The sequence below is a fragment of the Agelaius phoeniceus genome, chromosome 12, assembly GCF_051311805.1.
Source record: "Agelaius phoeniceus isolate bAgePho1 chromosome 12, bAgePho1.hap1, whole genome shotgun sequence".
NCBI classification, from domain to species: domain Eukaryota; kingdom Metazoa; phylum Chordata; class Aves; order Passeriformes; family Icteridae; genus Agelaius; species Agelaius phoeniceus.
The window spans coordinates 15,670,273-15,723,041 of NC_135276.1; the positions used below are offsets into that span (position 1 = coordinate 15,670,273).

Here is a 52,769-nt window from a genome sequence, read left to right on the forward strand (position 1 = left end):
CACCTGCCCTTGGTGGACACATCTTGAGGTGTCCAGGATATCTATAGAGATGTTTTTGATGTGGAGATATGGTACTAAGGCTGAAAGCCTCTCTCTGAGGTTGCTGATTAAATAAACCATCTGTATTTGATCAGAGCTCTTTGCTGTGGGCCCTGCTCAAGCTTTGGAAGATCAGAGGCAAATAAGCAAGTCCCAAATTCCCCTGGCCAGCTGGAATACTTGCTTCTCCCTCAGTTTGAGCTGTGGAAGGCAGAGGAGTTTTAAGGCACCGAGTTTTCAGCCTGCACAAGGTGCTCCCTCTGCCAGCCCCAGGAGTGGAGCAGTGGACACAGGACAGGCCCAGGGGGCACCAGGGCTCCTCTCAGCACAGGCAACACCCAGCTAAGAGCTGAGGAACAACCCTGCTCTTTCTGTGTGGCCAGAAACCATCACAGAAAGGGACGAGGCTGTGCCTGAAAGAGGAATTCAGTGGGAGAAGTGGGGTCTGTGCCAGCCCTGCCCTCCTACCTCCTTGCCTGAGGCTTAAAATGTCACTTTGAGGGGAAAAGGGAGAGGCAGGCTGTATTTCACAAATGCCAATATGCCTGTTTTCTCCCAGATCAGATTTTCCTGTGTTTTCTCTCACGATGCCTCCAAGTCACAGCAGGTTCAGGGCTACCTGGAACTGGATTCAGCAGAGAGGAAACAGAGGCTGCATTTGCAGCTCTTTGGAGCTGCCTCCATCGTGTGCAGGATCCTGGCCCAGCCTGGCTCCAGCTGCTCCCCAGCACCAAATCCAGGCTCCCTCCCGCCCTCCAGCAGCCTGTTTATTTACAGCACAGTGCTTCTTTCTAAAGATCCGGTCTCAGGGGGCAAAATGCCTTCTGTGTATGAAACCAGTACTGACTAGCTCAGACATTGTCTTCCAGAGACTGCAGGCAGCCTGAAACAATAGGGGAGTGCAGAGAGTCCTGATGCATTTCCATTTTTGGACCATGATAAATCCAAAACCTAATAGTAACAGCTCTAAAAATGGCCTGCAGTAATTAGGTGGTTGGGAATTGGTTTGTTTTTTGGCCATCACACACAATCCCTCATGGCCTCACGTCTCCCTGCATTCCAGAAGATGCATTTAACCCCTCAAAATTGGACAAAGCCCCCGAGTTCCCCTCAGAAACTTTCAGAAACGAGCACCAGCTGGAGCAGGGACATGGCAAGCACAATGGAAATGGGAAGCACGCCCCAGAAGTCCTTGGCATCACATGGAAGAATTGAACCACAGGCCCAGCATGTTCTTGTGTTCCATGTACAACCTGGTCCAAACCTCTGGTTTTTAAAAAATGCAACCCATGCACATAAAATAGAGCACAGAGCCCGTTTTTGTCCCGAACTGCTGGATGACAGACAACCTCTTCCCGTTTTTGGGGTTTTGCTGACACCTGGTGTTCTGGAAAAGATGCTGTGTGTTCCTGCAATTCCCCTCCCTGGCTCCCGTTGGGATGTTCACTCTCCAGGTGAGACTGGAGCCCTGAATTTGGGGCAGACCCTGAGAAGTGCAGGTGTGCAGTTCGGTTTGAGTCCCTCTTTTCACACCTCGAGACAAGAGCAGTGCTGTGAGAACATTCTCGTGGTGTTACAGCACTGCAAACCTCACGGTGCAGACGGACACCTCTGACTCCAGCGACCAGGGGACTGCAGGGGGGAACCTCAGACCCATTTACCTTAGAACAGTTTGGGTGGGAGGAGAGCTTAAAAATCATCTTGTTCCAACCCCCCTGCCATGGGTGGAGACACCTTTCACTGGACCAGGCTGCTCCAAGCTCTGCCCAACCTTAACACTTCCAGGGATGGGGCAGCCACAGCTTCTCTGGGCAACCTCACAGGGAAGAATTTCTTCCTCATATCAGTTCACCACATCTGGTGAAGCTTTTTCTAAGTGGCAGTGCTTAAATCCGAGGTACTTGCTTACTCCATTGAATTATATAACCTGATGAGGAATTTCACTGCCTCTTTTTTTCCTTTGTTTTTGTTTTTAAAAACCCTTTTCAGAGTAGCCCTGCAAAATGTGTCCCACTTTTACACCACCACGTCATTATGTCACAAAGGATGATGCTGATCTTTAAATAGGGACAGTGGCTCCCCCAGGAATAACCAGCACCACCTGCTCACAACCAGTTGCCCAAAGATTTGCTGGACCAGCATTTCTGTCTCATTCCAGATGCCTGCCCTGCCCAAATCAGATCACTTACATCTCCCCAGGCAAACGCTGCTGCAAACAAAATTCCATAAATAAATCCAACACAATAATTAAATATTTATTTTTACATTCTCTCCTAAAGGACGTGTATTCTTTTAGAACACCTGCAGGCTGGTGTAGTAATTTTGATTAAGGATAATGAAATACTCTGCTGCCTTTCTGAATGCCTGAGGAAATGCATTTCATCCTAGAATAATGCAATCATAGAAGGGTTAGGATCCCTGAGTCAAACCCTTAAACCAGCATCAACATGTTCATCTCTAAACCATGTCTTCAAGTGCCACATCCACACGTTTTCTGAACACTTCCAGGGATGATGACTCCAAAATCTCACAGCTCTGAGAAAACCTTATATCTTACTTTTTTCTGACAGTGTGTGAGAACTTAATTATGGTGTTTATTCTTTCTGTCACTCACTGCCCCTCCCTCAAAATAAAGACAAACTATTGAACTTCTAATTTGAAGTTGAAGCTTGGATGGAGGTGATGGTGAACCTTTCATTGTAGGGCAATACATAAATAAATAATGTCTAGTACATAAGCATTCTTATCACAGTTTGCTAATTATTTTCTGGAAAGTTATTCTCTTGAAGAGAGTTTCAGTGCTTTTCTACCAAGAATGCCATCCTGCCTGCTCAGCAGAAGTTATTTACAGTCGTTTTCTCTTCTGTACAATAAAAAAAAACAAACACAAGAAACAAAACAAACAAACAAACCAACAGAAACAAACAAAACAAAACCCCAAACCAAAACAAAATAAAAAACCCCAGTGTCCACACTTGGTTCAGTGCAGCAAAGAAAAATCCAATATTTACAGCTTTCAGTTGTAGGAACTTTGAGCTCCGGGTTCTTCAGTGCAGTTTTGAGAGCAGCAGCAGCAGAGAACTCCTAGCTAGGGCAAGGCTCCTCTTCTCTAGTTGAAGGAGAAGCACAGTCTTGGGTCTTGGCTTGTCAAAGTCTCAGGAAGGCCCTTGGGCACTGGATTGCCCCACAGCCTGCAAGGACAGCAAAATGTTACTGCAGGACCAGGTGTGGGGCCCGAACATCTGGAGATGTGGATCCCAGGGCAGAGTGGGACAGGGCAGGAATGCTCATCAGAAGAGAAACCAGAAGGAATGAGAGAAAGAAAACTTTAAAGAACAAATGCAACAACTTCCTGATGGGGATATTACACAACTGGGTCTTCATTTTGTGCCTCATTTAAAGCCAGCAAGCTTTCCAGTTCCTTTTTCCCCTGGACTTTGTGAGGAGGTGAAGCTGTCCTAGAAAACCCTCACTTGCCTCGTGTCTGCATTCCCTGCAATGCCCTATGCCCTGCCAGCTAACCCAGGGCAGCAGGGGCATGGGACACATCTGTCCCCACCCTGACCTCTCCTTGCTGAGCCAAGAGCCAGCCACAGAGCTCTGGAACACCTGCTCACCTGATGGACTCAATTTCTGGGCACGCCGCAAGTTCCTCTGCGAGCTTTGTGGCCCCACAGGCTCCAATGTGGTTCTTCTCCAGGCTGTTTTAAAAACCAAAAGAGAATTTTGAAATCCAAAACAAATCCAGAGTGGAAAACAGCTGAATTGTCCCAAGTTGTAACCACTTTAAGTAAAATAAGTGTTAATTCAATCAGCCAGGCAAGGCTGGCCCTTGGTGCATGGAGCTTAAACTGCAGGAGCCTGCCTGTTGTTCCTAAAGTGCATCCCCTTTTTGGAAGCCCAGTGATTGAAGGCTCAAGGACAGAAAAATGAGCCTTCCCAGGGTTTTTCTCAGGGCTGTACTCACTCCAACACCTTCAGCTTTTCCATCTTTGGGAGAGCAATGGCCAACTCTTGGGCTCCTCCATCTCCAAGGGCATTCCAAGACAGTCTAAGGAGACAAGAAATCCCAGCTGTGAGTCTGGATGAACACTGGTGACATTATCCCTCATGGATTAGCCTTTTTGCAAGAGCTAATCACCCTCTTATCATGACAGGTAAACATTCCCCTGGTGCAGTGTTTGTGAGGTTCCCAGGATGAGGTGAGAGATGAGAATTTGACTCCATGTTCTCAGAAGGCTGATTTATTATTTTATGATCTTATATTATATTAAAAATGCAATACTAAAACTATACTAAGGAAAAAGAAAGGATACATCAGAAGGCTAGAAAATAATGAATAATAAAAACCTGTGACTAACTCCTCAGAGTCCAACACAGCTGATGGTGATTGGTCATTAATTAAACAATTTACATGTTTGGATAAACACTCTCCAGACCACACTCCAGAGCAGTAAAATATGGAGAAGCTGAGGCTTCTCATCTTCCCAAGAGAAGAAATCCTGGCGAAGGGATTTTTCAGAAAATATCATGGTGACCTTGGATTGCAAGCTTAATTCTGAGGATTTTCCTCCATTTCACCACATATTTCATGCATGATAAGACACCAAGGAGTGTCTGTGCACTGTGGTTACCTCAGAGTTCTGCAGGCCCAGGGAATGAGATGTGAAAAATGGAAATGGCTGCAGAGCACAAAGCTTTACCCCACTAAATTTTTTAGCAGTGTATTTCATCAATTAGTAAATTACTGATACATTTACCACCAAAATGTACTTGGTGGAAAGTATTATAAAATACTTTAACAAGCATCCAGCAGGGTGAGAAGTGCCCTGCATCTCCAAAGAGGAGCAGACACCAAAATGAGAGTGACCTGTGCATGCTGCAGCGCCTCCCCACACTCACATTATCTCCTCCATGGACGGGCACCGCTGGAAGCCCAGAGACAGGGACTTTGAAGCACCATCAGTGACTCCACAGAATTTCAAGCTGAAGCAGCAGGGAGAGAGCAAACAGAGAGCATGGAGTGCTGGTGTCAGAGCTGAGGGGAGCACAGCACCACGTCCCCTGAGGCCCTGGCACTCACTCGATCTTCCGGAGGCGTCTGAAGCTCGGCAGCCCCTTGGACAGGGCACGGATGCTCTGCTCCCCAAGGTCGTTTTCTGATAAACTGAAAGAGGCATGGAAAAGCTTTGAGTGGTGAGAAAAAGCAGGTACAGTCATCAGAGAAAAGCCACCATGAAAGCAATCATGTGAACTAGCAAGTTAGTAACTGCTACCCAGACTGAGTGAGGACTCTGCAGACAGCAGGGATGGGCCAGATTGGTAAACAGCAACTTTAATTCAATTCACTGTTTTGCACAATGGGAGTGACTCTGTAGACAGCAGGGATGAACCAGATTGGTGAACAGCAACTTTAATTCAATTCACTGCTTGGCACAATGGGAGTGACAGCCCTGCTGTACCTCCCAACCTCAGTCCTTGCCTGCAGACAGAAATATGGGGTTATACCTGTGCCAAAGAAGGGCAGGTCTGCAGCACATCATGTGTTGTATGTGAAACTGGAAATATAAAATCCTCAAAAACTGGAGTTAATGACTGGTGTGACTTGAGAGGAAATGGCAGTGAGGGAGAATGGGAAGACCTTCCAATACCTAAAGGGACTACAAGGGAGCTGGAGAGAGCCTTTGGACAAGGGCGTGGAGAGATGGGACAAGGGGGGTGAACTTCAAGCTGAGGGAATTGGATATTAGGAAGCAGAAATTCTTCCCTGTGAGGGTGGTGAGGCCCTGGCACAGGTTTCCCTGAGAAGCTTTAGATATCCCATCCCTGGAATTGACCAAGGCCAGGCTGGACAGGGCTTGGAGAAACCTGGTCCAGTAGAAAATGTCCCTGCCCATGGCAGGGGGATTGGAGCCAGGAGATCATCAAGGGTCCCTTCCAACCAAAACCAGCCTGTGATATCTTTGGCACCATCCTGGGTGCACCAGCCATGACCTACCTTATCTCTTCCAGCAGCTCACACACCACCAGGGCTCTGGCCAGCTCCAGCCCTCCTGCCTGCCCAATGTTATTGTTCTGGAAGCTAAACAAGGAAACATAAGCATTGGAGGATTATTTTGGAATGAAGCTGTAACAGAAGCTCATATTTAAACTGCCAAGAACCCAACCAGAGCTGGTGTCCCACCACTGGGATTCCTTTTCTAAGTTAACTTTTGATGACATCTTAGACACAGGCTGGAAGAGATGCCTCTAGGCTAATTGAGCCCAGGGAGCACTTCTAGCTCATCAATTTCTTGTTTTGTTACTATAAAACAGTAAAAGAAAGTCCTACATGTTAGAATCCTGGAAAGACTCCCAAAAAAGTTTTAAAAATACAGTAACACAAGTTCAGGGAAAAGAAATGACTCAGAGGTGCCTGCACAAAAGGGTGAGGGTCCATAAAAGATGTGCATCCTTATGCTTACATTCCACCAGAGGCATCAGAAACCAACATACTCCAATTTTAAGGTTTATTTTACTGTATACTCTCTTCCTGGTTTGTCTCTATAGCTAATGCTGCAAGAGATGAAGCAAGAAGAGTTTCTGTGACTCTTACAACAGAGTAACTGTGGAGGGTTCCTCAACCCTGGGACACTGAAGTTACTCTCTAAGCAACCAGTGCCCATGCCTTTTCCCATTCCTTCTCTCAACAATCCCCATTCTCCCCAGGGTCCCCAGCCTTCCTGGGGCAGAGGCTGACACTTACTGCAGGACCTTCAGGGTGGCCATGTGGGGCAGACAGAGGGCAAGTGTCACTGCTGTCCTGTCTCCAAAACCATTCCTTGATAGCCTGGGAGAAGCAGAAGTGAAATATTGCTGGCAGTGAAGTCCAGAGCCTCATTCCTCACCTGTGTGTCACCCCCACACTGATGTGTGACCCCCATTCCTCACCCACGTGTGCCTGGGACTCTGCTGAGAGGACCCAAAGTGCCCGACTCAAAGGACTCTGAGGGTGGGGGGAAGAAACAATGAGGTTTTGAAATCCTGCAGCAGAAGTTAAACAGGAAAGTAAAACTGAGCTGCACTTCCCAGAAGCAGACTTATCTCCCTCCATGACTGAGTTACCTGAGCTGGAATTGAGCTGAAATTGAACTTTTTCATATGTGCCCTCAGTACACACACCCTAATCTGAAGGTTACAAGGACAGTTCCAGTAGTTTAACTGTAACTTTTCCTTATTTGTTATTTTTTAATTTCATTTCTTTAATATGGCAGGGCACGTAGGTTCTTTAAACTGGTCTGGAATAGAACACCAATAGATCTGACTGTAAAGCCTTTATCTGTCCACTTCCCTCCATTTTTGCAGCCACACAGATTAATGGTGGTATCCTGGCCAACACAAGCACTGAGCAGCTCCTGACACTGCCTATGAACCTGCAGATTCAGCTCTTGAATCCATTAATCCACTAATGCAGAGTGCACACTTCTTGGAAATCTTCAAGACAATTCAGCAACCAATGCCCAAACCTTCCACATCCAGCACCACACATTGCTGTGGTGGCAGCAGAGTTTTTACTCTGCTCTCACAAGAATCACGGGGTAAAACTGATCTTGGCTTTATCAGAGTCATATCTGATTTCTATGCCTTGACTTTTGCCCAGCTTCCCAAAAGGATATTTGAAATCACACACTTACAGCAACTCCTTGATGTGCTTGCAATGGGCAAGAGCTTCCATCAGCTTTTCCCCTCCAGCAGGACTGGGACAGTTCCCTGAAAGGCTGAAATAAACATGAGACTCTCAGTGACTAAATGAGAACCAGAATGTACCAGGTTAAGATATTTCACTGTTTGCCTGCTGTGATGGGAGACCCAGACTCCTGGGAAATGGTCTAGGGATTTTTAGGTTCTTTCATCAAGTGCTGAGTAACTCCTGGCCCTGCAGGGAATGTGGGGAAGGAGCAGTTTCCCCTCTCAGACAGAACTGGGAAATTCCTTTTCTTGCTCCAAGTCACTTCCAGGTTTTTCATTTCAAAAAGCTACCAGGCTTTCCCCAAGAGCTGAGCCTAACAAAGAGCCTGGATGCTCTAATTTCTGTTCCCTGGGAGAAGGAACAGTTTGAGTCCATGTCTCAGCCTTGCACAGGGATTCCCACACAGGCTTCCCCACCAACCATGGCCATGACCAAAACAGCTGAACCAGAACAAAGGGACTCACTCGATTTTCTTCAGGTTTTGCATTTCCAGCAGGACAGCAGCAAGATTTATCAGGCCTGGATCTCCAATCTCGTTGTGGCTTAAACTTTAAAGAAGAGATGGAAGTCTGTGTTGTAAAGGAAGATGGCAGGCAAAGTGCAAGATCTTATTTAATGTGCCCCATTTGCTGGATGACACCTCAGGCCTTGCCAGCAGAATCAAAGAGCTGTTTATCTCAACTATCTCACAGAAAATTAATAGGTGTTAATGAGGAATTTTAAAAAATTGCAAAGAACAATTAAAATCACTGGATCCTGTTGACAGGTGGGAAATTACTTCAGCCAGAATACCAAGACAGGATGAAGATAGGTGGTTATTATTTTACAAATTGCTACAGCAGAGAATGGACAGCATCTGGCAAGAGAGAGAGGGAGAAAGCAGAGCCTGGGGTTGGCTCCAGGACAGATCTTTTCAGACAAATGCTGGGCCTGAGGCTCTCCAAGGACAGAAGAGGGTCTCTAGTCCTATTCTGGCTCCCAGGGAAGATTTATATTCTGTTTAATCCATTTTCTACATTACTGACTGGGGTAAGACCAAAGTTTCCTCTTCTGAACATCAAGTTCTGATTTCCTCTAGTCCAAGGTACCTCATACATGAGCATTTGCAACCTCCCTCCTTTTGTGACAATACTGTGTACAAGCACATCTGGTTCTCTCCAAGTGCTGGCACTGGTGGTCACCTCTCTGCAAGAAAGGAGAAACTCACTTGATTTCCTCCAGGCTGTGCATTTTCCTCAAGGCTTCTGCAAGTCTGGAGCAGCCTTCGTCACCAATGCTGTTGTGGTTCAAGCTGGAAACAACATCCCCAGGAAAATGGAGGTTTAGCTGCTACTCAGCATGCCAAGCCAGGCCAGAGGTGAGCTGCATCAACCATACTTACATAAACCTTCTCAGGGATGGCATCTCACAAAGCCCCAGCACAAGCCCAGGGATGGCAGCGCTGCTGAGTTTCATGTAGCCCAGGCTGGAGGGTGAAATAACAATTAACTCTCCAGGGACAGTGGTGTGAGCACTCAGCACAGAGGGGAGCAGAACAAGGTGGGAGAGATGGGGGAGTGTGTTCTAATCCCTGGGAATAATTTCAGTTTTGCTCTTTAATGCAATTCTAGTGGACCTGTCTGGATTTGGATAAAACACCAACAGAATAGCAAACCTCTGGAGCAAGAGCCCAGCCCCTCCTGGAGCAAAGTGCCTGTGTGACCCCAGGACAACAAGATCCATGCAAAAATAACTGCCAAAACATTTGATTCTCCACTGGAGTTCCCTGCCACAGATTACTGATCTGTGTCTCTCTCACTCACTGCTCATTGCAAATATAAAATAATTGCTGCTTCTTCCCTATCAGAAGCCATCAGAAAAAGCACATCTGTCCACAGTACATGCAGAAGGGAGGCTGCAGATTAACTGAAGCTTCTAGAAAGTCCTGGCAGCCTCTGGTCAGCCTGGTAACAACACGCTCACTCACTTGAGTTCTTCAATGGCCTGGCAATTCTGCAAGCCTGAGATCAAATAATCAATTCCAGCTGGTGTAACACTGCTGGAGGTCAGCCTGCAAAACAGCAAGGATCAGATAAGGAGATCAGGTCTCAGCACACCGAGGCAGAGTTTACTCCACTGACAGGCAAACTGCCCCATGCCAAACCCCAGACAGCACAGACATCAGGGAGCAGCAAGTTTGGAGAGATTTCCACACCCCTGGTGTGCAGGGCTAAGAGGACTGGCCTGAGGCGGAGGATTGAACAAATAATAAATGTGTGCAAAAGGTCCCAGCTGGACACACACAAACCCGAGGTCACACATACCCAAACATCTTCAGCTCTGGAAGGGGCAGCAAAATCCTGACCAGCATTTCTGCTTCACCCTCCTGGAGTTCCATGTGGGACCATCTGCAAGGAGGGAACAACAGGTCTGGGCTTTGTCCAGGGGTGGCTCAAGGTCTGTGCTGGGACCTCGAAGGAGGGACACAACACTGGCACTGGCAAGGTCCCACAGGAGCTCCCAGCCATGCTAGGGCAGTGCAGCTTCTCTGGGCACTGGGACACTGAGGGGGTTTCCAAGGATACCCCTGCAAGCCACCAGGTCTATGGGTCTTTGCTATTTTCCATTCAAGCACTCCAAGGAGGGGACCCAAAGGCAGGGACTGGGACCTTGCCCTGGCCTCTCTCGTGCCCTGCTGAGTGTTCAGAGCACTGGATCACCAGGACAAGCTGCTCCCCTCCCTAAAAACCCTTCACCACACCTGGTAACCCACCTCAGCTGCTGAAGCTGAGCACATTTCTCACAAAGCCTTTGGCAGAGGGAGTGCTTCATTTCTGGCTTGTACAGACTCAGTCTGCAGGACACAAACACAGAACACAACTCAGTGAGGAGCAGCAGAGCCCAGTGCAGCATCTGGTGCCCCCCTGGGACACGATTAGGGACAGATCAGGGCTTCCAAGAGCCCACCTGGGGCTTCCCTGCCATGCCCCATTTATGTCACAGTCCAAGTAGAGAAGCACAGCCCATCCCCACTGCCCAGGACAAGAGCTGCCTCTTCCTTCAGCTGCTCAAAAGGAAAAGGACACTGATGCTGCTCTCTCTGTGCTCTCATGCAGAAGCCAGCATGTCTTCAGAGTCCTCAAAGTGCTCCTGATGGCTCCCAGGAAGGCAGATGGATTTTTTAGCCTTGTTTAGGTCCAGCATGGGTGAAGGAGAGCAGCCCAAAGGACCATGCACATGCATAAGGTTCCTTCCACATGTGTGGCTCTCTGAGACTGAGCCCAGGGAGCCTTAGACACTCTGAAGGTATTTTTCATTCCACAGTGAAATTAAAAGCAAGCAGAAAGTAATGATAAATAGTTGCCTTCTCACCTGCTGATGACTGATTCTGTCTTCTCCAGGCAGTGTGGGAATCTTATGACTAATTGGAAGAGGGTTTTATCCTTACATATCCTGAAAAGTTAGAGATTAGAGAACAGCACAAATGTGTGAACTCCTGAGGGAAGAAAATGCTATTTTCCATAGGAAAACTCAGGAGGACTGAATGGGACAGGGTGATGCTGGCACATGACAGCTAATCACCCATCTCTGAAGAGGTTTGTAATGTTTAAACCAGCTCCAAAACCAGCCTAAACTGGGCACCCTCTCTCCCAAGAGCAACCAGGAACATGATCTCCTTCCCATTAAACCTTCTGAGCTGTGAGACCACAAACCTTCTGAGCACTTCTACCCACCAGCCATTGGGTTAAAATGGGTTCAAGTGGGCAAATAGATCACAAATGCACTGGAGACAGTGAATGAACAACAGGAGAACCAGTGCTGGCTTCAATCTCATTTCCTTAAGAGTATCAGGCTAAAAGAAAATATCTGGGAGACACCTGAGGTGCCACTCACGTGATCTCAGTGATGCTTCCAGAGGCCTGGAGAGCCAGCTCCAGCAGGTTCACAACTCTCTCTCTGCACACCCATGGCTCTTCTATGCTGCAAAGCAGAGCACAGGCAGCTCTGCTTTAGTCACACACTTGGATCCATCCCTGCCTCTCCAGCTGAGAGTTCCACACTCCAAACCCATGGAAAGGCAGCTTGGCTTAGCAGAGGAATGTCTGCATGGGACAGGGGCAGCCTGGGAACAGGCAGAACAGCCCAGATTCCCTGCAGAGGAGGGGAGAATTTGCCAGCCAGGATGCTCTGGCAGCAGGAATGTGTCCCCAGGATGATCACCCTTCTCTGTGAGGCTGGCAGGGCTCTGCAGAGCCAGCACAGGTTATGGCCAGAGCTCTACACGAGACTCAGTGGGGGATGAAGCTTTATCTCCTTTGGCTCAAGGAGATAAAGCCAAACACCAATATCAGAGTCAGCCATGGGAGTTTCTCAGGCCAATGCTCCCTGCCTTTGGAAGAAGCACAGCTCACTTTATTTTTTTTTTAATGAAAGGAGAGCTCAGAAGATCACACCAGTATCCACAAAAGCACAGTGACACAGTACCTGATTTTCAGCAGCCCCAGATCCTTCCTCAGGGAATGCAGAAGTCTTTCTGCAGCTTGGAGTGTCATGTTGTTATTTGAGGACCTAGAACCAAAGCTCAGTGTGATGAGCAGCTCACAGATGAACCCCCCCAATGGGTCCAAGAGCCATTAACTCACGTGTACTCTGTCAGACCAGTGCACCTTTCCAGGAGCAAGAACAACTTTTCCAAGTGCTCTGGCTGAAAGTTGCACTCTGCCAGTCTGAAAGGAAGAGAAAGAGAACAGCCCTAATTCATCACAAACAGTTCAGGCTTCCTGAGCTGGGAACATCAGGCAGCACAACCTAACAGAGGAAGAGGGATGGCACAAAAACCTTAAACACCTTTAAGGATTTCAAAAAAGACTGTGGCAACACTTCAAAAGCATCTGTGGAGATATCCTGATATATACCTGTGTGCTATAATGGCACTGCTCTTTGTAGGACCCTGTCCTGTGACTGTAGGAACACCTACAGGGGCCCAGGTGAGGAACAGACAGTGGGGAAGCACAGAGAGAAAGGGAGGTGGGATTATCTGTGATGTGACAAAGCTCTGCTCACAAGGTGAGTCCAAGGAAATGTATCAGCTGTTAGTGCAAAACATCACTATGCCAGGAGCAAAAAGATGCTGCTGTTTTGTCTGTCTTGTCCCTCAAAAAAGGACCCCACCTTTACCAAAGAAATCACCCTAAAAAGTCTGTAACATTACCTCAAAATCTTTCTTGGGTCATCTCCACTTGTCAGCTTGATGATTAAAGTTGCTTTGGAGCACAAACTGCACAGAGAAGACACGAGTGTAAGATTTAGATGGAGAATTACTACTTTTCCCAGTGTTCAGAATTTAATGGTCCCAAACTCCAGAAAATAATCCAGCACAGCAGTGACAGGTACCTGGCCCAGCTCAGCCCTCCCTAAAATAAACCAGCCCAGGGAAATGCTTCAGTGAGGTCTCACTCATGCTAAATTGGCCTAGAGGCAGAACTGGTTTATGGATAAGCAATCCTGACCTGTCCTGCTTTTATTTGCCTGCTCTGCACTCTCTGTTGAGCTCTGGGGAGAGGCACAACAGGAGACTTTAGAGTAGCCCAGAGATTCAGCAGCCACATCTGCAGGAAGGAATGGAAGTGGCCCTGGTTAAAAGTGGTTCAGGACACAGCAGCTGGTCCCATGAACACAAACACTGATAAAGCCCCACAGATGAGCAGCACAGCCCAGTCTCTCCCTGCAATCTGTGAGAAAAGCACTTTGTGCCAGGGCACAGGCCCAGAGCCCATGGGATATTTTTGCCTGAGAGGAAAGGAGATAAAATGCAAATCCAAGTGAAAGAACATGGGAAATTGCTTTCTATTGCCTCTGAAATCTCAAAATACTGAAGAGAGCCTTAGAGAGCAATGCTAGCTCCTGCCCTGAAGAGGTTCATTAACAAATAAATACATGACAATAATTGTTGGTACAGCTGAATATCTGTGCCTATACACAAAAATATCCTGGCCCTGTGGAATGGTAGTTCTGCTTGGCAGTTATGTTTGGCCATTTAAAGTGGACATAAACCAAAGGTTTAGGTAGTTGAAAACATGGTCCTCATCATTCTTACCTGAAGATCACAACATTTCATTAATTAAGAGGAAAACAAGCAGGGAAAGCTCAGAAATTAATGAAGAAAAACAGTCACCTGACTTGAACTTCAGTGGTGTTTCCAGATGTGACAAAGGCATCTATGAGATGCAGGACTCCATCCTGAGAAATCCCATTATGGCTGAGACTGCACAGAAGGGAAGGAAGGAATTTCACGTGTCAGGAGTCAGGGCTGTCCCAGGCTCCTCAGGCACAGAAACAAAACTCAAGCTGGCACCAAAGACAGAGCAGTTTGTGGGGTGCTGGGCCCCTTCAGCTTTGCTCAGCCACTGAACTCCCCCAAGACAGCACCGATGATTTGGGGGACAGAAAATGCTTTTTCCCCCTGGCACTACAGAGGCAGCAGCAGCTGGAACATTTACTGCCCCAGCAGAAAGGGAAGGGGAGAGGCTGGGTAGGGCACAGCTCAGCTCACAGCACCCTGGGAATTGAGTTACTCAGAGAGGACACCACACCCAGAAGAGTGATGAGCTGAAAGCTCTGGGTCAGCTTCTGTCACACCACCCTGTGGGCATTCACATTCTCTGAAAAATCCCTTTGCCCAGGATTTTTCTGCTGGGAAGCTGAGAAGCCTCAGAGGAAAAGGAAAACAATAATTATGTCATTTGCTTCTCCTCTGTTGTGCTCATGTGGAACGTGGTTGGAGATTGTTTACCACAGGTGATTGTTTCATTGCATTCTGCTGTGAGTTGTTTTGGCTCAATGGAAAATTGGGGCCAAGCTGTGTCAGGACTCTGGAAAGAGTCACAAGTTTTCATTATTATCTTTTTAGCCTTCTGTAAGTATCCTTCCTGTATTCTTTAATATAGTTTAGTATTGTTTAATATAATATAGTATCATAAAATAATAATTTATTAACTTTCTGAGCACATGGAGTCAGATCCATCATTCCTCCCTGCCACGGGGGTCCCTACAAACACAATCCCACCCCACTCTGGGCATTGCTATTTCCTGCTGACACTGATAAAAAGACTTTCACTTATTTTCAGCAGGTTTTGGATCAGACCCTGAGTCGCCACAGCCTGGTGGCCTTGAGCTGTGCTCACAGTTCAGTCAGAGCTTTGCTCCCAAGGCAGGAGAGGGCAAGAAGCACAAGCAGCAGCTTCCTGGAGGATCACACCAACACCCTCCTTGGATTCACTGTGTGCTCTCTTACTTGAGGGAACAGGTACCAGGCACTCGATGCAAGTGGTCCAAGAGGCACCTCAGGCCTGCATCCCCCAGCTGATTCCTGGAGAGACTGAAAGGCAGAAGAACATGTGGCCAGCCAAAACCCAGCCTTTGAAACAGGTTGCCCAAGAGGTGGGGGTTTCCCCATGCCTGGATATTCTCAGGTTCTGAGAGACCTGATCTAGCTGAAGATGTCCGGGCTCATGACAGGGAGTTAGACTAGATGGCCTTTAAAGAGCATTTCCAAAAAATAAAAAGGTATTCTATAATTCTATATTTATTTTAAACAGCAATGGTCCTCTGAGAAGCTTTGGAGAAAAAACTCCAATTTCCTGCACTTAAATCCTAGCTTAGCCAAAAAAAGGTCTGTTTAAAACAAATCACTACCTTATGAAATTACCTCATGCATAAGCTCCAGAGCAAGCTCAGATGAAGAGCTCAGGTGAAGCAACAAATACCTCCAAAGAGTAAAGGAGTGAAATCCCAAAGCAGCTGTCCCATCAGCTCAAAAGGACCTGTATAATTGCTAATTGATTGTGTTCCTCAGCAGCCTGAATGAGCACACATACCCCTGCAGACAGGCTGGGAAACTCGAGGCAATGCTGAACCCCACAAACACAGCTCTCCCCCTGTGACTCTGCTCAAGATCATGGCAACACCCCCAGCCCCACTTACTCTACTTCTGCCAGCCAGCCGTGCTGCTCCAGGATGCTGCAGAGCTCCTCCACCTGCCCTTCCCCAATGGCACAGCCTGTCAGCCTGTGGGAGGCAGCAGGAGAGTTAAAGCATGGCCAGCAGCCAGCTCAGCCTGAGCACTGCCCACCTGCACCTTCACACCAGGCTCTGTGCAGAATTCACACTTTTTGCCGTCCCTTGGTGCTGGGACAGAGACATTTACAGGCTCCTGTGCAGGGGCACTCCAGGGCCATCACTCCCAGAGGGCTGCAGACACATCTCTCATCACACAGATGGTCATGTGTGGAGGTTATCCTCCAGAATTTGAGGCACACATTTGGAGAGTGCACTGATGAGGGCTCAATTCAGGTGCTCATGCAGCAGAATTTGGTGCAACTCAAGATGATCATAAAGAAAAAAGGAGAAAAAGAAAATCACTGGCCTCTGCCATCCCAGTGCATCCAAATGGTTCTGACCTGCACTTGAGCAGATTAATTGAGCCCTAAAGCTTCGGGGCCTGAGCTCCTTGGCCACCAGCCCATGAATTCTCAATACAAGAGGCAATCTGGCTCCCTGCACTGGTGCTTCAAACCCACCCACAGAGGATTCCAGCCAGTGCTCGGTGCCAGTACCTGCACGATGTCCTTTGGCTCTGTGTGCTTGCTCCTAAATGCAGGAAGGCATTTTCCCTGGACCTGGAGCAGACACAAAGGACAGTCCTTCAGCACTGATCTCCAAGGATGACAGGCTTTGTAGGCCCTGCAGGGCTGAGCTGCTGGGCTCCAGAGTCTGAGTGCCTCACCGGACTTCCACCGCTCTGATCCGCTCACAGAGGTTGATGGAGTTGAGCAGTAGAACAGCACAGCGTGGGGACAAGGAGTTTTTCCTAATACTGTAAGAGAAGGGAAAGAAGAAACACTGAAATCAGCTCCTAAGAAGAGAGGCTGCCATACACACAGCCCAATTTTCCCATTGTTCATTTTGAGACACAGAAGATTGGATACATCCCATTTAACTCAGGATGAGGGAGCAAGGACCTAAAGTTTGGAGCATTGGCACTCAGTGCTCCTCTACCTAAAGGAGAGGCTCCTTTAGTCCCCTTTGACTAAAAAGGGAGTACAGACCAAGGGCTTACACTGGGCTACTCCTCCTTGGGGGCTGCTGGACTAGAGACAGCCCAAACTGGAAGCAACCTCCTGACTGGGCAAACTCAGTCTCACGAGACCCTGCTGCTCCTCCATGCTACAACACCTTGTGAAACATGGCCAAGCTCCTCCTGGGCTCTTTGTCCACACACTGGAGTGCCCTATCCCCTGACAGGGCTTCCCTGGCCTGGATTCCAGCCTGAAACAAAAGTTTAAAAAAAGACTGGGCATGGCACTTGGTGCTATAGTCTAGTTGAGGTGTTAGGGCATGGGTTGGACTCGATGATCTTAGAGGTCTCTTCCAACCTCATTATTCTGTGATTCTGAATTGCCCTCTGCTAAATATCATTAAAGTGCTGCTTTATTTCTAGAAACAAGAAAGGAATGGGTGTGAAAGCATTTCTGCATTTCCTTTGCCTTGCTTGTTAGTTTACAATTACTGATTAATGCTCCAAAGATCTACTGTGCTATTAACACTTTCCAAAACAATGTTTGAAAGCAGGGACCCCAAGCATTACCTCAGTAGTGTCAGATGACAGAGGGATGGCAGAAAGCTCAGTAATCTCTCAATGCTCTGGTCACTCAATGAATTTCCAGACAGACTGCAAAACATGGAAGGAAACAAAACCCAGGAGAAACTGTTTAAATCCCTAATTATTTCTGTAACATTTACATGGACATGCACACACAAATGGGTAAATTCTGTGAAAGGGCGTGTTGAGAAATGCCATGAGAATTGGGCAAGATTTAGTCCTTACAGCCTGATCTCTGTGTTTCTTTACATCCTACAGCCAATCAACATTCCAGTTTCAGGAGTCTCACTTTTCCATTACTGTACATTTACAAAATGATGCCACTGATGTCTTTCATGCAGGCAATAGGGGAATTAGGTTATTTTTATTTGCTATTACTCAGTTTTTGTTCTGACCAGCATTCTAGTTTTCTCAGAGCCAAGCTCCTGCCTGGAGCCCTTGAGGAGCAGAGCTCATGGCTTGGTGGGCCAGGAGCTCTTGCTGGCCTTGCTACAAGCTGAGGTCTCAAGGAATAGATGACAACAATTGTTTCTAGACAGGATTGAGGAAGATCATGAGAACACACACGTGTTTCTGGGGCCTTTACACACTGATGTGGTAGCCTTAGGAGGGGCCAAGCTCTCTTTGAAGCAGGACAGTAGAAAGTCTGGGATCAGCCAGGTATCTGGGTGAGGATGATAGAGAGGAGAGCTGGGGTACACCAGCTGCCACCCTGAGCATCAAATCTGGGGTTTGAACATCAAATCTGTGTCTGGGGCTGGGGAGACAGACAGACAGACAGACTTACTGGATTTCTGTCAGCTGGGGACATTGAGCCAGTATCTGGCACAGCCTGGTCACATCCTCCAGACCCACTCTGCAGTCCCTGAGACTGAAGCAAACAAAGCACTCAGGAGCTGGACATGCTCACAGGATGCCACCAGAGCCTCACAGCCCAGGACAAGGCCCATGGGGACCCCCTCACTTCCACTACACAGATTTTGCTACCCTTGGTCTGGGACTACGAAATCACAACCTGGGACAAGCAGATGACTTCACCACCCCTGAGCTGATTGGAGAGAGCCAGTCCACCAAAATACCAAAACTTTGGGTGTTCCCTCCCTAGAACCACATCATTGGTGACTCAGTTGTCTCAGGAGAATGGAGAGCATCTTTCCCTCCTCAGCACTGTCTGGGCTCTCCCAGAGGAAGGCTGGAATTGGTGCCTCCTCTGTCCTTTTCCTCCAGGAAAGAAATCCTAGAAGCCTTTTTGGGTGACAAACTGGCAGGTCTGCATGGGATGAATGTCACACTCACACAGATCTGTCTCTCCTTATTTATGGGTAGGAGCTTCCTCTGCTGGAAAGCAAGACAATCCCTTCAAACCAAGCAAAAGATGCACTATTTAATTTCCTCTCTGAGGAGACACAGCTGGAGGGATGGGTCAGTCCCACACACCACACTGCCTTAAAGACCCCCACAGACCCCCACAATCACCTCTCCCCCCAGTCCTGGTGGGAAGGGAAGCCAGGCTGCCATACCTAAAGCTTTGTCCTTTTGCTTCCTGCTTGGGGCGTGCCAGGGAGCCACTTCTCCATCTGCTGGTGCTGCTGGGGAAGGAAGAGTTTAGCCCATGAGCTGTGCTGCTGTTCTCCCCCCTGTAGCCAGCTCCCCATGAAGGGGCTGAGGTGGTGGCAGTGGCCTCCTGTTCCAATCTGCCTCCCCTCACCACCTGCCAGAATGAGGTTCAGCCCATCCCCAGAAGAAAAAGAGCTTTATTTGCCCTTTTCCAGCCTCCAGAGAGTTGTGCAGCCCCTCAGCACCTGGGCATGTGCTGTGTCCTGGGCAGCAGGGAGGTGACTGCAGCCTGTCTCAGCAGCTGGGTGCTGCTGGCTGCTCCATTGTTGCAGACATCCTTCATGAAAAATCCTTTCCTTAGGATTTTTCCTCCTGAGAAGCTGAGAGGCCTCAGGAACAAAATGTAAACAATGGTTATCTGCTGCTGTGGAATGCAACAGGTGCATCTGGGATTGGCCCATCTTAGATGTTTGTAATTAATGGCCAATCACAGCCCAGCTGGCTCAGACAGAGAGCCGAGCCACAAACCTTTGTTATCATTCCTTTCTATTCTATTCTTAGCTGGCCTTCTGATGAAACCTTTTCTCCTATTCTTTTAGTATGGTTTTAATGTAATATACATCATAAAATAATAAATCAAGCCTTCTGAAACATGGAGTCAGATCCTCATCTCTTCCCCAATCCAAAAACCCCTGTGAACACGGGCACACTCCATGCCCTCCATCAGCCATGAAACATCCCTGGGCTCCCCCAGCCTGGCTGGAGTTTGGCTCTTCATTGACACACCTCAGGGACCCACGTGTCACCTTCACAAGGAGTTTTAAAGACTTATGTGAGTGGGTATGGTTTTACCTGACTCTTTCCCAAAAGGTCAGATGAACCACCTGGGGGTGTCCTAAGCTGTAACCAGAAAAGAACATCATCAGCATGGAGTTTGACAACACAAGCTCCTGTATCATCCCTAAAAAACCCCACAGCTTGAGGTTTTAAATAGCAAAAGAATATAAGAAAGTACTCCTGGCCATACCTGAGGCTCATTGTTTTAATGTGTTCCTGTGTAGTTAATGATTGAGCTAAGAAAAACACAGAGCTAAGGGAGATCCGGTTGTTGTCAAACCTGCAGGAAGAAAAGATAAAACCAGCTGCTGCAAGCAAAACTGATAAAAATAAACCCCACACCACATCTGCTGCACAGATCCTTGTGCAGCACTCCCAGGCTGCTGCTGTCCCACCCTCTGCCTGTGTTTCCTGCTACAGTTCTGCAGACACAACTCACTCCCATATATTTTAAATTCATCTCTCACTTTTAGTGTTCAGAGAACCACAGAATAGCCAAGGCTGGAATGGGTCTCTAGAGCTGATCTGGTGAAACTCCTGCTCAGGAGGGTCAGCATGGAGGAGGCAGCTCAGGACATTGTGCAGCTGGGTTTTTATCATCTCCAAAGACAGAGAATTCACATTCTCTCTGAGCAACTTGTTCTAATGAGATTGTCTAACTGGAACAGTCTTGGCTTGAGACAAGCTCAATTAACCAAACAGGAACAATAAATATTTCTTTCAACAGTGCAGAATGGTGCCATTCTCCTCCAGCCACAGTCCTGCACAGAGCAGTTGCAGTGGGAGTGCAGGTGAAATACCCAGATAAACAAACACCAGCCAGCACTGCAGGTGAACTCAGACTCCACCACTGAACCTGGGTCTCCCCAGCACTTCCCTGCCTTCCAAGCTGCTCCCCCTCCCAGTGAGGAAAAATTCAGCGAGCTGCTAAAGACCTCAGGCAGTTTCAGACAGAGGTACCTGACATAAAACCACCTGTCCCCTTCATGGAGGGGCGAGCACGGAGCCTCTGGGGCACCCATCTCAGCCAAGCTTCAAATGGACTCAACCTGCTCTGGGCTGGAGGTGGGGGCAGAGCAGCCAGCACAGTGCATCTGCCCAGCACAGAATATCCTGCACTGATTGTGAGGGGCCCTTCCCAAGTGTTCCACAAACAGCACTCCACAAAACCCAGCCCATGCATAAGGAAAAAACAGGAGCTACTCACTTGAGAGAACGTAACATTTTCAGTTTTGGGAGGCACTGAAACAGCTGCAAAAGTCCCTCATCTCCCAGAAAATTCCCTGATAGGCTAGGATTTAAAGAAAGGCATTTAATTTTCACAGTAAAAATACCCATAGGCACCATCAGCTCTGTTATCTGTATGCACAGCCACATCTTCCACCAGGCTGTGCCTCTACCCCACTCTCTACAACACTGAGGGGCATTTTCTCAGCATCCCAAATAACTGCAGGAAAACACCACAGGAGCTAAGGAGGACTCACTCCAGCTCAGAGATGTGGCCACATTCCTTCAGGACTGCACACACATTCTTCAGGTCACTGCCTTGAAGATTACAGTCTGTCAGTCTAGGGGGGAAAAAAAGAAATCAATCATCCAGGTCTGCAGGATTTCAAATAAAGGTTGTAAACTCCACTCCTCTGGAAAATTAGAGAATCAGTGAAGAGAAAATAATGAAATTTAAAAATGCCTTGATGCTTAGCAGCTCCCCCAGGGTCTCCAGGTGATGCCCCCCCTGCCTGGCACTGCAGGTCCTGTGTCCTTGGTGAGGCACAGGGGGGGCACCAGGTCCCAGCCCCTTGCCAGGGGCTCCAGCATTCCCTCAGCCAGGGCAGACCCTGCAGCTCCCCAGGTCCCTTGTGATTCCCCTCTTAGAGGTGCAGGTTACACTGGAAACAGGACCCAGAGATGGGACGTGCATGGACACAATGAAAATCGGCCAGGGTACCTGATTTTTTGGCAGGTGGTTGGTGTCTGGTTTTCCTCCCCACATTGTTGGTCACCAGTAGAGAACACAGGCTCCTCCCTAAGTGAGCACAAAAGCAGACAAAGGTGAAACTCTTCTGCTTTGGATCCCTGGGGCTACCCTGGCTCCAGCCTGCATTTTCCCAATTGCAAGCTCTCCTTTTCTACCCAAATATCTGAGCATGCAGACAACTGGAGAGAAGGGGAAAGAGATATTTCTATCTAAGTTTGATGGAGAATTCAGCTTTTGCTGAATTTAGCTGAATTTTGCTGAATTTAGCTTTTGCCTAAATAAGTTTTGTGAAGTGCCTGTACAAAAATCTGACTATTCATAATTAAATGGAACTGTCTATGACTAACTAAACTGTAACTAAAAGCTACAACTATAAACAGTAAAACTATAACTAAATCTGACTATTCATGACTAAATGGAACATGCAAAACCTAAAATATCAGAGTTTGAAATGCCACCTGGTGCCTTAAAGGAGCCCACAGATTGCCTGTCTCGGGCTGTCACTCTCTTTCAAGCACAACCACTGGGCTCTGCCTGTAAGCGTGCCACAGTTTCTCCCTGGCTAAAAGGTGGAATTCCATGGGAGATGCTGTTTTACTGTGAGCTCAGTCCACAGAGAACAAGGGTATAAAGAGAGAACCTGAAACCCCAGGAGCAACAGGAAAGCGTTTCTCGGACAAAACCTTCATGTTGAGCTATTTTAACCATCGTTTTCTGAGGGGAAAAATTAACCTCCAAACCTCTCATGATTTAGGAGTACCAAGATCCAGAATGCAGAGTGTTCTGAACTGCAGGGATCTGTGAATCTTTTCAGAATTTGGTGGGGCATTCTCTTGGTTTATTTACCCTCACAATTATCAGCTAGCACGGGTGTCATTGAACAGCCTGCTCTGCTTAGGATGCTGTGGGATGAAACGTGCTGCTCTAGAGACATGAAACACTACAGAAGGCAGTGACAACTTTTCAAAGTGGCTGAGAAAGCCAGGAGACAGCTCCACATTTAGATTTGGGGGGTGGGGGTGGGAGGCAGGAACTGCTGTGAAGTGGAGTGCTACCCTTGGTACCTACACAGGATGCAAGAACCAAACAGGATGCTGAGATAACACCATTTGTGCACACACAGCCTACCTAGGAGGAAGGGAAGCAAACTCCCCGTCTTCTCTGAACCTCAGGACTGCAGTATCACGAGAAAGGCTGTGAGGAAGAGAAGTAATCAATCAGTGTCATGGTCAGGTTATTTACAGGACTTCTTGTTTGGTTTTGTTCTGCAAAACTCTGGTGACACCAATCACTTGTGCTTAAAACACTTCCAAAGCAAGATAAAATAATCTCCATCAGCTTTAAATGCTGGCTAGATTAAATTATGCAGTATGTGACGATCCAGTTTCTCTGAATCACTAGACAAAGCACAGACAAAATTGCTGCACTCGAGTCTGTTCTCAAGTGAAAGTAATAGAAGAGAAAGAACTTCCAGTGCTGCTCCAGGAGGTGTCACCAGTTCTCACACTCTGCAGAGATCCTGTCTCCAAAACTTCCCAAGGCACAGAGCAGGGAAGCATTTTAAAACACCCCAGGCATGAAAGGACAGCCCGGTTTGCAAGCACTCAGATTGAGGTTGATGGCCTGTGGTCATCTTATTGCAAAAGTTCCAAACCTTCTCAGTGGCCTCTCATGGGCAGCTCCTCACAGCCCTGACTCCTCCTGCTCCTCACAGCCAACAAACTCCAGCTCTCCTCTGGAGGAGCTCCCCCCATCTTTTATTGCTCTCATCCTCATGGGACACAGCTGTTCCTAATCCTTGGTAATAGTACAACTGCAGCTCCTCGGGGTGAGATTGCCTTCTGCACTGTCCCTGTTCTCTTGCTTTCCATCTCCCTCCATGGCCCTGGTGCAATCAGCTCCCAGCAATGTCACCAAGGGCCACCAAGTGTCAGTGACCACCTTGGGACATGCTCTGCACCCACCCCACGCCCGAGGTGACCCAACAGAAACCTCAGAATGCAACTCCCAGGCTGGGGATTAACCCCAGGCATGGTTCCAGAACCACATACCTGACCTGCACCTCCATCACCTCCTGGCAGGTATTTACTGACTTCAGCAGGGTGCACATGCCACTGACAGAGAGGCAGTTTTGACTGAGACTGGGAAAGAAAAAGGCAATTAGCTGGTCCCTGGAATCCCACAGGATGCCCTGTGAAGCAGCCAGCAGTGTTGTGCATGCTTGGAACCCTTTCCCTTCAGGAGAAACCAAGGCAGGTTGGTTCTGTACAAGGCAACACTTACTTCAGCTGCTTTGAAATTGATAGACAGGGGAGGCTTTCCAGCAGACAACTGCAGCCTTCATCTCCAAGCTTGTTGCCTGACAAACTGAAGCATTTTCCAGTTAGTGGGGACTGATGGGAACAGTAAAAACAAAGCCCTCCAAACCTGCTTGCTGTTCCTTTCCTGCAATTGCTGTTTTGCCTGGACTGTTCTGTCTCAGATCAATCTTCCCTGCTTATTTCTGCATCAATCAACTCCAGACAAAAAGTTTTAGCCCTTGGGCAATATGATTCATGTTTTAGACCCAAACCATCTTGCTTTAGAAAATCCATGCTCCTTCAGGCCCTTTCCAACCCAAACCAGCCTGTGATCCTGTGATCCCCTGCTCCCACAGCACCTGCCTGCAGCCACTCAACAGGAAGGAAAGGAGGCACTCACTCCACTTCAGAGAGACAGGGACAGCTCTGGAGAATGGCCACAATCATCTTGGCATGTTGGGAAAGCAGCCTGTGATCCTGCAAGCTGTGAACAGGGAGGTTTGGTGAGCAGTGAGGTGATGGGGGTGCCCTGGCTGGGCTGGATAGGATTTCTATTGTCATTTTTATTTACTGATTCAGGTTTAGTTCAAGCTTTTCCACATGTGGAAATATCATCTGTCCTTAAGGATGAGCACATCTGCTTCTCTGGCCCTTCTTTAGTACCTGCCATCTGCAAATCACATGCACCAGCAGGACTCTATATCTCCTCTTACCATAAATTCACATGTCTAGTTGGAATTATGTGCTCTTTATTCTCTTCCAACTTCAAATCCAGAGATCTGCAAACAAGCAAAATATTTGGCTTTTGATATGCTTTCATGAACTATCTGACAGCTTGGGTCCCAGTCAATATTTCCCAGCAGAAACCACCAGGTCTGTGTTCTGTGTCTTTCAGCAGTTTTGCAATAGAACCACAGCACCTCAATCTTACCCAGGCTCTGGGGAGCTGCTTTAGGTGTGTGTGCAAACCCAGCATTTCTGGTTGCACTTCCCATTGCTCAGGCAGATGCAAGGGCAGTGGGCACCAGCTGTGCTGTCATTGTGGTTTATTTATGGTGACACTTCAATCAGCACAACTGCACACAGTGTCACCACAGTGCAGTGTCTCACCTTTGAGCTCTCCCAGATGTGCCAGAAAAATGAATAACCATGGTGTCCCCCCTGAAAAAGAGATCCAGGTCAGTATTAGGTCACACACTGAAAAAGACTGGGCCAGGAATTTTTTTCTTTTTTTCTTTTTTTTTTTTTTTTTTGCAAAGTTTGTTGGAAAGAGATTCAGTAGAAACTCCCTTCCAGCAAGAAAAATAAGAAAAAGCCATATGCAATTTGAGTTACACCAGGGATTACTTTGGCCTGTTAAACTTAGAACATAAGACAACCCAAGAGCCAGGATGGTTTAAAAAATCTACCCTTTGTCATCCCAGACACATGAAGACCCCAAAGCCTGTAATTTAAATGGATGCAGAGCTGGAGCTAAATTCACACATTTTCACTGAAATTAGCTGACTCATAGCAAATGTATGCTAGTTAGTAAAGAATTTCCTTTCTGATATATTGCAGAGCTCAGTTTAAATTTTAAAAGTTTAAATTCCGTAATACAACAAGAATTTTACACCCTGCAAATGGTTTTACAGACCAAGGATAAAAAGACCTATTAAAAATACAAAGAGGAAGTACATGGTATGAGGAATTCACATTTTGTTTCCAATAGGAAAGAAAAAAGGAGTCAAACTGATTTTTGTTCATTTCAATTAGCCAACAATGAAGCTGAAAAGCAGTGTCCATTTAAAGTCAGCATCTAAAGAGAACAACCTGCTTGCTTTTGTAAAGCTCCCATGTACTGATACCTGGCACAGAGTTCAGTGACATTTTGACACACGATGCCTTCCTTTGCCAAACTGAGAACAGCATTCAAGGAAAGATGGTTGTTGCTCAGGCTGTGAACATGAGGAAAAACAGAAGCTCAGCTGCTGGAGCCCACAGCATGTTCTTTTGTAGCACAAATGCCCTCTGCTCCGCTCCCCAAATATCCTGAAGCACGTGATCTTTTAATAAGGGTATTTCTCAAAAACTTCTGGCATTTCCATCTAGGACTCAACAAAAGCATTATCAGATTTTTATCAGTTCTTTCTCTGCAAGCTGTAGCTCCCATGAATTTAGAATCAGAGATAACTCTTCCATGTGCAGCAATATGAGCACTAACCAGTTTTGGGTTAGTTGGTGGAGGTGGTTCACATTTTCATGATTACACCACTGATCCACAGTGCAGTTCAACTCCCACTACAACAAATCCAATTTAATTATGGCTTATTAAAGCAGGGAGGCCTGAACACAATCCTCCAGCCTCTGAGGGTTTACTCTTTAATTGCACATTCGTTCTGTTTCATTGGAGCTCAGTAGATGTGAAACACAAGATCTTGCTGCTACAAATCCCCTGCTTGTTCTCAGGGCCATGGGGCACCACTCCTGAGAGCCTGGAAGGAGCCAGGAGCAGCACTCTGTGGGTGTTAGGGGTGGGTGAGGAGTGGGGATTACAAATGGCACTGTTTGCTGCCTTTTCTGCTCCCTGGGGCAGGCTGGCATTCCCTACAAGCTTTTTTCCAGTGTGCCCAGGAGAGCAAGAGCAGCAGGTACAATCCTCCTTTCCTCTGTCCTTCTGCTGTGCTTTTAAACACCTCTGACCACACTGCAAGGCCAGTGATCAATTCCTTTGTGGGATCCAGCAATGACTGCAGGTATTTTGGATTTACCTGCTTGCACTTGAGGGGGTGTGGAAGCCTTTAAAGGCAGAGTCTGTCCCTTTCAGCTGGGATGGGCAGGTGGAGCTCTGACCCCATGGCTTTGTGGCTATCCCTGTCCTGTCACACAAATACATTCAGACTCCAGCACTCACAGCAGCTCTGCTGCTGCTTCAACTGCCCCTGGCAGCTCTTCAGAGGCTTTAAATCCCTTCAGCCAGGCTGCTTCTCTCCATCTAAAAAGCTGCAGATCCATGCTGGGAGATTTTCTAGCAGTCTGTCCCTCTCAGCCAGCTCAGGATGGCCACAGGAGCTTTAGAAGGAGCAGCACAGGAGAAGGGAGCTGTGGAAAGGCTGGGAAGACTCTGATGGAGCCATCCTCCCTAAATCAGAGTGAGATATCTCAACCTGAGCCTCACCAAGGGGAACAGAAGAGGGAAAGTCAAGCCAGGCACTGAGCTGAGCACATGCACTGTAATTCCTGGAGAGGTGTCAGTGGCACCAGGACTCCCTTGGGATGATTTCAAAAGAATTAGAAAAGAACTGTGAGGCTGAGCCTACCCCAAACTGAGTCCAGCACAGCCCTGCTGGCACTGAAATGTCTGTGCCTCAGCTTGGTGCCCCACATCTCTGTGCTATGCTTGGCTTCACAATACCCAAGGTTTAACCCATTTTTACTCACTCTACTTTCTTCAGCTTTTCCATTTTGGAAAACAGGTCCATCACCCTCTTCACTTCTGGATCCCGGATCCGATTGTCCTGCAAGCTGCACAGGATTCATCCTCATTAGTATCCCAAGGAAGGAATGGCTGATATGGCTGATTTATGGTCATTGCCACAACACACTCACTTCATTTCCTCAAGCTGGAGGCACTGGGATGCAGCCTGGACCAGGTTAGCCATCCCCTCAGCTGTGATGCACCCACCTGTCAGCCTGGAAAGAGAAAGGATCACTCAAACCAAGCAGAGGGAGGACTGGAATCCCCTGGAGCACGTGGCAAGCCTGTCTCAGACCCTTGCCTGCACCATGTGTCCCCCATACAGGCACAGAGGGGGCAGCCTGGCTCTGCCACCTGAACCAGCTTCATGCTCCTTTTCCATCAGGGTAACACAACTCTGCTCTTGGTGCCAGCATAAAGCCAGAGCCACAGTGTCTGTGCTGCTCTGTGTGGCACTGTCACCCTCACACCCTGCACAGAACAGATCAGCCTGGGGTGAGCCAAAGTCATTGAGCAGAGAACAGACAGGAAGGGAGAAGAGGGGTTACAAGCAAACACTTACTCCAGTTTCTTCAGGCTCCCCATTCCTTGTAAGCCCTTTGAAAGAGCAGCAGCAAAGTCGTCACCACATCTCCTGCTACGAAAGCTAAAATGTGAAGAAAAGTGGAAAAAGACAAACACACCAAAAGCTGATATTTTCATTTGCCTGCAGGATTCACCCTTCCTTTGTATTGAAAAGAAATGCCTATCATCTTCCCTCTTATCTACTGCATTAACTACCCCGCTGTTCACCTTAATCAAAATGGAAAAACAAACAAAAATATAGCCAGAATGTTTTTTTCACCTTATTATCCTTCAATCACTCATAAATTCATTATTTCATACATTTCTGCAGTACTGAAGTGATGCTGTTCTGATCAAATTTTCTCACATCATCTCTCTCTCTGTCCTAGAACAAACTTGAGGTTTGACCTTCCAATCTCTTCTCCCCACCCAGCAGCTCACAGCACTCACTGTGTTTACCTCAAGTGTTCCACATTTTTACAGCCAGCCAGAACCTCCAAACAGTCAGTGTCCACCAGACATCCTGCAAAATCCAAACAAATCAAGTTCTGGCCCGAGTTTATGACAAAAACCAAAGCCGACATGTCCAGCGTTGTCAGTCTGAAGTTTTTAAACTCATACTTGAAATTCAGCAGGCTCCCAATGTGCTGGGCTACCTCGAGGTTTTGTGTTTCAAAGGTGCAGTGGCAGAGCTCAAGGACCTTAGGCCCTGACAGATGAGTGGCTGCCAGTTTCTTGAGAGACTGCAGGATCACATCCTGCTTTTCCTGCACCCAAGCCTCATCTTGCTCTGCCAGCATCATGAGGAATGTCCTACACTCTCTTGACGACAAACCCGAGAGAAATATGTGAAAACTCTCCATAAACTCAGTCTTTGTCTCATTCTTTAAAGTCCACTTTGACTTCAAGAAGAACTTCTTCTTCAGGTGGTTCTTGTCCACCCTCCTACTCACCATGAGACACAGTGCTGCAAAAAACTCCTGCAAGCTCAAGTGCACAAAGGCATAGCCAACCTCTGGGCAGGTGCTACTCGTCTTCACCTCAAAGACAGTCAGCAACCCATGCAGGGAAGCAAATTCCTTCACGTCCTCAGGAATATCGTGGACATAAAATACGAGTTTCTTCTCTTCCAGGCCTCTCAGTGCAAGGTCAAACAGACCCAAAATGGCCTTTTTGTTACAGTTCACCTGAGTCTCCTCATCACCTGCACAGTCTCCTTGATGCTTGTTCAGGAAGATGAGAAACATTTTGATATAAAACTGTGTCATAGTCTGAGGAAGCTCCACGCTCATCTGGTGTTTGAGGAACAGATACTCCAAGCAGATGCACACAATGTTACACAGAGCAGGGATGAGGCACATGCTGAGGAGTTTGGTGTTGTTCTTCACGTGAGCAATAGCTCGTTCTCTGAATGAATGCTGACAGAAATAGTGGCTGACATATTCCTCAACCTTCTCATGGTCAAATCCCCAAATTTCTGCCAACACACTTACTGTGTATAACAAGAAGTCAGGCAGCCTCTTCGGGCGGCTGGTGACCAACACTGTGCAACCAGGCAGGAGGTTCCCATGGCAGAGGTCTGCAAAGAGCTGGGATATGGACAGAGGGGAGGTAAGAGCTGGGCCGCTCTTAGAGGAGGGTGACATGTCCATGTTGGCTGCAAACTCATCCAGCCCATCAAAGATGATCAGTGTCTGCTGAGCATTCTCCAGGAGGCCCTGGAACACGGCATCAGGGCTGTCCTCTGGCTGAAGGAACATGTCAAACAAAAGATCCTTCAGGGTCAACTTCCTCTTTAACAAATTCAGCTGCCGAAACTCAAACAGGAAAGTGAAGAGAAACTGAGGTAGGACACCTTCTGCCCATTTCTGACAAATCCTGTGCATTAGCCTGGTCTTGCCTATACCTGGTTTCCCAAACAAAAAGATCACCTTGGTCATGTGCGACGGGGCCTCGCTGCAGAGCAGGTCTGACACTTTCAAAGCTGTGTCTGCACATTCTTCTGCCTCAGCAGCACCTGCCAGGCCCTCTTGGCCTTTCTCTGTTCTCTCTTTAAAGCGAGGGGCTTTGCTCTGATGGATGACAACGTTGACAAAGGTTTGGTTGAAAGGCAGTGGCTGTGTTTGCTCCTGTGCTTCTGCTGCTCTCCTGCTCCCGTATCTCTGGCGGATGGAACTGAGGAGGAGATGCCTGTACTTCACACATGCATCTAAGAGAGAAGACAGCAGAGGGGGTATGAGGGTGAAAAAGCTGGTTGTGAGTCACCACAGATCCAAAATACTACCACTTATAGACAGAGAAACGATGGCCCTGATCTGAGGTTGCTGGGTAGAAATGACAAATTTCTACTGAACTCCTGAAAATAACCCATAACCCTTCCTAATTCTTCACAGGGGCCAAAGTAGAACAACATTCAGGAAAAAGATGAGACAGCTTTATATGAAAATTAAATCTTACTAAGATGAGAAATAGGTATCTGTGTATTATGCATGTTATTCCCTGTTCACTAGCTCCCTCTTCACCCATGCTGGCCTCAGTGCTGGAAGTTCATTTCCTGGGTGTTTCTGCAGGGATGTTAAATAGGTCCTTTCCTCAGAGGGAAGCCCAGCACAGCTTCTGGAATATTCACATACCCAGCCTTCGCTGTTTGGCATCTTTGTCACTCCCAGAGCTGCTGGAAGGGCGACGGCGAGCAGAGCCTGGAAATGGAAAGGTCAGAACCACGTCAAAAGAGCATTTTGGATGGCAGCATGTAAAGCTGGGCAAGACTCTCCAGCAAAGAATCTGGGGAGCTGAAGAGGAAAAACTAAACAGATAAAACTATTTGCAAACTCAGGCTGAGATTACAGAATTGCTTCTTCTGAGATGGGCCACAAGCACCTCACTGGTGAGTTTTTTGCAAGCTGGATGAGGCATCTGCCTTGCTTTGAACAGAGGAACTGCTTTGATATCCTGGGGAATATGGCTGGGAATATCTGTGTCTGGGGAATGCAGGGCCCACAGATTCCCAGGGCTGTTTATAGTGATTCATTTCCTGTTTTTTTATGATGGACTGTCAGATGGGAAGAATGGACAGAGCTGAGAGAGGCATGTGTCTTTCTTGACTGTCTTAGTAATTTTCAGCATTTTTTTCAAATTTCCATTCCACCAGCGGCTGGTGAGATGGACCCACTAGGACACACAGCAGCTGGCAGCAGTCAATGCAGAACAAAGGTCACTTTTTTCTTCTTATTTTCAACATCTTAAACCTGCACACGACACAGAGGACATTGATGCGACATTTGCAGTGCTGTGACTCAGAAGTCTCTGAGCATAAAGCAGAGGCAGAAGTGTCCCTTCATGACCTGCACCAGCTGGGAAAGTCTCAAATGCAGCCTGAAGAAAACCCTACTATCTGTTCCCTTAAGCTCCTATTCTGAGAACTCTGGAGTGGTTTCTGCTTGATCAACACCTGGATAGTTTTTCTGCTCTTCCTTTAAAAGCCAAACCAACCTCTTCCACCTCCCAGTGAGCTGACCACAGTAATAGTGCAAACAGCATGGGTTTTGTAGAGTGGGTGGGAGATTCCTGCAGAGAAACTGAAATGAGTTCCTTAGCAGGGGGCCAGCAAGGCTTTTCTGAAATTCAGGGAGAGAAAACAAAACCAGGGGAGGTTCACGTGCAAAGCACCAAGAACAGAACAATGAAATGTCAAGTTGCAGTGGCTTCTCCACACCTTGCCAGTGCTGAGGGTCAATACCTGGGACATCTGGGCATTTGGAGCCCTGCCCAGGCCATGGGCAGAGAAGAAAAACTCCAAGAGCTCAGTGCCCAGGGTCTGTGCCAGCCTTACCTTTTGGCACAGATGACTGGGCTCTCGTGTCTATGCCTGATTCTTCTGTCTGGCTGAAGTTACCTAAAGGAGTGGAATGGGAAATTAATTATGGTTAATGTAAGCATTCTGCTCTCGAAATTCGGAGTGCAGAGACAAAGGACAAGCATCTTGCAACACAGACAGTGGTACAAGCCAAGGCTCAGTATAAGGGATGCAAACATCCAGGTTCAAAAGTCTCCATCTGATCTTTTCCTTCCAGGTTACTCTACAGCACAGTTAGTTTCACTTTCAAGGCAGAAGAAAAACAACTTTACTCTCTGATACAAACAAACTCGGAGTATGGGCAGCTCTGGCTGATCTAGAACCACACTGTTGCCCAAAAGGTAAGCCCTATTTTCCCTGCAAAGAAGGGTTTTCTGTTAATAAACCACTGGCTGAGTCGGCAGCCCATTCAAGGGCCTTTTCTGACTCACTGCACAGCTCAAAGCTGCCACAAAACCCCCTCAGCATAATCAGAAGCAGTTCACCTTCAGAGGGGTTAGTAATGCTCAGCTGTTACTACAAAAGTTAAACCAGTATAAGCCAGCTCCTTAAGAGACATCCTTTTATGATATGTCACAGTATCAAAAGGCTGAAAGCTGTTTCAGCCTCAGTCCTGAGAGAAATCCCCCACCAATCCACATTCCCTGATGGTTGCCTGGTCTTTGCCCTGTTTCATCTCAGCCAAAATAGCTGCTGCTGCTGCACTTGGTTACAAAGGCTGCATCCACCCAGCTGATGCAACCAATGAGAGTTACCACAAGCAGAATGTGAAAGTACCGTTGAGAAGGACCCATCCTGCGAGACTTCCTGCAGAAGAGAAGAATTAATCACCAGAGAAAGCAACCCCTAAAGGAAAGGCACAGCTTATCTGGCCCCACAGGCCCTCACAAGGCAGAGGGTGTGCACACTCTGTGTAGTTTGCAAGATGACACACACTAACGGACCGTGGTCCCCAGGGATCACTCGTTTTCCCTAAAGCCACTGCCTCTGCTAGGGAGGAATATGGAGAAGTGGTTTTGTGTGGCAATTCTATGATTCTGTGTTCCTCGCCTTTCTGGATCAGGAAAATTTAAAAAAAAATAACAATTAAAAGTCTGCAGAACAAAGAGATTGGAGCATTTCTTCCTTCAAATAAATCCATCCAAAAATCGCATCTCAGCTTTACCGGTGGTGGGGGTGTACAATTTTTATTGCTTTAATCTGTTAATGTCAGGGGGTTTTTACCTCAAATTACATTTCTAAGCCAGAAGTTGTGCTTCCAAGAAAAACAAGGCCATGCAACTGAGGGCACTGGTGGTCCCACTGCCTGGACTGGGTGATGGTGAGGGGTGGCCAAGGTGTTGGCTCTGTTTGGTCAGGGGAAACTGGCCTGACCTCTCTTACCTTCTCCTGCAGAGCTCATAAGCAGCACCTCCAGGTCCAGGGGCAGGTCATACTCCATGCAGAGAGACTGTGCAAAGTGCTTCCAGGCAGCAGGACCAGCCTCCTCCAGCAGGTCAAGGAGCAGAGATGTTTTTTCCCTGGGGCTGGTGATGGTGCCCAGGCTGCTCAGGGCTGCCTGGGGCACGAGGCGCTGGGCAGTGCAGAGCAGCCACTCAGGGCACTGGGTGAGCAACTCCACCAGCTGGGGACGGGCTCTTGCTACAGCTGCTGCCACATCCAGGGCATCATGCTGGAATGGGGGCTGCAGGGATCAGACAAAGGGCAGCAGTGGGCACAGGAGCAAGAGGTGTTCACCCACACAGCCCTGCATGGCTTGATCTGCCTTTAGACCCCTTGGCCTAACCTGGAATTCCTTACCTTTACTTCTGAGGTTAGAGTAGAGATCTGAGCCCACTCATGGCAGTCCTTGTCTGCCATCACAGTGCCTGACAGCAGGCACTGAAGGACGGGGGCAATCTCTCTGGCTCCAGCCAGGGAGAAGCTGTTGGCCTCTATATTGCTGCAGTGGCCATCTGCCAAACATCCCAGACATCTCTCACATGTACCAGGACCTCTGGGGAGGTCAGGGATGTTTTTGTTATTGCCCAAGAGTGCTTACACAGAGGCAAGGTTTTCTGCTTCTCATAATACCCTACCAACAAATAGATCAGGGATGCACAAGAGGCTGGGAGGGAACACAGCCAGGACAGCTGACTTCACCTGGCCCTGCTCAGAACATAAAGCTGGGGTAAGAAGGAGGAAGGCAGGGAGTTAGAGTGATGATGTTTGTCTCCCCCAGATAACCATTACATGTGATAGAGCCCTGCTTTCCTGGAGATGGCAGAACTCCTGCTTGCCCATGAGAAGCTGTGAAAGAATTCCTTGTTTTGCTTTCCTTGTGTGTGCAGCTTTGGCTTTCCTTGTTCAGCTGTATCTCAGTTCACAAGTTTGTGGAGGACCCCGCTGCACAAAGAGCTCAGGCAACCATTCTTGCTGCTCACTTTGTGGGGATGAGCAACCCATTCCTGCTGTGGTGACAACACCACCTCCATTCCCTCTTCCTTCCCACAAAGCCACACACACCATCTCCTACCTGCATTGTTGTGTAATCAGTCTCCTTCCAGCTGTCAAGTGCAAAGGTGGCTTCTCCTCCATATTCTGAAGGGAATTGATCTGCTGGAGGCGGTCTCAGGACACCGACACACCCCAACACGTGGGACATGCCTCACTTGGTACAGATGCCTGAGGATAACGACAGCAGAGCTTGATGTAGACATGCCAGGCCATGGCAATTACGTGGGGCACAAATCTAGGAGCTTCTGCCTTCGATCCAAGGCTCAGCTCTGATGCTTTTTGTCTCTTCTCACTCAAACCAGCCGCGACCACAAAGTTTCGACATTTGAGGATTCACTCCTGGTCTCATGAAAATGCAGGACTGAGCCTTGTGCCCTAGGATGCAAGGGAAGACAGCTTCAGAGGGACACTTTGTGGGAATCACAGCTTTCCTGGTGTCACTGCCTGATTTGAGCTGGGCTGTGCCACTCTGCTGCTGTCAGCCCCTCTGTGGAAGCTGATGCAGAAGCCGCAGGATCTTGCTCAAGTCAGGCAGTCAGTTACACCAGAAAAACTGTGAAAAGCTGATCCTCTGAGACTGCACAGTTCTCACAAAGGAGTTTCAAGCGTAGGGGGTTGAAAAATCTCCCAGTGCTAGCTCTCCACCCCTCAGCAGAAAGGGTGAAGGGAAATTTCACCCTGCCCTGCACCTGGCAGTTGTTGGTGTCCAGCCACCCCTCCCACAGGGAAAGGGAAGAGGAAAGCAGTCACCATCCAGTCAACAGACAACAACAGACTTAATAAAGCCATACTAAATGCATATATAAATGAATAAAATCAGCACTTAATGCCAGTGTAGACTGAAAGCCATTCAGACAAAGAGTAGATTCATACACGTCAATGAAAGACTCATATTCAAAATGAAAGCAACCGTGAAAAGTTGAATGAAAGCTCAGCCACGCTGCACAGCTCCTGTACTACTGCTCTGCTCAAGAATGGTTGGCAGTTACCTTCAATAAAATACCTCTGATCCCAAAATGAAGCACAAAAACCTCCCAAGAAAAGCCAGGAAACTTTCGAGCCTCGATCCTTTCCCTTCAAATGCAAAACCATCTTTAACAAACTTTGCAGAACTAAACCTCCTCAACTTGGCATTTGCACGGCTCCCAGCCACAAAAAAAAATTAAACTGAAATGTGAAACTCCCAGTTGGAAATCTACCAACTTCTTGCCTGCTCTGAGGGCACAGAGCACTTACCAGAAGCCCAGAAACAGAGTTGGTACTCTGCACCAAAACCAGTGTGGGGGTCACCAAACAACAAAGCTGGAGGACAATACCCACTGCCTTGATTTCCCCTAGTGCTAACTCAACACTGTCCCCAGGCACAAAGTCCTTCCTACCTTTAACAAACAAAAGACTGAGCAAAATGAAAGTAAAACCAGTTGGGAATTCCCCAACTGAAATGTATCTGCAGTAAAAACAGAGAAATTAGCAAAAATCTTGAAATCTATGGCTTAAAATCTATACCTAGGTGATAATTTAGGTAAAGCATTTGAGGAGTAGTCCAAAGAAATGGTACCCAGGACAAGCAACAATACTTGCTGGAGTTAACAGTTAGTGGAGTAAATTCTGACTTGGTTTTGGTTTTGGTCAAGGCACTTTCAATGGGAATATTCCTATTCACATGCATAAATCCGATTATTTGGTACATGGGGAAATATTTAATTACCTCTTCCATTATATGTAAGAGGAAAAAACAAGTTGCTTTTCCTTTGGGATAAGAACAAGGTTTAAGTGATAATGTAGCAGATGTGAATGATTAGACAAAAGATCCCATGTCTAGATAGAGCTGTGTGTGCAGAGATCTCCAGATCTAATCGGATGGGCTGCCACAATGAAATGTTATCAATATTTCTCTGAAGGCTAGGGAAGCTGCATTGGAAAACCAGATGGAGCCTGCAGCCGAGTCCCAGAGAAGGCAAGGTGGCCCACTGTGCTGTGCTGTAATTCATTTATCAGAGAAAAGAAATACCCAGATTCAGCAACGCCCATGTCTCCAGACAGACACACTGACCCTGGCTGTCCTGCCCTGAGTCGGGGGAGCTCTGCAGAACCGGGGCTGGATGGAGGCAGCAATGGGGACACCTGCCAGGCTCTGCCCCGCTTTGCCACCTCCTGGCCCACCTTCTACCTGGCAGCACAAGCCACCAGCTCGGCTGAATTTCGGACTCCAAGACCTCGGGGGTGTTTTCCAGCGTTCGCATCCCACTCTCTATCCCGGCTTTTCCCATTAGACACGAACATCTTGGGGCTGGGGAGCAGAGCCAGACCTCCAGCCCCAAACCCTCGTGTGTTCTCCATCCTGGCTTTTCCCATTAGACACGAATATCTCAGGGCTGGGCAGCAGAGCCAGACCTCCAGCCCCAAACCCTCGTGTGTTCTCCATCCTGGCTTTTCCCATTAGACACGAATATCTCAGGGCTGGGCAGCAGAGCCAGACCTCCAGCCCCAAACCCTCGTGTGTTCTCCATACTGGCTTTTCCCATTAGACACGAATATCTCAGGGCTGGGGAGGACAGAGCCAGACCTCCAGCCCCAAACCCTCGTGGGGTTCCCAGCACGACGCCTCGCCCGGTCCCTCCCCGGGGTGCCCAGCGCGATGTCCCCGCTCCCCGGAGCACTCACCTGGCCCCGCTGCGTCCCCGCGGGCGGCCCGGGACAGCAGCGATGCCCGGGACAGCGGCGGACCCGGGACAGCCCGGGATAGCCCGGGACAGCTGCGGCAGCCCGGGACAGCGGCGGACCCGGGACAGCCCGGGATAGCCCGGGATAGCCCGGGATAGCCCGGGACAGCGGCGATGCCCGGGACAGCGGCAGCGCTCGAAAGCGAAAGCGGCGGCTCTGCCGGGAAAGCACGTGGGGCTGCGGAGGGAGGCGGCCCCCGGATGGCGGAGAGGCAGCTCGGGATCCCCCGGAGGCAGCGGAGGTTTCACTGTTCCCTCCTGGAATAATTTAGTTTGGGTCTCTAAAAGAAAAGACCTCTCACATCAGCGAGTTCAATAACTGAGCGCTGCTGCTGTGCTCAGCACTAAGCCGGGTCCCGCCCGGGTGCGGCATCCGCGCACCTTTGGAGTTCACCTCTATCCCGCGCAGGCTGACCCCGCTCCTGGTTGAGAGGAATAGCGGATTTGTCTTTATAAACAAGCTGTGGGACTGTTGGTAGATAAAACTGGCACTGGGGGTTAAAAGAAACAATGGGAAGGATCCTACTGATTGATGAATGGAAAAGGATATTTGCTTTTACAAATAAACTTTAGGTTTGCTGATAAATGAAATTAGACATTGAAAGATGAAAGAAACAACGGGGCAGAAAAATCCTCAAATTCTGAAAGAATTAAAAATGAAAAGAGAGGGTTTTATATTAGAGGGAAATCTCTGCTATCAGGCGTATTGGGGAGTCTGTGCCTCTCAAGTACCTCGGCCAATGGGGAAAGAGAGAAGGGAAATGCAGCCGGGAAATTGGGATAAAAAGGAGGCTGCATCCTCCAAAAATTTGAGAGATCCCAGGGGAATGCCCCATGGCCTCTCCCTTTATTCGAAAAAAGTCCAAAAGGACTCCTCTGTCTCCTTTTTGGACATAAACTTCTGGTGTTTGTGGATCAGTTTTCCTAACATGATTAAGGCATTTTCCCTAATAACCAACTTAAATCTCGCCTGCTGTAACTTGAGGGAGTTTGCACTTGTTCTGTCACTTGCTACCTGGGAGAAAAGACAGACAGAGCCCCAGCTGGCTCCGTCCTCCTTTCAGGGATTTGTAGAGTGCCAAGGACCTCCCTGAGCTTCTTTTTCTCCAGGCTGGATCCTCCCAGTTCCATCAGTGCTCCTCATCAAACTTCTGCTCCAGATCCTTCCCCAGCTCCCTTGCCCTCCTCTGTCCCCATGGAAGGGCAGCCCTGTCCAGTCCCCACTGAGCAGCCCCAGTGGGGCCAGGCACCTGCATGGCAGAAAAAGGGTGCTTTTCTCCTGCCATTTCCTTTTTATTAATGAGCATTAATAAAATTACATCCCTCTCCTGTGGGATGTCATTTAAGGGCTGTGGCTTGATGGAAGCCAGGTCCCCATGAGAGGACCTCATTGTCCCAGAGCAGACATTGCTGTGTAAGGAGTGAAAATGTCACCTGAGCACTGGTGGCTTTGGAGCAGGAGGGAACATGGACAAGCCCTTGGCTGGTACTGAAACAGCTGGCAGTGATGGGAACAGGGTGAGAAGGGAGGTAGAAAACTGCCCACAACACCAGGGCTTCTTCCAGGGCACAGCCACAGCATCACAGCCTTGGTGCCCCTCGGCTCCTGCTGTCCCAGGGACACAGCTGGGTCACACTCCTGTCCCAGGGACACAGCTGGGTCACACTCCTGCTGTCCCAGGGACACAGCTGGCTCACACTCCTGCTGTCCCAGGGACACAGCTGGTTCACACTCCTGTCCCAGGGACACAGCTGGATCACACTCCTGTCTGAGGGACACAGCTGGCTCACACTCCTGCTGTCCCAGGCACACAGCTGGCTCACACTCCTGCTGTCCCAGGCACACAGCTGGCTCACACTCCTGTCATCCCAGGCACACAGCTGGGTCACACTCCTGCTGTCCCAGGGACACAGCTGGGTCACACTCCTGTCCCAGGCACACAGCTGGGTCACACTCCTGTCCCAGGCACACAGCTGGGTCACACTCCTGCTGTCCCAGGGACACAGCTGGGTCACACTCCTGTCCCAGGCACACAGCTGGGTCACACTCCTGTCATCCCAGGGACACAGCTGGCTCACACTCCTGTCCCAGGGACACAGCTGGGTCACACTCCTGTCCCAGGCACACAGCTGGGTCACACTCCTGTCCCAGGCACACAGCTGGGTCACACTCCTGCTGTCCCAGGGACACAGCTGGGTCACACTCCTGTCCCAGGCACACAGCTGGGTCACACTCCTGCTGTCCCAGGCACACAGCTGGCTCACACCTGCCCTGGCTGCCATGGAGCCCCTGAGGCCCCTCCAGCCTCCTTCCCCACCAGCCTGGGCACCAGCACCACTGAAGGCATGGCAGCCCAGCAGGCAGCCAGGACAAGGAAGGGCCTCTGGTGCTGTGGGTGAGAGAGAAGCAGCTCAGAGGGACCTGGCTTCTATCCATGGTAATGCAGAGGGAGCAACCACCATGCCCAAGGAGCTCAGGAAATGGAGCCCATCCTGCTCCCAGCCTCTTTCTGGGACAAAGTTTAATGCTTTTATTCTGCTCTGTGGTGGAAGAGACCATCATCTCTACCTTTGGTAATGTGATCACCTTTACAGGTGTTGGATTTATCACCCAAGATCTCCTCCAAGTGAAAAGACTTAAAAAAAAACCCAAACAACATGAACTGGTACAGGAAAATAACTGAGCCACTTGAGATAAATTATTGCACTGTAGTAGGAAGGAAAAGGAACTTGGTGTTCGATTAGACACCTAAAGTTTCTCTTACAATCTCTTTTGTTTCCTTATAATTTTCTATGTTTTTTTCATCTTTGCTGTCACTCTGTCAACAACATGGCCATTATCAGTTTGGAGCTCTCCACTGAACCATCAGGGTCTGTAAAAGATTACTCTGGGCACAAGATCTCTGTTATTGTACTGCACTGCAAGCTCACATCCCATTCACTTTTTTCAGCCTTACCCAGGTCTTTTAGCATTACTGGTTCTAAGCTTACTGGGAGTTTGGTAATTTGACTTGCTGGATTCTGTCAAAATCAGGAGGCTCTTGGTGGAAGTAAAACCCAGGATGAGAATGAAAGGTGCTGTATTTCCAAAATGTAACAACAGAGATGCCAAAAGGTGACAAAACCCATTTCTGCTGCCTCCTGAGACTGCTAACCCAAAGCCTGTGCACGTCAAGAGCCCAGCCCTGACTTCTAAGAATACAAGCCCTTTAAAGATCCTGAAAAAATAGTGTGGATTGAGGTACAGACTTCAAAATCTTTGCAGAAGAAAGGCTCCATGGAAGCACAGTTGCACAGAGCCTAGAGCATTTCTCAGGAAAAGGAAATAAAATTCAACCAAAACTGATTTAAAGCAGCTCATCTTTTAATTGGTCCAGACACAATTTTTCTGGTTGTACAGAAGTTCCTGTGCTCCTCTGTGAAGGGATGAGCTCTACAAACTTTTCTCAAGAAAATTAAGAAGTAAATGACTCGGGAAGCCAAAGTCAAGCTGTACAATTACATATCCCTAAAAAGTGGGGAGAAAACAGAAAATGTTATTTTAGTTGTTGCCACAATCCCAAAAAGGCTTTGAGAGCTGGGTAGCTCTGCTTACCTTTCTGGTAATGATCTCAGGATTTATGATGTCAAAGAGATCAAGCCTTTTGCTGTTCAGCAGTGAGGTCAGAGCTGATCCAATACCTGTGGGATCAGCAAACCCATCCAGTTACAGGGATGTCCATCCTGGCTTGCTGCTGCTAATTGTGCCTCAATGTCCCACGACCTTCAGCCTGACAGAAAACTCACTTTTCCTTTCTCCCAGCCATTTACATGGGGTTCCTCATTCCCCAAGTGTATCCAGCAGAAATTTCAAACAGATTTCAATAGAAATTCAAACCACAAATGTGGTTCCCCTCACTTCCCAGTTATCAGTGTTATTGATGTATTTTTTTCAGTGCTCAGGTTTAGGAGATCTGATGTTAGACAATTTATGGAGCAGGCTGGACTTCCCCAAAGGAAAACTCACTTGAAGTTACTTCTGGAATGCCAGCAACCAAGATCATATTCTGCAGGAAGCTTTGTATGGATGGGTCCTCCTGAAAACCAGAAATTTCATACAAAAATTATTTAAAAGACATTGTTTAGCCTCAAATGGCTTAGAGAATACTTTTTTTAGGACTTACCCCACTTGGATCAGCTGTGCATTTAAACACTTTAATCTCCACACTGAAAGGAAGGGGGGAAAAGGGGAAGAAAAGTCACTAAGTGCTGCAGAGATCCTCCTTTTGTGCTGCTTTTAAACATGGGCCAAAAGAGGCAACTCCCAAGAGAGCACAGCACCAACCTGGAGTCCACAGGCTGCAAAATGAGTTTCTTGTCTGCATAGGTAGCTTGGATGGTGGCTGTGATTTCCTGCAGAGAGAAGAACAGCAGGGTTCAGGCATAGCCTCCATAGCAAGGAGCTGCATTTGGATGTTTTGGGTTGTTTTCTGGGAGCCAGAGCTCAACATCCTTTTGGCTGTACCTCCAGGTGTTGCTAGAGAAGGCCAGCACTTTCCTTCTCCCCTTGCATGCAATAAAGTCCCCCCTGATGCCCACAGCCTCAGCCTCTGGAGCTGCAGGCTGGCTCACCCACTGCACTTTTGCTATTTTGTGAATCCTGCACAAGGATGGAAATGGCTTTCTAGGGTGTTCTTTCCCATGACACCCAGCTCAACATCTGACTGGATGTAGAGAGAACAGCCTCAGGGCTGCCACAGGTAGTCAATCCAATGCAGACCAAATTAAAAAAAGAAAGCAATCTCTGAATTCTGGCCACTTAGGCTCATTGCCTTGCTGTTGTCTGCATGTAAACACTCATTTAAGAGGAACATTTTGTGATGCAGTTGCAGATCACAGCCAGGGTTTTGGCAATCCAGGAGCAGATCTCATCCTAGGAGCCACAATTTTGGGGATCACCTCTAGTCCAGTCCTTCTGCAATCCTTGAAATGTATTTCAAGATACCATTTGGGGCATAAGGAACAGCCATGCATATTTCCTCTAACACCCTGCTAACAGGGGATACTTGCTGAGAGAATTATTCTCAGCTGTGGTTAAACCTTTAAAATTGAGTGTGCCCAGCCCTCAGGCAAGGGTTTGGGCTGGTTTTGTGTCTGTCTCAGCCCACAGCTACAAGACTGGACAAACACACTGCTTTCCTGTGATGCTAACCATGACAGGGAAGCTGTTGGCATTTCTTTTTTCTGCTTCCTTAGATTCACTATAAAATAGTTTGGGGTGAAACACAGTGTAATCAGGACCCTTCACACAGGCTCACATAGAGAAAAAGGTCATATTTTGAGCTCCACATTCTTCAGAGCTTCATGTCCATTTCTGACACAGCATACTCTTAGTGTGGAGCTGGAATTTGGGTACAAGGAGAGTTCAAAATAAATACATTCCCATGGTGCCTTCACTTTCTCCTAAAACATCTCAGTGACACTATCCTGTGTCAGAGAAATGTTAATGGGGCTCCTCAGAGCTTTCTGCTGCTCTGACCACCTTGCACACTGATAGTGGCTGGCCAGCTGAGGGGCATTGAGCCAACACGGCCACTGCCACCATTTCCAGCCTCAGAGGTCAGAGGAACACATGGGAGTGTTGAAAGAAACTGATTTACCTTCTCCACCTGCTGTGAGCTCCCCACCCACCCTTCCCAAAGGGCTCCCTGCACACCAGGGATGGTCCTGACCTGGGACAGGGCCTGTCCCAAGCTCTTCACAGCCAGGAGGTGCCAGAACTGACCTTCTCCATGTACAGGGCCACCAGGGGTTCTTCTCCTGCCAGGAGGATGCTGACCTCCACTGCCACTGAGGACCTCACAATGGTGCCTTCAGGCTGAAAGGAAATCTGGGGCTGGCTGAGACTCCACACCTTGGCCACAGAGTCATTGTAGGAGGTGCCTTGGAAAATCTGGTTGGGTAAGGAGCAGAAGTTGAGTCAGGCTTTTTCCATACCAATTTCATGCCAGCTTGTCACACAGCTGCATTCCTTCTGCTGTCCCCAGCTCCTCCTCCTGTTCACCCAAGCCCAGTAACTCAGCCAGGTTTCAGGGAAACTGGAAACCAGTTGGAAGATGGAGATGGAGATGGAAACCAGCATGGAAGATGGAGAATTCCTCCTTGCACAGCACAACTGCTTCTCCATCAGCCCCTCTTTTCCTCCATCTGGCCCACCCAAGACTCAGATTGTCAAGGGAAGGACCAAAGTTGTTACAATGCAACAGAATCCATTTGAAATGTCCTCATTTGGCATGCAACGCTCAGAACAGGACAAAAAGTTACCATCTGCACTGCCTTCCTCTGCACTTCTGAGTCTTCCATCTCAAACAGCTCCTTCAGAAACAAACCAGAAACAGATTGTGGAAAAACAAAAGGTTGTGCTTGCTCCTGGTGCAGAGCACTGAGGTGAGGGCAGGACAGGGCTGAGCTCCCCCAGCTCCCCCCCTTTTTTCCATCCCAGTGATCCCCCAGAAAATCACATCCCTCTACAATTCAGCAGACAAGTTTCCTGTCAGCTGCTCTTATCCCTCCAAGGAATAACTCTGCCCTCTTGATAAGAGGGCACCAGTTCCAGGACCACATGAAGTGACAGACTGTAGATTTCTACCTTCTACAAAAACCAGCTCTCACCAAAAACATGGCATTTAGTGAATTTTCCACTTTCTCCCCAAAATATGATGTATGGGGTAAGGAGGGCACCCCTCTGGGACTGACCTGGAGTTTCTCCCCTCTGAGGTCCAGCACCAGCTGCCCATCCAGGAAGGCTGCAGCAGCCAGGGAGCTGAGGCTGTGCTCAGAGAACCAAAAGTAGAGCATGCGGGACTCGGTCAGCAGGGATGGGGAGAAAACGGAGTCACTGAGCCTGCTGGAGCTGTTCCTGTACAGCACAATGCCCTGGGCAGGAAAACAAGGGGCTGGTCACAGCAAGTGGCAGGGAGACAGGAGAAAAGCCAACACCTGTGTGACCGTGCTCACAGGGGTTTTTGGATGGGGGAAGAGATGAGGATCTGACTCCATGTTTCAGAAGGCTTGATTTATTATTTTATGATATATATTACATTAAAACTATACTAAAAGAATAGAAGAAAGGATTTAATCAGAAGGCCAGCTAAGAATAGAATAGGAAAGAATGATAACAAAAGCTTCTGTCTCAGACAGAGTGTCCAAGCCAGCTGACTGTGATTGGCCATTAATTAGAAACAACTGCATGAGACCAATCACAGATGAATCTGTTGCATTCCACAGCAGCAGATAACCATTGTTTACATTTTGTTCCTGAGGCCTCTCAGCTTCTCAGGAGGAAAAATCCCAAGGAAAGGGTTTTTTCATAACAGATGTCTGTGACACACCTGCATTTCCATGGCAAGGCAAGGGCCTGGCTGGACACAGCAGGGAGCATCAGCAGTGCCCCAGCACAGCCCCACAGAACCAGCCCCTCCAAGCCCTGCAGAGCACAGCATGGCCAGAAATCTTTGGAGTCTGAGCAGCCTGGGGTGCTTTACCTTGTGGTGGGACTCTATGTACGTTGCTTTTATGACAGGGTCTGATGCAAGGGAGATATCAACAGCGATGTCCTTGTACCGGACAAAATTGGCTGCGGGAAAAACACAAAAACCTCACACCAGAAACAGGACCTTGAGCAGGGATTGTGACTGTCACTTTTAGGGCTGGGTGCAGGGGGTGACAGGGATGTTATGAGGGACACAGGGGTGGCAAAAGGGTTCCCACTCCTTTGGATGCTAGCACTGATCTTGCTAAAGCTCCCTGACTCTGTTTCTTCCCTGAGAAATTGGGATAATTATGCTCAGTTTTACATTGCACTCCTTTTCCCTGATATTTGGGAGTGGGAAATCTCCAGATGGTGTACAGCCTCATGCCTAATCCTGCAGTACCTGCTCCTGTTCTAGCTAACACTGGTCCTGCAGCATCCTGCACAGCTGATCAGTGCATACTGAAGAGAAATTCTTTATTAATTGAAATGTCTTTGAATCTATGTAATCATCCTAAAAGATTCAGCCTGATGCAGAAAAATCCAAACATAACATTACTACAGTTTATTTTTGCTGCTGTCTGAGGGCTTGGGATCCCATACACATTTTTGAAGGACATTTTTGATGGATGTGGCTACCACTCAAACATTAAAAGCTGTACATCAAAAAAGAAAGCAGAAAAAACAAGAATATTTACCTGCTAAATCAAGTATATAATTTGTCAGCATCTGAGCAACAGCATTTATTTCCTTGCACACCTACAGGAGGAAAAGAGGGAGAAAATTAAGGGAAAGGGTAGGATTTTGCACTGCAGAGCAGAGCTGAGCCTCATTGAGGTCTAGGGGCTGTTGGTCAGAGTCCCATGACAGCCTCAGGGTCAGCAGCAGCTCTCACTTTGCCCAAGCTGCTTTTTTATTGTGGATTCAGTTTATTTGTCCTATTTTTCATGAGCACTAACATGTCACTGCTACTGTCTTGTGGGCAAGAAAAGTGTGTGGCATACACAGAGAGCTTCCCTCAGTCCACAGGCTGATCTTATCTTACCTCCCTCTTGAGGACAAGCTTCAGAGTGAAGGAGATGAAATCTGTGAAGAGCTGCTTCAGCCAGCCAGGCCTGTGCAAGACAGGGAGCACAGTGAGCTCTGCACCTTTGGGTGGGTGGCATTTGGGGACAATAAATCTCGATGCTGAAAGGGGTCAGACTCACTGCTTGTCTCCCTGGAGGTGAAGTGTGAGTTTGTGGAAAGTCAGGTAGCAGTCTGAAGCATCAGGAGCCACTTGGTCCTTTTGGCACACTGCAAGGGACGAAAGGAAAAAGGAAAAAAAACAAAAAATAGTTGATTTGCTACTGAGAGGAGGAGGCAGAGTGCACTTTGCAGACACTGCAGGCCTGGAGCTGGAGCAGGGCACCACTGCAGAGGGCTCCCCACATCTCCCAGGGGATGCTTCCAAAGCATTCCAGGCCCTGCCAGGTTGGGGCAGGTGGGGCTGCCTTGCACCTGGATGGTTCCTGCCCACAGCCCCAGCAGAGCTGGCCTGCCAGGCACCCTTCTTCCTCTGCATTCCTGCCAGCTGCCCTGGCCTCTGCCAGCAGGGACTCAGCTGTCCCCTGACACAACCCAGGAGAATGTGGACAGCACATGCAACCCACAAACCACAGTGGGGAGGGAATTTATTCATATTGCAAAATGTTTGGGTATTGCAGCATACTTACTCAGATTGATATTTAGCTGGAGATCAATGGAAGACTCAATTTCAAAATCAACTGAATGGAAAAGCTGCAAGCTGTAATGGCAGAAGAGGGGACATTGAGGAACCTGAGCCAGGAGCAGCTTCTCCCTGACAGATGTGGATTTTATAACACCTCTCACAGCTCTCCTTGCACTGCACTGGGCCAACCCCCAGGACAGCCCAGTCCATCTCAGACACTCTGGCTTTAAATCATTGCAAACTCCTGCCTTAGTGGCACTTTGGAGCATTAACTCCCCCTTTTTATCCACTCAGAGTTTACAGAGCAACAAAGCAGAGAGACTCAGTCAACTCCTGTGCTTTGGCCATCTGGTCTTGCATGCAAGGTGAGGACAGAAAGGCAGAAAGCAAGATGGGGCTGAGAAGCTCTGCTGGAGTATAAACTCCTGTCTCAGGCAGCCATCAATGCAGGCAGGGCCAGAGAGACTGAGGAGAGCAGCCCCACTTGTGCTTTGCCACAGTGCTGGGGGCAGCAGCAGAGCTGGGAGAGGAGATGGACAGCAGGGCTGGGAGAGGAGATCAGCAGCAGAGCTGGAAATGGAGCTCAGCAGCTCCAGCCCCACAGGTCAGTCCCAGGGGCAGCAGCAGAGCTGGGAGAGGTGCTCAGCAGCAGGGCTGGGAGTGGAAATCAGCAGCAGAGCTGGGAGGGGTGCTCAGCAGCAGGGCTGGGAGGGGAAATCAGCAGCAGGGCTGGGAGAGGTGCTCAGCAGCAGGGCTGGGAGAGGTGCTCAGCAGCAGGGCTGGGAGAGGTGCTCAGCAGCAGGGCTGGGAGTGGAAATCAGCAGCAGAGCTGGGAGAGGTGCTCAGCAGCAGGGCTGGGAGAGGTGCTCAGCAGCAGAGCTGGGAGAGGTGCTCAGCAGCAGGGCTGGGAGTGGAAATCAGCAGCAGGGCTGGGAGGGGAGCAGGGCAGCTGCAGCCCCGTACTCACAACCAGGCCCCAGCGTAGCCGTAGGTCAGGGTCCCTTTGAACAAGGCTGTCACATTCCTAATGGAGATGTGGATGGCATTGTCCTCCTTGAGCTCCACCTCACTCCTCTCGATGGACAAGTCATTGACCTGGATGCTGGAAACAACAGAGACAGAGCTTGTCCCAGCCCAGAGGAGTTTGCTGGGGTTGTTTTGGGTTTGTTCCTGAGGAATGGGATCTCTGAGGGACTCTGGTGCCAGACTCTGGAGCTTTTGCAAATCCCAGGGCCAGGTACAAGGACAGTGACAGTGATGCTTGTGCTCAGCCTTGGTGCACTGTGCCACGTTTGGATACAAGGTTTTGGGATGATTTAAACAGGAAACATGGAACAATGCCCTGTTTTGTTGCAGTGCTCTGTGCAGCTGTGGCCATGACAGGAAGTCTGTTTTGTGAGTACACCTCTGGATTTGTGGTCCCCAAATAAAAGTGAATAAAACAGAGACACCCAGCCTGCCTGCTTTGTCACAAACACAGCCAAGTGACATCCTGCTGACAGGGGTGGCTCTGGCAGCCTGGATGGGTCCCCTCTGCCTCTCAGTGTGCCTTGGGCACCATCTGCCATCAGTGGCCACAGGTACCCCAGCCCACAGGGATGTTACTCCCCATCCCCATTGTCAGAAATGAGCTCTACATGCTGCCTTCCCACTCATCTGGAAAAATAAATAACTTAAATAACACATTAGCAGCCTAAACCTTAACATGCAAATTGTCTGCGAGGCTTAGATCCAAAACTGTGTCTGCCCCAGTCCAGAGCTTTGCTTTCCCCAGGAACTGCTGGATCGAGGCTCCCTCCTAGGGCAGTTTCTGGTCCCCTGTGTGCCCCATCCCCTCCCCTGGCACAGACACACACAGATACTCACCCACTGAGCCCATAGGCCACCCTGCCCAGCAGCCTCATGGACCTTTCCCCGGTGATGTTTGGGAACTGGGCGTTCCTGAAGGCTGCCTGAATGACCTGGGCTGTCTCCCGGTTCACTGCGGGTGGAAGAAAAGGGCAGAGATGTCAAACTGCAATCTGTCCTGGCTGCAAAGCCAGAGCTGCTCTCTGGATTAAAGCACTACAGAAGGCTTTTATCTGAGGCATTTGTGTTGGATTCAGGAAGCACTAGAAGTAGTTTCAGAGTAAATAAGGAAAATTAAAAATCCCTAACTGTGACAGCTGATGGCAGCAAGGGACAGCAGCGTGTGTGGCTCGACAGCCACCAGTGGGAGCTGTCCCAGGGAGTCGTGGGCAGCTTTCACACACCTCAGGAGCAGATTTTGGAAAGGGCAAGGCTGTGCTCATCCTTACACCACACAAGCTGCTGACTTTACCCCAGTGCTTTGCTTTGTTTCTGCTTATTTGTATTGCAGTCAGCTCTTGGGTTTATAAAGAAAAATTTCTGAAAAAGTTTCTGTGCCCATTTTCCTAATGTTACACAGCCCATTCCAGCCTCAGCCTCAAACACATCCTTGTACAGGATTTTTCCTTCCAGAAATACCCTCTGTTAGTTCAGCCCAGCATGAATACACCTTTCTCTGCATGTCCCACTGTCAGATGGGACAGGACAGAGGTGTTCCCACCCTCCACAGAAGAATTAAGTTCTTCCCCCGCCTGCAAAGCTCCCAAATCCTTGCAGATAACCCCACAGCATGTGAGAACCCGTTTCCCCCCTTCTGCCTACCGACCCCAAGAGATGAGATTGCAATGAGGAGAGAAATCAAGCACACATTTGTTCAAACTCTTTCATCATGCCAAGCCCAAAGGAACATCACTAAATCCTGGGGCTGAGGAGAGGAGATGAGGACAATTTTCAAGCTCCTTTGCCTGCTCACGCTTTAACCTGTGCTCCAGGCAGGTGTTCACACAAGAGGCAGAGAAGCAAGAAACCCCCTCCCTGGGCTGATCTGCCCCAGATTCGCGGCAGAGCTGGGGCAAGGGCAGCCCCAAGGCGCAGGCACTTACACAGCAATGCCGCGGGCTTGGTCATCCTGCAGACGATCCCCGTGCCTCGGTAGGGAAAGGGCCCAAACTCGCAGGCTGCTGCTGCGTGGACAAGCCCTAGCAGGATGCTGAAGGTCCCCAGCACCATCCTGCCAGCCCAGCACATCCTCAGCCAGAGCAGAGAGAGCTGAGGAGACCAAGTGATTCTTGACGGAGGCAGAGCTGCTTTCATACCCCCAGCAGAGCCCACTCGAAGCAGGACATGACCTGCTTCCTCCACTTATCAAAACTCATCACACATTTCCTAATCTTCCTATAGTTTCCTTAACACCAGTCATGTTGCACGCTGCCTTCCTCCCTCAGCAGGAGTTTGGGCTGCAGGGCTTGGTGCTGCTGCCAAGACTGCTTTAGCTCAGGACATGGACACACCAGGGTGGGTGGGAAAAGCTGGAGGGGGATGGAGAGTGGAGGAGGATAAAGTCAAGGGAGCAGCCTCACATGCTGCCTCAAGCCACTTCATCATTTCTTCTTCATGCAGAAATATTCCTTATTTTGTGTTCCTGCAGTAATTCCCCAGCAAAGCCCTGTTTGAAAGGTGCCTACATCACTCACTGCTCCTCCTTCCACTGATTTTATACACACTGGGGGGAAACTGAGGCACACTCCTGGGACAGGAGTGTTTCCTGCTCCCACTGGGTGAACCCACATCTCCTGGAAGGCTCCATGACCTGGGATGCTTTTTGCCTCTTGTCTGGGTTTGTGAACAGTCTGATATGCCCCCATCCCATGAAGGCAGAGCTTTCCCTGCACCCAGACTCTCAGCTGCTGTTTGGGGAACATCAGAGACCCAGGCTCACACCCACTCCTTGTGCACACCTGCCCCGTGTGCCACTGCCCTCCTGCACCTCTGCTGCGCTGCTGGGGCCCCTCCCAACCCCAAAACAACCCCCAGCACAAACCAGAGCGGGGTTATTTCAGAAAGGAGGCCCACAACAGCTCCCCTGAACCTTTTTGCCAGAAAAGGCTGAGGGAGAAGCCCAGGTGAGAACTTGGCAGCGCTGCAGGAGCAGCGCCCTGAGCGAGGCGCGGTGCCAGCCTCTCTCCTCTCCCTGGCAGATGCCTCATCCTCCCTGGGCAGGCCGAGCACATTTCCTGCGGGGTCCCCGCTGTCCAGCAGCCCCCACCCTGCCGGGCTGTTTTCTTCCTGAGTTGAGAAAGTGAACGGCCTCGGGTACCCCGCGGGAGGCACTGCCGGTCACTGACCCCGAGGGAAGCCGAGCATCTGCAGCTTTCTCCAGGCTCCTCCAGCAGAGCAGCGTGGTGGCCATGGACAGACTGCCTGCTGCCAGCCCGAAGTGCTTTGTAAATGAGCAGCGAATTGTTGGAAACACGCCGGACAGAGGCAGCAGGTGCTGGAGCAGCAGAGCTCCCACACGGCCTCATCTCAGCTGCCACAGCATCCCCGCTGCTCCGGCCAGGAGAACTCATCCCAAGGCAGCTGCACAGAGCCTGGCCATGTTACAAAAGGAGTGGAATTCAAGAGGATTTAACCATCTGACAGCTCTGTTTTCTGTCCTCTCAGTTTAAGGGTGTGGGCACAGTGGCCAATGCCTGGCATAAAGGGAACCCTGCAGGCCCCAGGAGGCCACAACCACTCCTTTGCTCAGGGCAGCAATTCACACCAGCGTGGAGGAAAGGGAAAACTGGCACTTTGACACAGGGGTATTTGCCACCAGGGTAGATAAAGGCACAAAGCCCAAGACCCCAGCCCCACTGTGCTGTTCCTGGTGGATCCAGTGCATTCCCAGCCCCCTTGCAGAGTCTGCTGTCAGCAGGCAACAGAGCTCAGAGAAAAGGTGAACAGGGAACTGCTGGGCATTGACCTCCAGCGGGAACAGGAAGGCTGGAGCCTTTCTGCCTACAATAGCAAAAGCATGTGGAACACAGAGATGCTGTGAGCATCCTTGTCCTGGAGTAACCAGGCAGAGGCCAGGGCAGCAGGGACACCAGAGCCCACCCCCCTCCCAGTGCAAGGTCAGGCTAGGACAAGTCAGGTCAGATTTAAAAGCCTAAGGAAAAGTTAATTTTGGCTAGCAGGAGGCAGGGCAGGCTTTAAACCCCAAAGAAAAGTTAAACATCCAAGCTGCAAAGGGGATGCTGGAAGATGTTTTGATAAATACTTGCTGTGTAAGGCTTTATCTGAAGGCCGTGCACGCACACATGCACTCACCACCTTGCTGTGCGCTGTCCTGTAACTGGGGTTGTTTTTCCCCACAGTGTCCAGGGCAGAGGTACATCACAGTGCCATTAATCTTTGTGCTGCATTGACCAAAACATGTGGTGTAACCCTGCAGATGCTTCCTGAGAGCTTTCCAGGTACACTGGCTGCACCCGTCAGCAGGACAGGCCCTGCAGCACCGCCAGGATCCAACTGCAGCTCAGCCCTGCCATGGCAGCAGGGCCAGCCCAAAGAGCACTGCTCCCATCTCACATAGATGTTTATAACATTGAGACAAATGGCATTCAAATTAGATTTGTTTTATGAACTAGTTAAATCAGTTAAAGCTATGCAATGTTTGAATACAGATTTGTGGTGCCAAAAGAAATTGGTATTACCCAAGTTACTCTCAAAATTTTAGAAAGCAGGAGTAACCTGGAATCCACCATCACACAATAAAGTGAGGGCTCTCAGTCTCAAGGAGTGTTCATGGGTGATGTCCTGACCCCAGGGGAGGGTTCCCCCACTGCAACTCCAAATTCTCCCAAAGCCAACTCAATTCCTTCTCTTCTGTATCAGTATCATCCATAACAACCTCCAAAAAGAAAAAATAAGCTGGCACACACAGGTGGTCCTAGGTCAGCCCAGGCTTTTCACAGCTGAGGGTGCCCAGGGCAGCTGGGTTGGAGCTGGAAGTGCAGCCAGCTGCATTTCTGTGGCACTGGTAAATCCAGGCTGAAAGGGCAGCAAATACAACTTTCAGTGCTACTGTGAGAAACTGGGGAGGTTCTTCTGCAGCTCAGGCCAATGAGCAGACACAAGACATGGAGCCAACAGTGCCCAGGATTTGTCCAACCCTCCCAGGCAGGCAGCTGAACATGAACTCACCGCAGGTTTGTGAGGGGCTGTCACACCAGGGCTGGTTCACCCCCATGATATCACTCCATTTGAAATTCACAGCACCTTGAACACTAGCAGGCATTTCAAGAGCTATTCTTGTGCAGCAGAAGGGCAGGAGGGAGGTGGTGAAGATGCAGTTGGCACGTTTGGTAGCATGGAGGAGACTCAGTTTGTGTGCACTGCTTTGCAAATGCCACCAGCCCCACAGCTAGAAATGGATCACAGGACAAAGAGCAGAGGGAGGCTGTAACACTCAGCTGGGAATTGCACAGCTCTGGGGATGCCCTGGCTGCTGAGAACAGGGACAGCAGGCAAGTCAGTGCA

At 48.9% G+C, this 52,769-nt stretch overlaps 2 protein-coding genes across 5 annotated transcripts; both read right to left on the reverse strand.

The window, feature by feature from the left end:
* Window positions 1-2,260: 2,260 nt before the first annotated feature.
* Window positions 2,261-37,208, reverse strand: NLRC5 (NLR family CARD domain containing 5). Of its 4 annotated transcripts, none has more exons than XM_077185083.1 (48): window positions 37,118-37,208; window positions 34,473-34,621; window positions 33,341-33,641; window positions 31,934-31,996; window positions 30,735-30,800; window positions 28,561-30,310; window positions 28,100-28,183; window positions 27,669-27,752; window positions 27,501-27,584; window positions 25,928-26,017; window positions 25,191-25,241; window positions 24,794-24,859; window positions 24,481-24,564; window positions 24,064-24,147; window positions 23,832-23,921; window positions 22,909-22,974; window positions 21,751-21,828; window positions 21,287-21,370; window positions 21,010-21,093; window positions 19,993-20,082; window positions 19,818-19,865; window positions 18,929-18,997; window positions 18,196-18,279; window positions 17,394-17,477; window positions 16,533-16,622; window positions 16,363-16,425; window positions 15,731-15,814; window positions 15,042-15,125; window positions 13,923-14,012; window positions 12,960-13,025; window positions 12,391-12,474; window positions 12,233-12,316; window positions 11,642-11,728; window positions 11,120-11,200; window positions 10,521-10,601; window positions 10,072-10,155; window positions 9,735-9,818; window positions 9,150-9,233; window positions 8,976-9,059; window positions 8,233-8,316; window positions 7,713-7,796; window positions 6,785-6,868; window positions 6,038-6,121; window positions 5,123-5,206; window positions 4,942-5,025; window positions 4,007-4,090; window positions 3,657-3,740; window positions 2,261-3,230 (listed from the first exon to the last, which is right to left on the reverse strand). In XM_077185083.1, the coding sequence occupies exons 2-48, from the start codon at window positions 34,599-34,601 to the stop codon at window positions 3,149-3,151; spliced, it is 5,697 nt and encodes a 1,898-aa protein (XP_077041198.1). In that variant the 5' UTR covers window positions 34,602-34,621; window positions 37,118-37,208; the 3' UTR covers window positions 2,261-3,148. The 4 variants fall into 4 exon arrangements, with proteins under 4 accessions (XP_077041198.1, XP_077041199.1, XP_054496489.2 ...); XM_077185084.1 differs by having other exon boundaries at window positions 18,929-18,994; window positions 34,473-34,828; XM_054640514.2 differs by having other exon boundaries at window positions 34,473-34,828.
* A 3,314-nt stretch (window positions 37,209-40,522) lies between these two features.
* On the reverse strand, window positions 40,523-49,494 carry CETP (cholesteryl ester transfer protein). The gene is made up of 16 exons (XM_054640925.2): window positions 49,349-49,494; window positions 48,264-48,378; window positions 47,365-47,499; window positions 46,402-46,472; window positions 45,895-45,982; window positions 45,732-45,801; window positions 45,385-45,445; window positions 44,700-44,791; window positions 43,912-44,091; window positions 43,480-43,530; window positions 42,941-43,108; window positions 41,501-41,568; window positions 41,340-41,382; window positions 41,183-41,252; window positions 40,772-40,857; window positions 40,523-40,684 (listed from the first exon to the last, which is right to left on the reverse strand). Exons 1-16 carry the CDS (start codon window positions 49,491-49,493, stop codon window positions 40,610-40,612), a joined length of 1,518 nt encoding a protein of 505 aa, XP_054496900.2. The 5' UTR covers window position 49,494; the 3' UTR covers window positions 40,523-40,609.
* Between the last annotated feature and the right edge of the window lie 3,275 nt (window positions 49,495-52,769).

Excerpts from the sequence above, each read along its gene's own strand:
- NLRC5 (XM_077185083.1), bottom strand. The coding sequence starts at position 34,601 with ATGTCCCACGTGTTGGGGTGTGTCGGTGTCCTGAGACCGCCTCCAGCA. Across the intron at positions 21,371-21,750 it reads ACCACCTGCCAAAAAATCAG|ACTGACAGACTGTAATCTTC; the intron begins GTACCCTGGCCG and ends TTTCCCCCCTAG. Across the intron at positions 16,426-16,532 it reads ATCAGAGCGGTGGAAGTCCG|GTCCAGGGAAAATGCCTTCC; the intron begins GTGAGGCACTCA and ends TGTCTGCTCCAG.
- CETP (XM_054640925.2), bottom strand. The coding sequence starts at position 49,493 with ATGTGCTGGGCTGGCAGGATGGTGCTGGGGACCTTCAGCATCCTGCTA. Across the intron at positions 43,531-43,911 it reads TCAGAGGGGAGAAACTCCAG|GAGCTGTTTGAGATGGAAGA; the intron begins GTCAGTCCCAGA and ends TTGTTTCTGAAG. Across the intron at positions 40,858-41,182 it reads CATTCCAGAAGTAACTTCAA|GTATTGGATCAGCTCTGACC; the intron begins GTGAGTTTTCCT and ends CTGATCCCACAG.